Here is a 72,089-nt window from a genome sequence, read left to right on the forward strand (position 1 = left end):
GATATCATTACGTCTTACCACACGAACAGCCCCTCATGTACTATAAAGACGAAATCTGCAAACTATATTTGGGCTTTGTGCAAGGGATTGTTTGGTTTACTGGAAAAGCCTTAGAAGCATTTCTACTATGTGTATTTTTGCATTACAAAGTGAATGCATGTGGTTTAAATAAAAGGAGAGACCAGATATCCCCCAAGATTGTGTGCTTGCTCGGGGAATCCCATGGCTAGTGCTATATGCATTTCTGGGCAGGCTTTGTTCACATATTTCCCTGACTCGCAGAAGAAGCCGGCCTTGGAGCAAGCACAAAAAAAACAGAAATTAAACTTGTTTCCATAGTAAAAATAAATCCCAAACCTGCAGACATAATGTCTTTGTAACGAGCGCTGGTTTGTAAGATGCCTTTTTGACTTTTAGCCTTCTAGCATCTTTACTACTTCCAGTGATCGAGCACATAGGCTTTTGTCTTTTCATGTAAATTTTTGTCTGCTTCCAGTAAGTTATTTATACAATGTTTTTTCCTATGGTAACAAGCCTGTCGGGTAATAATCTAAATCAGTGCATATACATATATATATGTCAAGCTCCCATTAAACAAAGAACTATATAGTGACAATTCAGTTCAGTTCGGTGCAGTTTAAGAACCATTGAATAATCTCATGAGAAAAAGCTAAGCTGTTCAAAGTAAAGAATTAACGTTGCAGATACAAGTGAATGAATTTATGTGATACAGTCCATCACGTGAATTTGCAGGGTATCCATGTCAGGCACCGACAGTTGACACTTAGGACAGGTGTGTACTATAAGGTTGTGCTGCTCCATGTTCTCTGCACCTAAAAGTAAAAAAAAAATATATATATATATTCTTACAGATAAAGTATGCAAATCAATATACGAACTGTAGACTACTTCCAAATAAATATATATTATAAATGTTAAGACATTGTCGCATGTTGCTAAACAGTGTTTTTTCTTGACTAAGTTTGTGTGAAAATATGAAACTCATGTTAGTTTATATGTATAAAATACAGGCTGTAAGTCAGGATAAGGGCCTGTTCACATCAGCGTTTTCTTTCCATTGAGGAGTTCCGTCGGGGGAACCTCTCAATGGAAAGGCAAACGGAAACCTTACCACCATTGATCTCAATGGTGACGGAAACTTTGCTAATGGTTTCCGTTTGTGAGAGGGTTCTGTGTTTTTTTTTATCTTTTTATGTTCATTATTTATATTGTAAACTATAACATGGTATTAAATAGTAAATAAATACGTTAACTGGTTTGGGTTTACATGTGGCCAACCATGGGTGAGAATACAATAAAACAAGGTGAGGCTTGCTGTCACATGGAAAAAGCCTTAGAGGAAAGCAAATTAAAGGGGTTGTCTCACTAGAGACATCTGCTTTAAGAACGGACCCGCTACACCACCATTGGCAAAGATCTGATGAATGGCTGTCCCTGTAATACATAGATGGCTCAAGTCTGCCAGAATGGCTATCTGTTCTGGCTCATAAAGGGGAAGTCCTGACCATCTTCATGAGACATGTCTTACTGAGACCTTAAGTCAATAAAGCTAAAGGATTATTGATGTAAAGCCCGTCATTTCAATTTCCATTTTATTAAATTAAATTTCGCAATATGATTCACAACTGAATGAATGTATTTTTAGATTATACATTTTTTTTGTTTATTTTAACTGAACAAAATAGGCAAAACAGTTGTAGCAGTGAGATTGTACCTCTGGACACAAGAGTAGGGCTTTTACTACCATCTTCAGATCTCATGGAGCCATGCCGCCTCTGAAGCTGTTCTATGGACTGCCTAAAGAGAAAGGCATATATTAATCAATCAGTACAAATGACTACTTTGTATATTTTTTCCAGAACAGACCTCACAACATTTTGTGCAGATTAATTTCTTTATATATCTTTATAGCAGTAGGAGCTTTCATTTTCCAAAATGTAATGATTAAATTCTGGCTGACTGCACCACTACTAGGGGGATATTATGAGCTTACTGCATTCACAACACCCCGAAAGCGTCCTGTGGTATCTGGCACCAAGACGTTACCAGCAGATCCTTTAAATTCTGTAAGTTGCGAGGTCGGGCCTCTATGGATCGATTTGTTTTTCCATCACATCCCACAGATGCTCAATCGGATTAATATCTGGGGGATTGGAGGCCAGGTCAACACCTTGAACTCTTTTCCATTGTAGGTGCTATCAGCGGTGAACAGGGGTCAGCATGGGCAGTCTTTGGCTAAGCATCCCCAAACGCAGCAAGTTGCAATGCTTTGTGTGTTCTGACACCTTTCTATTACAACCAACATTAACTTTTTCAGCAATTTGTGCTACAGTAGCTCTTGTGTGAGATTGGACCAGACAGGGAAAGTCCTCACTCCTCCCGGGCATCAATGAGCCTTGGGCACCCATGACCCTGTCGCCAATTCACCCGTTGTCCTTCCTTGGACCACTTTTGGTAGGTGCTAACCACTGCATACTGGGAACTCCCCATAAGACCTACCGTTCTGCTCTTTTTTCCAACTTCCAAAACAAACTTCAAGAACGGACTGTTCACCTGCGGCCTTATATATTCCACCCTTTGTCAGGTGCCAAGTGATAGTCAATGTTACTTACTTTAACGTTCTGTTTCTCCTAACAAAGCCCCAAAGTCTATCATGGATGTAAGCCTATTAGACAGGGTCTAAAATAAAGCATAATACACTGCAATACAAAAGTATAGCAGTGTATTATTGAAACATTAATTGCATTTTCAAGTCCCATAGTGGGACCAAAAAAAAATAAAAAATAGTTAGAAAATCCTAAGTAAAAATAAATAAAGAAGATCTGACCCCACAAGAAATGCCCTATTATGGAAAAAAAAAAAAGTTACACATAGATGGTAATGTTGCATCTATAACAATCTGAAATATAATATTATCATGGAATTTATAATGCAGGGTGAACGCTCTATTATTTAAAAAAAAAAAAAAAAAGCACAAATTTATGTTTTACTCTAATCTTGCCTCCCAAAAAAATGGATAAAAAGTTATCATAAAACCGTATGTACTCCTAAAAGGTGCTAATAAAAACTTAAACTTGTCCTGCAAAAAACAAGCCCTTACATAGCTCATGTGAATAGAAAAATACAAAATGTTGTGTCTCTCGGTATGTGGCAACGTAAAAACAAATTATTTAAAAAAAAAAAAAAAAAAGAAAGCGGTCCCCTGGTCGAGGGGAAGTCTGGTTGCAGCAAACCCGTTGGAACAACTACACAGATATACGTACACCGGAGTTGTGGTCTCAAGCACAACCCAATAAGGTGAGTAAGGGCATGACCACACGTGGCGGATTTCCTCCGCAACTGTCCGCATCAATGCCACACCTAATCCGGGTTGCGGATTACGGCTGCGGATCTGCACAAAATGTGCAGAAAATTGATGCGGACTAGCTGCTGCGGACTGCGGGAAAAGTGCTTCCCTTCTCCCTATCAGTACAGGATAGAGAGAAGGGACAGCACTTTCCCTAGTGAAAGTAAACTAATTTCATACTTACCGGCCGTTGTCTTGGTGACGCGTCCCTCTTTCGGCATCCAGCCCGACCTCCCTGGATGACGCGCCAGTCCATGTGACCGCTGCAGCCTGTGCTTGGCCTGTGATTGGCTGCAGCCGTCACTGGAGACAGAAGCAGGGAGTTCTCGGTAAGTACGAACTTCATTTTTTTTTACAGATACATGTATATTGGGATCGGTAGTCACTGTCCCGGGTGCAGAAACAGTTACTGCCGATCGCTTAACTCTTTCAGCACCCTGGACAGTGACTATTTACTGACGTCTCCTAGCAACGCTCCCGTCATTACGGGAGCCCCATTGACTTCCTCAGTCTGGCTGTAGACCTAGAAATACATAGGTCCAGCCAGAATGAAGAAATGTCAAGTTAAAAAAGCAAGACGCATCCGCAGCACACATGACATGTGCATGACAGCTGCGGACTTCATTGCGGAACTTTGAATCTCCATTGAAGTCAATGGAGAAATTCCGCCATGAGTCCGCCACTGCTCCGCAACAGACAGAGCATGCTGCGGACACCAAATTCCGCTCCGCAGCCTATGCTCCGCAGCGGAATTTTACGCCTCGTCTAAACGAACACTGCTAAATTAAAGTGTAAGTCAATGGACAAACGGCTCCGCTGCGGATTAACGCTGCGGAGTGTCCGCAGCGGAATTTAAGTGAAATTCCGCCACGTGTGAACCCAGCCTAAAGCTACTACCACCTTACACCTACAAATACCCTAAACCAAACCGTGTTGCCCTATAAAGCAAAGTATTTCTTCTTTTTTTTCTCTATTGCTTAACAATGTGCAGATGAAAGCAGCTCTGAATAACCAGTAGCGAGGAAGGGACAGAAGGAGCAGTGGCCATTGGCCTAAACCATGCTCTTAAATAGAGATTCATGTAAGTAGTTCCATCCTTACAGACACGGCTGCATCCAGGATGACTGCTTCCTCCGTCTCCTCCTAACCGGCTTATCAGAACCTCAGTGGCAACATGTTATCACATGTATATTTATGAGCATTATTAACAGTCTAGTTTGCATAGGGGGTTGGATTTTGGAGGTCTGCTGTAGATGTGTCCGGGGGTAGTAACTCACATAGATGTTTGAAGGAATCTCTGGGGTAAGGTATAGCTCTGTGTTTACATACGCCAAGTTACCCTCTGACAAATGGGGAGCGAATGGTTTTCTGACAATTAATGTATCTGCATATGTGTCTGCCCTGCGTGGCGAATACTTCCTGTGTCATTGCTATGGTCCTTTCCTTCTTGTTCTCTCTGGCTGCTTGGTTGAGTAGAAAGGGTGGGGGTGTTTACTTTTGTGTATGTTACTGTATTTGTTGAAAATGCACAATAAAAAGTATTTGATTTAAAAAAAACAACAAAAAAAAACGGTCTAGTTTAAAACCCCCTTTAAATCATATAAACCTGCATTTGTGTAACATGTCAGTTAAGTATTACAAAGGGATTTGGTCTGAAACAATGTTCTCAAATATATACACACATGTATTCTTTTTTTAGGCAACTACTTACAGGACTATATCAGAATCTAAGAATATATGGAATACGCAACATTTGTTATTCTGGCTTTCCTTACATAAATCTATGCTCAAGGTGCTCAGCCATCAACTATACAAAATGACTGTTCAAATGGTTTGATTCACTGGTGGCGGTTTTAGTATTATAAAATGAAATATAATTGCGGAAATAAAATTAACAAAAAACAAAACCCTAACAAATTATGAAAGGATTATTTATCTAAACAAACAATATATACCTTCCTCGTTCCTCCCTCAGCTTTTCATTCTCTTGAATCACATAGGCCAAGCGTGCTGCCACCTGCTCCTTCTCTTGGTGAATGTTTTGTCTGGCCTCTCTCTCCGCATGAAAATCAGAACAGTAAATATCAATCTGGGCATAATAAAGAAAAAACAAAAAGAATAAATCCATGAACAGAGCAATAATGAAGTTAAAATGAGCTTTATAAAGATTCAATAATTGAACAGAGTGCTTTCAAGTGCTTTAGGCCATGTTTACACGGTCAGGATTCTATCAGGATTTAGACGTGGATTCCGCACCTAAATCCTGCCAGAATCCGTTCCGCTGGTAATTCATGTGAATGGGGTATTTCATACCCCATTCACAAGCCCATAACTGTGCAGAATAATGAACAGGCTGCAAATTTTAAAATGTGCAGCATGTCCAAGGTGGAAAAAACCCTTTAATGATTGCTAGTTCATTCATTCATTTCTGATCATGGAAAGGCAAACAGAAACCTCAGCTTACGTTTCACTCACCATTGAACTCAAAGGTAACAGTAACCTAGCTAATGGTTTCCATCTGTCACCAGCATGACATGGTTCCGTTAGTTTCAACGGAATCAATAGCGCAGTCGACTATTGGTTCCGTCAAGAACAACGGAACCCTGTGACAATGGTGACAGATGGAAACCATTAGCTAGGTTACCGTCACCTTTGAGTTCAATGGTGAGTGAAACGTAAACTGAGGTTTCTGTTTGCCTTTCTGCTGAGGGGTTAATCCGACGGAAACCTCCGATGGAGCCCCTCAACGGAAGGGCAACGGTGATGTGAACAGGCCCTAAAAAAAAAAGGAGAGGGCTTATTTTTCTTTACTGTTATCACTTGCTATCTCTCTCCCTCTACCTGCCAGTCAGTAGGTATCTGTGAAAATGCAAACCTCAGACTACTTTGTCTCATGCCCTGCTATAAAACTACTGAAATATACCACTACTGGGTATGATACAGAGGAGTTTGAGCTTGGCATATCGGCATTTGTCAGAGCTGATGCAAGCCGACAGGGACTGAAATAAAAAGTATGTTCACACCGAGTTGTTTTAATAGCTGAAAAAAACGGTCGCTGATTCTGCCACAAAAATCCGCTGGTTTTCCAGGCCGATTTTGAAGGCAGATTTTCAAATGCAAGCCGTTGTGAACACTGTTTTTGGCACTTTTCAGTGCAAAAAACAGCGCCCAAACTAGTTGGTGCTGTTCTTTCAATTTCCTGTTGCTTTAATGGGAATTTATGTCATGAAATCCGCATCAAGTTAGGACAGGTTTTTTTCCAGTGGTGCTGGATTACTTTCAGCAAGCTCAAAAATCAGCGCCGATTCCCATTGTAAGCAATAGAAAAAAAGGCAAGCATTTCCAGCGTGGATTCTGATACTGAATCAGCGTGCAAAATACGTTGTGTGAACACAACCTAAGGCCTCAAGGCACACAACCGTTTTTTACTGTCCGCAAATACGGATCTGTAATCATCCGCAGATCTGGCACGGAGTCCCCAAATATGGTCCGTAGTGCATCCATAATTACGGATCCGCAAAAAAAAAAAAAAAAAAAAAGGGAGGCTACAAATTATGTCACCAACATGTCTCAACCCCTTGAGGCGCCATTTTCTCGGGGGAATCCACGGCTGTCGCATAGCAATACTTCGGCAATTACGGACGGCTACAGATGCACATCCGTAGTTATCCACAATTTTGCAAGCGCCCATACACTTCTATGGGCAAGTCCGTGCCACAAATACGGACAGGAATAGGACATGTTCTATATTTTGTGGATCATTTCTATGGGCTGGACACACATCTGGAAATATATACGGAAAGGTGTCTGTGGCCAATAGAAATGAATGGGTCCGCAGATTATATGTAATTACGGATTCGTAATTACTGATAAAAACTACGGTTGTGTGCATGGGGTCTTAAAGACTAGGCACAAAGAAACTAAATCTGTTTTTTTTTATCTTTTTTTTCTAGACATGAGAGTATTTTGTGGTAAGCACCACAGCATTAGAGAGACTGGGGTACGTGCTGTGATGTTTGCTGCCAGAGTCTGCATATCATATACACAGAAAAGCGACAGGATACAAAGTTATCTCCGAGTCCTGTCACATAAAACGCCCGTCCATGGCACGCACTGAGATTCTATGGATGAGTTTAAAGGGAGAAGTGGTGGAAGGATCACTAAGGTCACATGAGGCATGAAAGACTTAAAAATAAATAAAAAATAACCATTTTTATTTTATTTTTTGCATGAAACGGTCACAAATACCATTTAATATTTTTAACAGAATGTAGTGAACTGGACTCACCTGAGCTCGAAGAACGTCAATAGTCTCTGAATCTGGCTGGTATTTTGCAGCCGCCTCTTTAATTTCATCAATCTCAAACTGCTTCTTAGCCAATGCTTTCTCACAGGTATTAAGTTTTTCCTGCATCTCAAGCAACTGCATTTTCGGCACCTTTTCAGACTGAAGATAAAATAGTGGAGGTAAAGAAGGATCATAGTGAAAAATTGGAAAACAGCAAAACAAAACAATCAAACAAACAAAATATATTCCTTACATTTTCCATGGTGATAAAATGAGAACAATCTTAAAGTTTACCTGTCATTTCATCAAAAACCATAGCAAGAGCATAGGCTTGTAGCACTTGTACACTAAAACTATTGTAACTTGTTTTGTATCTCCTAACTGTCCTATATAGCCAGAAAATGAGCGGATTTTGTTGCTCTCCTTTTTGGCATCCACTCTTTTAGGGGCGTGTACTTTCCCTCAGCCTTCTGCCAGCACTGTCCGTGCTGAAACTTCCTTTCCCTTACTTCCCAGGATGCATAGCGTCTCCCTTGGAGAGCACGCTCCAGCTGTAAAACCCCTCCTCTCCGTTATAGCTGCATGTCTTATGAGTGAGAGGGGAGCTGCAATGCCCACAAGGACACGCCCCCACTTCCTGTAATCCGAAACGGACAGCAAGGTATACAGAAGGGAGACACCTAATGGCCGGGACTTTATAGCGATTTTGCAATAGGAAAACATCATTTTTGGTCAATTAAGTATATTGCATTTTCGTTTATAGTTACATCGCCCATAATATGGGAAGAAGTTTTCAGAAATGACAGAGACCATTTAAATCAGAAGTGTCATGAGAATATGCTGCCTTATTTAAGGGGAGTATATTATACTAACAGGTCCTCTGTACTATTATACCAAACGGAATAGATGAGGAAGAATACAGTGGACTCCGTTATGAATCTGCTGTATTCATGAGCCCGGCACTCCACTGCTTCTTCACCAATGATTCACGGCCGCTGTGTGTACAGGCAGATACATCAATCATTGATGAAGGAGAAAATTGAGAGAATGCAGCGGAATACATGAGTCTGCTATATTCTTAAATCAGACAACTTTTTATTTAATTACAACTCGACACCAGATAATACAGCTGATACATACAATAAAGAATTTCCAATAATACAGAATATTCTCATGTCATACATTCAAACTTATTGTATTACATAGACTTTGTAATCCTTATATCTATGTAAAATGCCAATCCCGTCCATTAAGTCACATTTAGGAACCTTCAGAACATTCCCGATGTATCAGTATAATTAGACCTCGTGACACAGCTGTATGTATCCGTACACAACCATCCATGAACACCTGTCCCCCACCCCCCAAATCAAACCAACCTTCCCAACCACAGTACTTAATACCCTCCCATTCTGTCTGAACCGACTATCTTGCCACATTATATTCCAGAGAGTATCATTAGAGGACCTTATTAGATCCCGTCCGGTCCAACCAAGCCATGACTCTGCAGCCATTTTCCCCATTGTTTGTCATATTTGTGCAACGCCCCACGTTTAAGATCTATCCGTTTTTCTAGAGATATAGTATGATTACTTACCAGCTCAGTTAAAGAGGCTGTCACCAGATTATAAGTGCCCTGTCTCCTACATAAGGAGATGGGCGCTGTAATGTAGGTGACAGCAATGCTTTTTATTTAGAAAAACGACCACTTTATGAGCGATTTTTAGCTTTATGCTAATTAGTTTCTTAATGCCCAAGTGGGCGTATTTTTACTTTAGACCAAGTGGGCGTTGTACAGAGGAGTGTATAACGCTGACCAATCAGTGACCAATCAGCGTCATGCACTTCTCTCCATTCATTTACACAGCACATAGCGATGTATCTATATCGCTATGTGCAGCCACATAAACACACTATAACGTTACTGTAGTGTCCTGATAATGAATACATATTACCTCCAGCCAGGACGTGATATGTATTCAGAATCCTGACACTTCTGAATCTTTTCTGTGGGATTTCCAGCAAGGCAAACGTAATCTTGTTTTAAATGACAGTTTACAGTGTAATCTCGCGAGATTACCTTTGCCCTGCTGGAAATCTCACAGAAAAGATTCAGAAGTGTCAGGATTCTGAATAAACATCACGTCCTGGCTGGAGGTAATGTATATTCATTGTCAGGACACTGCAGTAACATTATAGTGTGTTTATGTGGCTGCACATAGCGATATAGCTATATCGCTAGGGCAGTGTAAATGAATGGAGAGAAGTGTATGACGCTGATTGGTCAGCGTCATACACTGCTCTGTACAACGCCCACTTGGTCTAAATTAAAAACACTTGGGCATTAAGAAACTAATTAGCATAAATAATTAAATTTAAAAAAAAAAAAATCAAAAAAAAAAAAAATCGCTCCTAACGTGGTAAAAATAGATAGTTTTTCTAAATAAAAAGCACTGCTGTCACCTACATTATAGCGCCGATCTCCCTATGTAGGAGACAGGGCACTTATAATGTGGTGAGAGTGTCTCTTTAAGCCAGGAGGATCCCTTTGTAACCAATATTTTGCAATCAGCTTTCTTGCATGATATAGCACCTTTTTAAGCCCAATCACCCCCCTCCCCCCATGCAACCCAGAATCTAGCGGGAGATCCCTCCCATACACCCTAGTAAGCATACCCCCAACACCCATTTAGAGCTGAGAAATCCCAAAACATATGTTTTAAGTCAGCCTCGTCAGTTTAACATCTAGGGCACTCCGCTGATGACCTAATCCGCATTTTCCATAACACCTTGGGCGTCCTGTACACCCTATGTAACAAAAATAGTTGCGATTTTCTATGCGCTATACTAATGGATATCTTATTTACAGACTCCAGTATTTCTCCCCATTCCTCAGTAGTAAGGGGGCCTACATCACATTCCCATTTACATTTTATCTCTGCCATAGGATCTCCCAATAGTTTAGAGAGTAAGGTGCTATAAACCAAAGGTATAATAACCCTTCGTGCCCTCAGCTCCCAGAACATGTTCCACAACACCCAAGGTAGAGCAGCTCAAGTCGATCGTCCTAGCCTGTGTTTGAGCTGCATGTCGCAGCTGTAGGTATTGATAAAATAATCTATTAGGAAGATCGAAACCCTCCTGCAATTGAGAAAACGACTAGAAAATCCCACCTTCATATAGTTGGCAAACCAATCTAACCCCTTTTTGCTCCCACTCCTGAAAGCCTTCCAGGGTAGCGAATTCCCAGAGATACGGGTTATTCCATATTAGCATATAATTCGAGCACCCTGTAACTCCCAACAATTTTTTGCATTCCCACCACACTTTATGTAAAAGCAATAGAGTCGGTTTACCCCCAGCCACCCTCCTCAGTTTATGGGACTCCAGTGCTTCCATCAAATCAGTTTGTTGGCCTAGATAAAATAATTTACCACTTGAATCCCACTGGTCACTGTCTTTATATCCCTTAAGGTATTGTAGTTCAGCCGCCAAATAATACACCCAAGCATTCGGTAATGCTAGTCCTCCTTGTTCTTTTGGCAATTGCAATTTTTCTAATTTTATCCTAGGGATCCCCTTTTCCATACCAAATCTCGAAACAAATTATGTATCCTCCTAAACCAATATTTAGGGAGCCACACTGGGGCGTTATGTACAACGTAAAGAATCTGAGGCATAAGAACCATTTTGATCAGATTTGCACGGCCTAGAGCCGACAGCGGAAGTCCAAGCCAAAGCTTAATCTTATCTTTCAGTCTACCCAGCAGGGGTTGCACATTCATAGCTATAAAGTCCTGTACACTTGCCGAGACACGTATTCCCAGGTATTTAAATTCCTTCACGCAACGTATAGTCACCGCTCCTATAACCAGTGGTGTAACCAGTGGTGTGATCGGTAACAGAGTTTACGTAGTCCAATTTATTTCCAATCCCGAGAATCTGCCAAAACGTTCAAGAACACGCATAACCTCAGGGAAGGAGTTTTCTACATTCCCCAGAAACAGCAATACATCATCCGCATATAGGGCTATACTTTCCTCCAACTCTCCACATTTTAAACCTTCTATGTTCGGATGTTGTCTCACCATATTAGCCAAAGGCTCTATCGCTAGAGTGAACAATGGGGAGAGTCGGCACCCGACACGTCCCCCTCCCCAGAGAAAATGATTCAGACATCATTCCATTAGCCCTTATCCTAGCAACCAGTTCATGATATAATAATTTCACCCAAGTGATAACATTTCTCCAAAATCCGAACATAGATAGCACTGCCCATAGGTACCCCCACTCTACACTATCAAACGCCTTAGCGGCATCTAAGGATAGAACAGCTCTAGAATGGGGGCCCTCAGAAGCAGCCTGGATGTTCAGGGACAGCCTACGCAAATTCACGGCCGTGGATTTTGATGGAATACATCCCGACTGATCCGGAGATGACTGAAGTCACCACTTTTGTCAGTCTACAAGCCAGAATTTTCGCTAAAATTTTTATGTGAAAAAAAAATAAAAAAAAAATACAAATCTGAGGGTACAGCTGTAGCCTTTGTAAAATATAAAGAGCTTAATAAAATCTGTAAAAATGTAATAAAATTAGCAAAAATACAAAATGAAAGGCAGGTGGCCAAGGATAGTAAAACAAATCCTAAAAAATTCTTCAAGCATATAAATGCAAAAAAGCCAAGGTCTGAACATGTAGGACCCCTAGATAATGGTAATGGGGAGTTGGTCACAGGGGATCAAGAGAGGGCAGAGTTACTAAATGGGTTCTTTAGCTCTGTATATACAACAGAAGAAAGAGCAGCTGATGTAGCTGGTGCCAGTGTTGTTAATAATATCAGTTGATATACTGAATTGGATGAATGTAGAGATGGTCCAAGCTAAATTAAATAAAATAAATGTGCACAAGGCTCCGGGACCAGATGGGTTACACCCTAGAATTCTTAAAGAGCTTAGTTCAGTTATTTCTGTCCCCCTTTTCATAATATTCAGAGAATCTCTAGTGACTGGTATAGTGCCAAGGGACTGGCGCAGGGCAAATGTGGTGCCTATTTTCAAAAAGGGCTCTAGGTCTTCCCCGGGTAATTATAGACCAGTAAGCTTAACATCCATCGTGGGGAAAATGTTTGAGGGGCTATTGAGGGACTATATACAGGATTATGTGACAATAAATAGCATTATAAGTGACAGCCAGCACGGTTTTACTAAGGACAGAAGTTGTCAAACTAACCTGATCTGTTTTTATGAAGAGGTGAGCAGAAGCCTAGACAGAGGGGCCGCTGTGGATTTAGTGTTTTTGGACTTTGCAAAGGCATTTGACACTGTCCCCCATAGACGCCTAATGGGTAAATTAAGGACTATAGGTTTAGAAAATATAGTTTGTAATTGGATTGAGAATTGGCTCAAGGACCGTATCCAGAGAGTTGTGGTCAATGATTCCTTCTCTGAATGGTCACCGGTTATAAGTGGTGTACCCCAGGGTGCTGTGCTGGGACCACTATTATTCAACTTATTTATTAATGATATAGAGGATGGGATTAATAGCACTATTTCTATTTTTGCAGATGACACCAAGCTATGTAATATAGTTCAGACTATGGAAGATGTTCATGAATTACAGGCAGATTTAAACAAACTAAGTGTTTGGGCGTCCACTTGGCAAATGAAGTTTAATGTAGATAAATGTAAAGTTATGCATCTGGGTACCAACAACCTGCATGCATCATATGTCCTAGGGGGCGCTACACTGGCGGATTCACTTGTTGAGAAGGATCTGGGTGTACTTGTAAATCATAAACTCAATAACAGCATGCAGTGTCAATCAGCTGCTTCAAAGGCCAGCAGGATATTGTCGTGTATTAAAAGAGGCATGGACTCGCGGGACAGGGATGTAATAATGCCACTTTACAAAGCATTAGTGAGGCCTCATCTAGAATATGCAGTTCAGTTCTGGGCTCCAGTTCATAGAAAGGATGCCCTGGAGTTGGAAAAAATACAAAGAAGAGCAACGAAGCTAATAAGGGGCATGGAGAATTTAAGTTATGAGGAAAGATTGAAAGAATTAAACCTATTTAGCCTTGAAAAAAGACGACTAAGGGTGGACATGATTAACTTATATAAATATATTAATGGCACATACAAAAAATATGGTGATATCCTGTTCCTTGTAAAACCCGCTCAAAAAACAAGGGGGCACTCCCTCCGTCTGGAGAAAAAAAGGTTCAAGCTGCAGAGGCGACAAGCCTTCTTTACTGTAAGAACGGTGAATTTATGGAATAGCCTACCGCAGGAGCTGGTCACAGCAGGGACAGTAGATGGCTTTAAAAAAGGGTTAGATAATTTCCTAGAACAAAAAAATATTAGCTCCTATGTGTAGAAATTTTTCCTTCCCTTTTCCCTTCCCTTGGTTGAACTTGATGGACATGTGTCTTTTTTCAGCCGTACTAACTATGTAACTATGTTAACAGGGAGATTGGTCTATAAGAGTCAGGTCGCGCCAGATCCTTCCCTTCTTTAGGAAGAACCACTATTGCAGCTTCATACATCGTCTATGGCAAATGTCCAGAGTCTGCTATATTCTAATCATAACTATGAGTCTGCTGTATTCTTTCTTAGCAGCTATTATACAAACGGAACAATATTTTTTTGTGCCACTTCGTATAAGTATAGCTCAGTGTATCGGTCATGATATCATGCTGCCCTTTGAAAGGCAGCATATGAACAGGACGACAGGTCTGCTTTAAAGAGGCTTTGTCACCACATTATAAGTGCCATATCTAGTGAGATCACTCTATGAATGACAGCAGTAGCGTGATCTCGCGAGATCACGCTGTGCAGCGATTAAGTCAGACACAAACTTTACCGAAGTGTCAGGAGTGTGAATAGACATCACGTCCTGGCTGGAGGTGATGTCTATTCACGGTCAAGACACTTCAGTAAAGTTAATGTGGGTGTATGTGACAGCACAGCATGATCTCGCTAGATCACGCTGTGCGGAGTATAAATGGACATGAATGGAGAGAAGTGTATGACGCTCTTTACAACGCGCACTTGGTCAAAAGTTAAAACACGCCCAGATGTCTATTAAGAAAGTCATTAGAATAAATCTAAAATTGCTCATAACTTGCTCAAAAATGATCGTTTTTCAAAATAAAAAACAGTGTTGTTATCTACATTACAGCGCCGATCAGATTATGTAGGAGATAGGCCACTTATAATGTGGTGACAGAGCCTCTTTAAGCATTATTCTGTGATCTCATCCTGCAAGTCTACATTACATTGATACACAGCCTGAAACTGTTAATTTGGACTCATCTCATGAGGTTTTGAATCTTTACTAGTTTCCACAATTTACGACGTATGCGTGTTGGCACATTATCCTTCTACCTGGGTGGTTTTCCTCTAGGTACTTAGGTTTCCTCTCACACACACCAAAAACATACTGGTAGGTTCGATTGACATATCGTGTTTTAGGAGATAAGATTAACTATATTTGTGTATGGTGTGGCAGATGATGGTGGTGCTGTACATATAATAGGAAATAAATAAAAAGTTATATCCAATAAACTTGTCTTATTCTTATTCTGTCGAATTCGGTCATGTAGCTCACTAAAAAACTTTATTTAAAAGATAATTGTTGAAGCATTTAGTTAATTATCAATATCACCCCCCATCTAAAATATACTCACCTCAGCCTCTCTTAACGACTGATAGTCAACCTTCTGCTTGTCCAATGCTTCCTCCAGGTCAGATATCAGTTTCCTATAAATAATAAAAAGATAGATGTAGCAATTAGCAAAAACAACTTGTATATACATATAAATATTAGACTTAGCAATACTGTGCTTTGATCCCAATCTTCTTTGTGTGTCTGAAGCAATGTTGGCTACAATTATAGAATAGAATAGGAAACATGCGGAATACAGACAACTGTACAGTCACCCTACACTCTCATCCTCTGTGCGCACTCACTGCTGTTGCTCTGTTTTGCTCTGCTCCATTTTCATCTCCGACTGCAGGCTTTCCACTTGAAGCTCCAACTTGTGCACAGAAAATAAAAGCGTTTGTCGCTCATCCAGATCCACCTGATTATCTGATAGTTTCTTATCTAGAGAGAAGCATCTAGAACCAAGAATAAAAAAAAAAGGGAAACAATTATAAAACAAGAAATAAATAACAGGTTTAACATATTACCGATTAAGAGATTGTATTCTTACATGTTAGGGTCAGTTCACACAGAGTTTTTATGACACGTTTTTGGACGCGGAAACCGCGTCAATGGGAGGTGGAGGAGTTTTTTTCCCGCGAGCGGAAAAAACGGCTCACGGGAAAAAGAAGGGACATGCCCTATCTTGGGCCGTTTATGTCTCTGACCTCCCATGGACATCAATGGGAGGCAGAGAAAGCGTATTTTGCGGCATTCTTTGCCCGCGGCGCTCAATGGCCGCGGGTGAAAAACGCAGCGAAAATTGGTGTGCAGGCAGAGCAAAATCTGCCTCAAAATTCCACATGGAATTTTGAGGCAGATTTTCTGCCTGCAAAAAAACTCTGTGTGAACCCAGCCTTAGGCTATGTTCACACGGGGTATTTTGCCGAGTTTTTTGACGCGGAAACCGCGTCGCAAAACTCGGCAGAAACGGCCCGAGAACGCCTCCCATTGATTTCAATGGGAGGCGTCGGCGTCTTTTTCCCGCGAGCAGTAAAACTGCCTCGCGGGAAAAAGAAGCGACATGCCCTATCTTCGGGCGCTTCCGCCTCCGACCTCCCATTGACTTCAATGGGAGGCAGGAGAAAGCGTATTTCTCGCTGTTTTATGCCCGCGGGCAAAAAACGGCGCGATAATTGCCGCGAAAATCGGCGTGCAGGGAGAGGAATATCTGCCTCAAAGTTCCAAACGGAATTTTGAGGCAGATATTCCTCCCCCAAAATACTCCGTGTGAGCATAGCCTTAGGGTTCACCTACAGTATCTGCTCAATGCAAAAACAGTTTCAATTGTATCTAGTATGTGTTTGTGGTTTGTTGTTTACCACACTGCACAGCATCATAATGATGTAAAAGCCTTAAAAATGAAGACGCAAACTGGAAAATATGTACAACAGGACTTGCATTTTTAAAGCAATTTACAAAACTTCAGTGGGAATGAATCACTTATTACCGGTCCTGCATCTTGTTTTTTATTAGTTGGGCTTCGTTTAACTTCTCACTTGTTTCATAAAGTTCTTTATTCAGCGTCTCAATCTTGTCTTTCAGGATTTCCACTTCCAAAGATATCTGTAAAATAAACTCACTTTCAGTAATGTCTCTATGTATGTGTGTGAACGAGTATCAGAACTATTCTATTTTCTAAATCAGAGAACAGGTTGCAATTTGGAAATGTGTCATTACCCATAACACCACAGTGCAATTCATGGGATCGCTAACTGAGAACTTTAATAAAATCTTGCCCTACAACCATGTATGAATGGCTTTCAGAGTTCAGAGTAGGGAGCAGTGGATAGACTTCTAATGGCGGCAGGACATTGCCACGAGAAGGGACTATTTCATTGTTAAACAGTCCATACCAGGAGTGAAAATAAGAGGTACATAGTTTCATAGCGTGAGTGTACTAGCCAACTGGTCTGGATGAAGAAACAGTTATGGTTCTTAGGCTGGGTTCACATGACCATGTTACGTCAGTAATTGACGGACATATTTCGGCCACAGGTCCCGGACCGAACACAGTGCAGGGAGCCGGGCTCGTAGCATCATAGTTATGTACGACGCTAGGAGTCCCTGCCTCTCTGCAGAACTACTGTCCCGTACTGAAAACATGATTACAGCCTATGGATAGGTCATCAGCAAAAAAACAGCCCCAAACAGGACAACCACTTTAAAGAGCAATTCCTCAATATAATATCATTATAATAATACCAATGATTGTAATTTCTCCATTTATCAAATGTATTTTGACAATATTCCAAAATCCCCCCAGATTTTTGTCTTCACTAGCTTTTATATAAAATCTACTCACACGCTCTGCAAACTCTGCACCTTCCTGATCACTCTCCTCCTCAGATGGTTCTGTCTCCGTTTCTTTGTCGGATGATTCAGATGATTTCTTTTCCAGTTGTGACAATCTACAGGTAAACAGATGTTTATGATGTATAGTTATCTATTTCGTTCTATGTAAATTATCCAATTGAGACAAATTCTCTCATGTTCACATTTAGCGCATTGGTTCAAATTACCCACATTATTTCCAACACATATAGTGAATTAATTTAGCATTTGTGTACATACCCACGTTCACAATGTGCTGGTTGTTAGCAACACTATGAATAGGGATAGCTCTGGGTCACTGCTTGTGTTATAAACTGTGAAATCATTAGCAGAAAGTCCAGTCTAATGAACACTCCTTGACTAATAACACCCCTTAAACATAAGGCTACATTCACACAAGCGTGACAGATTTCCGCACATAAAAAACGTGCGTAAATCTGTCCGTGTGTGTTGCGTTATTGCATCACTGTGCTTTGCGAGTGGCATGTGTTTTTTTACACACTCGCAAAGCACTTTTCTTTTTTTGAATGGAATTGATGCGCAAATCACGCACAGCCCACAGTTGTGCATCCGTGTGCTGTGCGTAGTTTCCACGTACCCATTTACTTCAATGGGCGCGTAGGGGAGTTAAAACGCACCAAGAGAGGACATGCAGTGAGTTTCACGCAACGAACACTTGAAATAAATGGGCCCGTGTGCTGTGAGCGATTTCCACGCACAGCACGTGGACGAGTTTTACGCTCGTCTGAATGAGCCCTAAGAATACCAATTTGATTACCTCATAGGAGTGAGGAACCTTGGGACTAAATTGAGATTGCATAAGATTTACTCTAGACATACTAGCAGTGAGATGGTTATGTCAAAAGAGTTTATAGACTATACTGAACTGTAAAACATATTATTGCCAGGCTCTGTTTACATCTACATTGGAGGCTCTGTTATACGCCTTCGTTGCAGATACCATATAAAAAATTTAAAAAAAATAAAAAAAAAGACCACAAATATGCTAAAACTAACATGCAGGGCAATGTTTTCCTGTTAAAAAGGACAGACACCCAAGGCAGAACCCCAACAGATCCCATTAAAGTTAGTGGGGTGCGTTAGACCCCGTTGGTATCCGTCACGTGATGGATCTGGCACTGCTGTTATTTTCGTTTTTCTGCTTCTATGACGGAACAGAAAAACAAAAATACAAACGCAGCTGTGAAAAAAATTCTTAAGATGAAAAAAGCCTGCACATCAACGACACATTCATTCTTAAAAGGGATTATCTGGCTCCCCTCATATTTATCAGCGGGAGGGGGGACTTGGCACTAGCTGCTAGTTTCCCTTGCACAGCATTACACAGCTTGCCATTAAAATCAGCGGTCCTTTACAGCAATGCAATGGTTCCCTGAGACCCCCCCCCCCCCCAATTAACTCTAAAATGTCCGATTACAGACAACCCCTTTGAGTTCCAATACACTTGCCTCTCATTTGCATTCGCTAACTCCTTTTGCAATTGTTCTACTTTTTCAGTTTCTTCCCGCAAGCTGTGAAGCAGTTTGCTCACTGCCAGTTCTTCTGATTCCATGGCATGTTTCTCATCATCTGAAGACCTTGTGCTGAAATGTACAACATTACCATTTACCTTCTTTAGTAGCAACAGAATAGATACACAATGCACAGTAACATTGCACTTAATGCAGACTCCTTCCCCTATGCTTCATTCTCATAACACAGTCATTCCAAAACCTAGTAACGACCATTTGGATACTCTAGTTATCGACCAATTTCACCCCTTAACTCTGATCTTAAAAGATTTACCAAATATGGTACCCTTCAGTCCCAGATCAGGGTTAGCGTTGTGGGGTGACAGGAGGAACAATGACACATATATGGTGAAGTTGCCCCTCCTTGAAAAGCTTTTGGGATGCAAAAAACAATGGAGGAATCGCTGTTTTTTTTCATTTCTACCCCACAAATAACTTTTCGCCGTTTCCTAGTACATTATATGACACAATAAATGGTGCTACAAAAAACTACAACTTGTCCCGCAAAAATCAAGCCCCTATATCGAAGGAAAAAAAAAAGTTAGAGCTTTTGTAAGGTGGGGAGAAAAAAACTAAAATGAAAATCTGAAAAAGGGCTGTGGCGGGAAGGGGTTAAAGATTAACTGCCAGTATAAATAATTTGCTTGAATACTTTTACTCCATATGGACCCCAGTGGACAGCTTTTGGGCTACGCAGATATGATCCTGAACTGGACTTTGGATAACTTTAAGTACTCCAGCTATAGACCAATGCAAGTTTTTTTTTTATATAGATGTTTATACTCTCCCTTCCCCCTATTTCCCATCCCCGGTCTCTTTTTCTGTGATTTCCATGACGATGATACTTTTATTAGAAATAGTGTGATTTCTCCTATTTCTGATTTCCCGCGACATATCCCATTCTGTGGGCGTTCTTTTCATCTAATGTTATACGATACTTCCTGTATTGTCAGGACTACATAGCTTTTCTATATTTTTATAAGGTTTTGTTTTCTGCTTGTACAACTTTTTATTTATTTTTTGTGAAAATGTAATAAAATAGACAATTAATAAAAAGTAATTAAAAACACAAAAAATAAATAAAAAAGGATCAAAAAAACAAAAACAAGGTAATTTTCTGTAAGGGCCTGTTCACACCAGCGTTCGTTTTCCGTTGATGGGTTCCGTCGGAGTAACCCATCAATGGAAAGGAAAATGGAAACCATAGCTTCCATTTGCATTACCATTGATTTCAATGGTGATGCTTCCGTTGCTAATGTTTTCCGTTTGTCTCCGTTCTGTAAGGGTTCTTTTTTTTTTGGCGGAATCAATAGCGTAGTCGACTGTGCTATTGATTCCGCCAAAAAAACTGAACCGTTACGGAACGGAGACAACTGGAAAACATTAGCAACGGAAGCATCACCATTGAAATCAATGGTAATGCAAATGGAAGCTACGGTTTCCATTTTCCTTTCCATTGATAGGTTACTCCGATGGAAAGCTGCGACTGAAAGCGACCGCTGATGTGAACACACCCTAAAACCACATGGTTTTGCGGCACTTTTTTTTTTTTACCTCAAGGTGAACTACCACTACGTGTAAATGAACTCTCAGATATTCTTATTTAGCTCATAAATCAAGATATATATTATATATATATATATATATTTATTTATTTTTTTTTTATTATTTATTGGAAAATTTAAGATCAAAGGACAAGTTATATACTTTATCATACCTGTATGAAATAATATCATGATTTTCCTCAACGTCATTTAGTTTGTCCTCTTTGATCTCTGCACCAATATCCTTTCCCTATAGTAGAAAAAAACAAAAAACATTAATATTTGGGGTCATTTTTGCCAAAACCAATCACAGAATAAGCAAATAATTGCTTAGTCCTTATGTACTATATAAATAATAAAAAGTGTAGGTATGGGTAAAGAGGGAAAAGTAGAGCACGGTGGGTTTAATGTCGCCTTCAATGCTTTTATTGATACCGACTAATGTAGTAGGGAAAAGATTTGTCCTGTGCAATGTCCCCTTTTATTGCCACAATTTATAATATTTTTATTATTAATAAAGTCTTTCAACCTTATTTTATTATATTATGTATTTCTTGGTTTTCAAATTCCACTGATAAGGAAGCTATTGGAAGCTTTTCTCCTTCAGTGGAAATAGAAGAGGTGGTGCTGCAAGGGTCTGTATTGGATTTATTATAAACCCTGCGTATGCACACCGCAAGGAATCGTGCTCTGTCTCAGTGAACAGCTGACTGGTCACTGAGTATATTGTTATATATATATATATTCTCTCCCAGCGTGGCCACTCGGGTCTTTAAATGATTAGCAGCCCAGGATTACCAGCTGCATCTGTAATTTAGTAGCAGCGCAGGGTTAACAGCTATCGTTGCGTTTAGACAGGCAGACAGTCTGAGTGAGCAGCTGATTGATCACCAATGCGTTTTAATTGTGTGATTTTCTCCCAGCGTTGCCACTCCAATCTATTGTTGAACAGCAGCGCTGGGATGACGGCTATCACTGTGTTTAAACAGACGTAAAGTCTCAGTGAGCAGCTAACTGCTCTCCGAGTACGTTTTCTCCCAGTGTTACTGCTCCAATCTGTGTTGAGCAGAGGTGCTGGGATGACAACTATCGCTGCGTTTAAACAGGCAGACAGCCTAGTGAGCAGCTGACTGATCACCAATGCGTTGTTATTGTAATTTTCTCCCAGCGTTGCCACTCTGATTTATTGTTGAGCAGCAGCGCAGGGATGACGGCTATCACTGTGTTTATACAGACGTAAAGTCTCAGTGAGCAGCTGACTGCTCACCGAGTATGTTTTCTCCCTGCGTTACTGCTCCAATCTGTGTTAAGCAGAGGTGCTGGGATAACAGCTTTCGCTGCATTCGGATAGACCGACAAGAATGCCCGTTAGCAGTCAACACTCTTAGGTAGTGAGACTGGAAAATTGCTAGCTGGATTATGTCTGCAATATTCAGAGTCTCAGCCGTGAGAACGGCTAAGTGGTGTGCAGTGTAATCGCCACTACACTCATTCGTTCCCGCTCTGTCATGAGCGATTCTCTAGATGCGGTAGGATTAGTTTATGTTATATTTTCATTATGCTAATCTCTCCCTCTATGTAATCTTTCCCTACTATCAGAGTTGGTATAGTCCCGACGTACGTTTCACTGAACTAAGTCAGCTTCTTCCGGGGGCGGGAGCATTTTGTTTCTGGCGTCTTTTACAGGCCAGATTTGATTGACATTATTTCTAGCCAATCAAGTTTAGAGTAACTTGTTACATTGTATCCTGTGTTTGAGGATACATTAAAGTGAACATTAGTTGTACATTGTAGCTGACTTTTATTACCAAACCATTTCATACAGGAATAACTTCAGCAGTTTTTAAGTGAATTGATCGGATTAATGAACATTTATTTCCAATCTTTAATTTATTTAGATCTAAATTTATAAACTGGGTAGAAAACGAATTAGACAGACTATTGTTTGGATAGTTATCTCTTGTCACATTTATATCCATTAGTCCATCAATATATTTTTTATTTAAAATATCATCTAAAATAATTTTATAGATAATTTTGTTTTATTGTATGTTATTTAAATTTTTATGTTATTTTATTAATTTATTGTTTTTACTTTTTATTTTTATTTTTATTTTGTTTTTATGTTTTTATATTTATTGTATTTTTATTAGGGTTTTGAATCTATAATTAAACATAGAAATTGTATATGTGTAGTGTAATATTTTCTTCTTATTTAAAATTAAAACATTAAATTAAAATTTGGATATAAATTCTCAGTTCTATAGTTTCACATTAGTTTATAAAACATTGTGAATATAGATATCACTGCTGGTTGTGTATCAATCCCATAATTATAATTATTAATCTATTCTGTCTTATTCTTCTTAATATTTTTGGTATTTTTAATATTATGAAATGTTTTATATTTTTTAAATTTTAAATTTTAATATTTTCGGGATTGTAAACTCTAATCATGTATTGTGCCATTGTTCGATACTATATAAATCAGAAGACAAAGACTGTTGGACTTATGATTATAAATTGTTACCTCATAAGATTTAGGATTATAAAATATGACCTCATAGGGTACACACGTTACGGGATTTCTGCAGCATATCCACAATGTTTCTGCAACAAAATCCGCATTTGTTATCTGAGGTTTTTGCTGCGAACTTCACTCCTACATTGAAAAGGGTGAAATCCGCTGTGAACATCCAGAACAGTATTAATGCTGTGGATTGTAAAAGCCCCAGTACGCTCTGATTTCCGTGCGCAAAATGTTGAGCAGCATGTGGCTGAATTTTCTTTTAAATTTCATCCACTTGTCTGCAACAGTTTTCCGCAAATTTAAATACAAAGACTCAACCGGTTAAGTAACGGGTTAGGTACCACTATCAAGTGTCTAAGCACCTCCACTAGATATTAAAGGCAAACTTCATATATGCTGAGAAAAACTTATTTAGAACCAAGAAGCCAAAAAGCCACAAAAGTAATGAAAAAATAAAAATTTTTATTAGGACATACAACACAAAAATTGCAAATATTAAAATTCAAGGAGATCTAAAAGAACAATGTGGGATATAACGCCAATAAATTTAGGGTGTCCAACAATGAATGTATTCCATAGCACAGTTGTACATGACAAATGACCATAATTATGTCAAGAAAGTCTCAATAATGGATAGAGCATATATAAACAGTCTATCAATATTACAACAAATGTATTTAAACACAGGCACATTTGGTACATCAGATCAATAGGTATTTAGGAGTGCCCAGGGTCAGAGAGTTGCAAACCCTGTGTTGCCAAGATAGAGGTAAATGCAAGAAAAACCGTCAAAGTCAAGTTCAACAGGCCAGAAGTAAAAAATGTGATAGATGTTCAGAATATATGTAGGTCCAAAAGGATCTACTGGAGATGCAACTGGCTTGTATAGCAGGCTTACCCATAGAAGTAAGTGTGTGTGATCCCACACTGCGGCCCAAAGTGATAGCGCCCCGACGCGCGTTTCGCCAAACTGGCTTCCTCAGGGGATAACGTGGACCTACATATATTCTGAACATCTATCACATTTTTTACTTCTGGCCTGTTGAACTTGACTTTGACGGTTTTTCTTGCATTTACCTCTATCTTGGCAACACAGGGTTTGCAACTCTCTGACCCTGGGCACTCCTAAATACCTATTGATCTGATGTACCAAATGTGCCTGTGTTTAAATACATTTGTTGTAATATTGATAGACTGTTTATATATGCTCTATCCATTATTGAGACTTTCTTGACATAATTATGGTCATTTGTCATGTACAACTGTGCTATGGAATACATTCATTGTAGGACACCCTAAATTTATTGGCGTTATATCCCACATTGTTCTTTTAGATCTCCTTGAATTTTAATATTTGCAATTTTTGTGTTGTATGTCCTAATAAAAAAATTTATTTTTATTACTTTTGTGGCTTTTTGGCTTCTTGGTTCTAAATAAGTTTTTAACAGTTTTCCGCAGCAGATTTTCTGCAAGGAAATCCACAATAAATCCTCTACGTGTGCAGGGGGCCATAAGCGGTGTTCACACAACAGATTTCTCCAATGGAAAAATCAGAAGTGTATTCTGCCAAAAATACGCGGCAGAAATCTGCTGTTTTTGTGGCGGAATAAGCAGTGGAAACTGCATCAAGGAGTGTCATATCGCTTCAGTTTTTCCAGAGGTGCTGTTTTTTATTTTGCCCACTGAATAGTTGATTAGACAGGGCGGTTTCTCATTGGCATCAATGGGAGTTTTTCTTACCGGAGGAATTTACGATGATTCCGACGCGGGAGACGCGTTGCCATCAGCTGAAAAATTTGAATGTGTGAACAAGGTCTCACACCTTTTAGTGGGTTGTGACAACCGCTTATTGATTCTCTTGAACACAAGGTTGGTTGTAAACGTTAAAAATAGAAGTCCACTTACTGCAATTCGGATTTCAACAAATGAGTCTTCGGATGTGCAACTGCCGAGTTTTAACTGCAGCTCTGATATTATCCCAAGAAGATCAGCCTTCTCAGCCTGAAGACGTAGAAGCTGTGCCTTGAGCTGCTTCATCTCTTCTTCTACATTCTCAAGAGCAGAACAGTCTGATGTCTATAGATGATTAATATACACAAAAATCATATATATTTTTCAGGTCATTAAAAAAATAAAGTCAAAAGTAACTAGATCAAGAATTGCATGTCTAAGATAGAAAAATACTTTTAAAGGCTATGTTCAGGTTTTGCAGTCATTTTTATTCATCTAATACATATAAAATGAAAAATATCCTACTGTTTTGAGTCTACAGCTCTTTTGCAGACCTATGTGTTTCCATGCCGACAGACCACACACAAATCATGTGTAGTCTGATCCTGCCGTCATATTCCCTTCCATCTGGTCACTCTTGTTGCTAATGTACATTTGACAGGTCAGCAAGAAGTAGAGTACAGATGGAAGGGTCAGCTACAATGGAGACATATTGGCCTGCATAGTAGCTGTAGTCAAACATTAGGATAATTTTATCAAGACTATTTGCAAAATTGCTCAGGCATTACAGATTTAGAATAAAAGTCAGGACACAGGCATTTTACCTTTAGGGTATGTTCATACGCAGTGTAAACACTGGACATTTTTCACAACAAATTTTATTGCGGAAGATCTGCAGCGTATTACAGTAGTAGCAGAATGCGTGACATCTGAATAAATCTCATCCCTACGCTGCAGAAAATATCTGCCTAAAAAAACGTTCATAAAATTGACCTGCGGGGAGTTTTTTTTAAATCCGCAACACGTAAATTTATGCTTCGGAAGCGCTGCTCTTGTGTTGCAGGTTTTCCCCGTTGAATTCAATGTGGAGGTAAAATCCGCAACAAATAGCAAGCGCTGTGATTTATGTGGCGGAAAATAAGCGATTCAGCAAAAATTGCAAAACACCTTTTTTTCTGGTTTAAAATTAATAAAAAGGTTAATACTTACCCCCAGGCGTTGACATAGCGATTCTTTCTTCGGTTCTCCGCCCAGACCGGCCTCCTGGGGTGAGGTTTCATCCCATGTGACTGCTGAAGCCAATCACAGGATGCAGCAGTCACGTGGGCTGCAACGTCACACCAAGAGGCCAGAGCTGCACGGGGACCAGATTTTTTTCAACCACTGCTTTCCACAGCGAATATTCTGCCTGAAAAACTGCACTACAATTTGGTGCGTTTTTTGATGAAATTTCCTGCAGGTTCCAGGACGGATACGCTATGTACTTTTACTCAGCGTATCCGCCCTGTGTGAACATGGCCTTACTGTGCGCATTGGAAATTTAAGAAAGTAAACACAGTGTGGTGTTTCTACACTGCCTGAACTTTTGACTTAGAACCATTCCTACCTTAAATCATAATAGGACATTAATGTACACATGTATAGAAAATAAGGATTTGCTAATATTAGGTAATGTGACATAATAAGACTTTAGTGGCAGGCACCTGAGTTGAGAAGTTGTCTCTCTCCTTTAATAGCTGTATTTCCTTCTTCAATAATTTATTCTCATTACTCAATTCAAACTGGCGCAGCTTTCCTTCTATATATCCAGGTTCAGCCTGTCCTTGTTCTTCCCTCAGTTTTTCTCTCTTTAAGAGTTCCTCAAGACGCTCCTTCATTTCTTGATTTTTCTGCTTCATTGTTTCTAAACACGGTAAATATTATAAAATTATTAATAATTATAAAGATACAAAAATAAGATTAAATACGCAAATTGCTAGATCGGTGGGGTCCGACCATTGGGACCTCCACCAATCGCCAGAACACGGGATCCCGATCCCGTTTCCACCAGCCCGCCTATCAGGATCTAGGAGGAGTTTGAGTGGAGTGGCATCCAGGCATGCACCCTGCCACTCCATTTAAAGTCTTTGGCACTGACGGAAACAGTCGAGCGCACTGTGACTGTTTCCATCAGTGTCATAGACTCTGAATGGAACGGCAGGGTGCATGCAAGGCCACCGTTTCATTCAAACCGCTCCAAGCTGCTGTCTTGGTGGTGGACTGGGGTCCCCCATTCTGGTGATTGGTGGGGGTTCCAGTGGTCAGACCCCCACCGATCTAGCATTTCTCACCTATCTAATGAAGGTAAGTCTGTACAAACCTTTCGAAGATCATACAAATCCAGTGGATAGGTGAAAAATGTTTTACGCTGGAATACCTATGAGCAACGCTTGCCCAAAAGTAATACATTTGTATCTTTAACACATAAAATAAAGTCAGAAAAAGTTGGAGTTTAAGTTATTAGGGTTTCTGGAAAATTGATTTTATGTCCCGGTAAAAAAAAAAAACAACTACAAAAAAACCCTGTAGTGTTCCAGACGCATTGTTGTTTTTTAGATTGCAGCTTGCTCTGTCACTTGTTACTGCGGTACAATTTTCATATAAAAATAAATTTAAAAAAATGCTACTAAAATGGAAAATTATTTAATCATGTAGTTTTTACAATGCGGTAGCGGTGTTGCTCCCTGTCAGATAACTATGTCAAACCTGTTGCAGCATGTTGCTTCTAACTTGCTGCTATACAGCTTAGCAAACGTTTTTTGTCTTTATCAAACAAATGTCCTGAATCAGACAATCCAGCTTAACCAGTTAAAGACCGGTCCATAGTGTTTTTACGTCGGTCACTAACGGGCCTTATTCCGATGCCATAGACTTTTTACGTCGCTGCATCGGAATAAGTAAACAGAGCAGGGAGCTGTCAAATCTCCCTGCTCTCAGCTGCCAGAGGCAGCTGAGGGCTGGGGGCATCCCTGCTTGACCGGGTGAGATTGATATTAGTATCGATCTCACCCGTTTAACCCCTCAGATGCGGTGCACAATAGCGTGCACCGCATCTGAGTGGTTTTGGAGAGATGGAGGGAGCTCCCTCTCATCCCACCGACACCCGGCGATAAGATTGCCAAGTCTGTGTCTCCGATGGCAGCCGGGGGTCTAATAAAGGCCCCCAGGTCTGCCTGTGGTGAATGCCTGCTAGATCATGCCGGAGGCATGACCTAGCAGATGCCTGTCCGTTTTACACGGACAGGCATAATACACTGCAATACAGAAGTATTGCAGTGTATTATAATAGCGATCGGATAATCGCATAGTGAAGACCCCTAGTGGGACTAGTAAAAAAGTTTAATAAAAAGTGAAAAAAAATGAAAAACCCACTTTTTCCTCCTTACAAACTGCTTTATTATTAACAAACAAAATAAAGTAAAAAAGTTACACATATTTGGTATCGCCGTGTCCGTAACAACCCCAACTATAAACTTCTTACATCATTTAACCCGCACGGTGAACGTCGAAAAAAATAAAATAAAAAACCATGCAAAAATTGCTGTTTTCTTTGAATCCAGCCTTAAAAAAAATGTGATAAAAAAGTGATCAAAAAGTCGCATCTACTCCAAAATGGTACCGATAAAAACTACAAGTCGTCCCGCAAAAAAAAATCCCTCCTACAATTGCGTCAGTGAAAAAATAAAAACGTTACGGCTCTTCAAATATGGAGACACAAAAACAAATCATTTTGAAAACAAAGTGTTTTCACTGTGTAAAAGTAGTAAAACATACAAAAACTATACACATTTGGTATCGTTGCAATCGCAACAACCCACTGAATAAATTTATTGTGTTATTTATACCACACGGTAAACGGCGTAAATTTAGGACGCAAAAAAGTGTGGCGAAAGTGCTGTTTTTTTCCTATTCCCCCCCAAAAAAGTTAATCAATAAATTCTATGTACCCCAAAATGGCGCTATTAAAAATTACAACTTGTCCCGCAAAAAACAAGACCTTATACAGCTATGTCGACGCAAAAATAAAAAGTGTATAGCTCTTTGAATGAGAAGTTGGAAAAACATAAAAAAATGGCTTGGTCATGAACGTCTAAAATAGGCTGGTCATTAAGGGGTTAAAGGAACAGTGTCACCAAAAAATTTTTTTTTATATCAGTTTTATGTTAGGGTTTTATTAAAAACGTTTATATTTATTTGTGTGTTACTTTTTTTTATTTTTACACTTTTTCTTCCCTATGGGGGCTGCCATTTTTTTTTCCATTTCTGTATGTGTCGATTAACGACACATACAGACATGGAATACGGCAGCTCCAGTCCCATAGGGACTGCGAACGGGGCCCGTTCCATCCACTATGGTGTACGCCGTGTGTGTGGGAACGGCGCATGCGCCGCTCCCACACAGTCCGATTTGAAATGCGCGCCGTCCGGCGCCATTTTCCTGTGGACCGGAAGTCGCGGCCAGGCAGTAAGATTACTACTTCCGGTCGCGGCTTCCGGACTTGTGCACTTGGAGCAGCGGCAGCAGACGGAGCGGACGGAGCGGCGGCGACTGGAGCAGGTAAGTGATTTCTATGTATGTTCGTGTTTCAGTGTGTTTTACTAATGTATGTAAACCTACTACACTGTGTGTTAGCTAAAAAAATGGCGACACACAGTGTAGGCGGTTAGACCGTTCAAACCCCTCGTTTCTCCCGGCACTAGCCAGGATAAAGGACGGGGGGATTCTGAGAGCTCACTAGAGCGAGGGATTTTTTCCCAATTTTGCAGCATAAAGCAATGTGCTTGCTTTACCACATGCAATGCTGCAATTTTGGGAATTGCTCCATCTAGTGACCAGTGCTGGGAAATATTATAAATTGAATCCAATTTATAATATTTCCTGACTCGTGAAAAAAATAAAAAAAATTAGAACAATGTTTAATCACCTACACACTAATTGTTTAACTAAAAAAAAAAAAACATGTTTTGCTGGCAACACATTCCCTTTAATGTCAAAGTATAAACACCGTGATAAATAAAAATAAAAAATACAATTTGTTGGTTACCCTTTAATTTATTGTTTTCCACAAGCAGCTCCTTAATCTGTTCCAGCATGTCCGTATCACTTTTATTACAAAGGTTACTTGGAGATGGGTGTGCGTGTCCATTCATCATCTCCATGCCAGGAGTCTGGATAAAGCACTGTTCAGCTATTACCGCTGTAACTAAAACAGAAATGAAATCAATCCATACGTTATATACACACGCAAACGTTAAACCCACTTTTATTTCCACATGATAATATTAGTACGACATACCCGATGTGAGAACGTAAAAAGACTTGTGATATATATGGAGATTATAGGTCACAAATCAGCACTGTGACCATGTGGTCTTGTAATCCCCAAGAGCTGAAACGTCTTAGTGTCAGTGATCAGTACGAATCGGACCATAGCAAATACAGGACTGGTCTTTATAGTGCTATTGTTATACGCAAAAAACTTATGCTTTGCTTCTTCAAGCGCCTTGACTTGACAGTTAGAAGTGACAATGTGTTCCTTATACGAAGTTTATGTCACCTTATAAAATCCATTCAGTTTTAGGTAAGGCCAGACATGACGTATATTTCCTACCGTGGATTTCGATGCACGTGGATTTGCGGCCGACTTCACTCTTTACATTGCAAAGGGTGAAATCTATTTTGAGAATCTGTGTCAGAATGAACATGCTGCACAATTGAAAATCCACAGCATGCCCTCGATTTTTTGCAGCTTTTCTCCGCTACATGTTAAAATGCAGAATCGGCAGCGTCCGTTCCGTAGTTCCATATACTTGCTGATTGACACATACTGGTTCATCTATCTCAATGACCCCATGTGTATTCTGTAGGATCAGACAACATTCACTACAAACCATGGGGATTTTGCTGCAGATTCATCATAGATTTCACCCCTGTTGTGGTGAGAATCCAAAACAGAAATTGACATGCTGCACCATGAGCGGATTATCACATGGAAAAAGTTTCAAGCATGTGTATGAAATATAGAATATCTTATCTACTTCTGGTACTGTAATCCACGGCAGATTTTACCTGTGCAAATCCACAGGTAAAATCCTCAGCTATTCCGGCCTTAAAGAGGCTCTGTCACCACATTATAAGTGCCCTATCTCCTATATAAGGAGATCGGTGCTGTAATGTAGGTGACAGTAATGCTTTTTATTTTAAAAAATGATCTTTTTTCACAACGTTAGGAGCGATTTTGGTTTATGCTAATGAGCTTTCTTAATGCCCAAGTGGGCGTACTTTTACTTTCGACCAAGTGGGCATTGTACAGAGGAGTGCATGACGCTGACCAATCAGCATCATGCACTCCTCTCCATTCATTTACACTGCACTAGCGATATAGATATATCACTATGTGCAGCCTCATACACAAGCCCTAACATTACTAGTGTCCTGATAATGAATACACATGAAATCCAGCCTGGACGTCATGTGTATTCAGAATCCTGACACTTCTGAATCTTTTCTGTGGGATTCCGGCAAGTGAAACCAAATCTCGTTTAGCTCCGTAATTTCGCGAGATTTGGTTTCACTTGCCGGAATCTCACAAAAAAGTCAGAAGTGTCAGGATTCTGAGTACACATGACGTCCAGGCTGGTAGTGATGTATATTCATTATCAGGACACTGTAGTAATGTTAGGGTTTGTGTATGTAGCTGCACATAGTGATATAACTATATCGCTAGTGCAGTGTAAATGAATGGAGAGGAGTGCATGATGCCGATTGGTCAGCGTCATACACTCCTCTGTACAACGCCCACTTGGTCGAAAGTAAAAGTACGCCCACTTGGGCATTAAGAAAGCTCACTAGCATAAACCAAAATCGCTCCTGACGTTGTGAAAATAGATTGTTTTTTTAAATAAAAAGCATTACTGTCACCTACATTACAGCGCCAATCTCCTTATATAGGAGATAGGGCACTTATAATGTGGTGACAGAGTCTCTTTAAGGTACGGGCCACATGGAAACTTTTTGTAGCAATTGTTCGATTGTACGGATTCGAGTGACAGCTGCAGTCTACAAGATTGCATACAACTCAATCCCTTTGGACTGCAGTTTTCACTGGATAGTTAAAATCAATTAGTTAATCTACAAAAAGTCTCCATGTAGCCAGGCCTTATTCCTCAGCCTTAATGGAATACTTGTAAAGGCAGTTATGGTGTAAGTTAAAGTAAGCAAATCACCATCAGACAAAAAAAAAAAAAAAATCAAAAAAAATAAATCACTGGAATAACAGCTCAAGGGGTTTCACCATGAAGGACTTTTGTGGAATATACCCTGGAAATGCCCTAACAGTCTGATCAGTGGGTGTGTGACCGCTGGGTCCCTCACTTCTGCCAAAAACTCTCCATTAAACAATATGGGATATATGAAAACAGCCAAGTGATAGCATTCCCTGTCTTCGGTGTGGGTCCTAGCGTATGGACCGCATTAAAATAATAATTACCCGTACCTAGTCTTTAACCCCTTCCCGCACCTGGACGTAACTGTACGTCCAGGTGAGCAGTAACTTTGCGCACCTTGGCGTACAGTTACGTCCGCGCTTTAACAGTTAACCGCCGCGCGGCGCTACACCGCAGCGGCGGTTAACTGTGCAGGGTGTCAGCCCTGCTCTCCCCGTTGCCGATCAGCGGCCTGTCGCCGCTGAAATCGGCAATTAACCCCTTCGATGCGGTGGTCGATTGCGATCACCACATCGAAGAGGTTTACAGCGGATCGGCAGCCCCCCACATGTATTTGCGGGGGCTGGCGATCCTTATCATGGCAACCAGAGGCCAGACAATGACCTCCGGGTTGCCATGTACGGAAGCCTCGGAGGATCAGCCCCCGGCCGGTCCTCCGATGCTTCCTGTCAGTGTGACTGTCACGTCACAATGACAGTTAGAACACATTACACTACGTGTGTAGTGTAATGTGTTCCAGCAGCGATCAGAGCTGCCAGTCTAAGTGTCCCCTAGTGGGACAAGTAAAAAAAGTAAAAAAAAGATAATAAAAATGTTTTTAAAAAGTGTAAAAATAAAAAGTTAGAAGTGACATAAACAAAGAATGCTTTTTTTCCTATAATAAGTCTTTTATTATAGGAAAAAAATTAACACGTTAAAAAAAGTACACATATTTGGTATCGCCGCGTTCGTAACGACCCCAACTATAAAACTGTAATATTATTTTTCCCGCACGGTGAACACCACAAAAAAAATAAACAAAAAACAGTGCCCGAATCACAATTTTTTGGTTACCAACCCTCCCAAAATATACAATAAAAAGTGATCAAAAAGTCGCACGTACGCCAAAATGGTACCAATACAAACTACATCCCGTCCCGCAAAAAACAAGCCCTTACATCGCTTTTTTGACTGAAAAATAAAAACGTTATGGCTCTCAGAATAGGGTGACACAAAAATTTATTTATTTTATAAATAAGTGATTTTATTGCACAAACGCTGCAAAACATAACAAAATTATATACATCTGGTATCGCTGTAATCGTATCGACCCGCAGAATAAAGTATAATGGTCATTTATAGCCCAGGGTGAAGGCCATAAAAAAACGAATAAAAAACATTGTCAGAATTGATGGTTTTTGGTCACCTTGCTTGCCAAAAAATGGAATAAAACGTGATCAAAAAAATTTCTGGTACCCCAAAATGGTACCAATGAAAACTACAGATTGTCCCGCAAAGAATAAACCCTCACACAGCTCCGGTGGAGAAAAAATAAAACCGTTCTGGCTCTCAGAATATGGCGATGCAAAATGTGCGGAGTGTTCCAAAAGCGGATAAGATTGGGCGCCATTTACCAGTGCGACACCGGTCACATATCTGCGGATTATTATTTATTTACTGCATTATTATACCCTCTTATTATACCCTGATGTACCCCGCACAGATAACATGTACCCTGATGTACCCCGCACAGATAACATGTACCCTGATGTACCCCGCACAGATTACATATGCCCCCACATTACAAACTGAAACACCAGTAAAACCCCAAACAGAACAACTACCAAGCTACATCTGCGCCCCAAAAGCCAAATGACGCTCCCTCCCTTCTGAGCCCTGCAGCGTGCCCAAACACCAGTTTACGTCCACAGATATGGCATCGCCATACCCGGGAGAACCCGGTTAATATTTTATGAGGTATTTGTCTTCAGTGGCACAAACTGGGCATAACATATAGTGCACTAAAGTGGCATATGAGTGGAAAATTGTAATTTTCACTCCGCACCATGCGCTGCGCATTAACCCCTTCGCGCACCACAACCCAGCATGTCTTAGTGTGGGGGGTGATGTATGGAGCGTCTCACGTGAAAAATAAAGAATTTAAAACGGCAAAATCGCTGTTTTTTTGGTCACCTTCGCTCTACCTAAAAATGTAATAAAAAGTGCTCAAACAGTTGTATGTACCAAAAAATGGTACCAATAAAAACGACCGCTCGTCCCTCAATAAATAAGCCCTCATACCGCTCTATTGACTGAAAAATAAAAAAGTTGTGGCTCTTCGAACGCGGGGAGGAAAAAACTAAAAAGGAAAAGAAAAAAATGGATCAGTCCAGAAAGGGTTAATTACTTTCTAATGAAAAACCATTTATGACCACACGTGGGGTATAGCCGTACTCGGGGGAAATTGCTTTACAAATGTTGGGCAGCTTTTACCCCCTTTATCCTTTGTAAAATTGAAAAAAATGCAACATTTTAGTGGAAGAAATGTTGATATTCATTTTCATGGCCCAATTCTAATAAATCCTGCAAAAGACTTGTGGGGTCTAAATGCCCACTATACCCCTAGATAGATTCTTTAAGTGGTGTAATTTCCACTTTTGGTGGGTTTCCACTGTTTTGGCCTCTCAGGGGCTTTGCAAATGCGACATGGCACCCAAAAACCATTTCAGCTAAATTTGAGCTCCCAAAGCCAAATAGCGCTCCTTGCCTTCTAAGCCCCGCTGTGGGTCCAAACAGCACTTTATTACCACATATGGCGTATTTACGTAATCGGGAGAAATGGTTTTAGAAATGTTTGGGTGCTTTTTCGCCTTTATTCCTTGTAAAAATTAAAAATGGCTACCTTTTTTCAGAAAAAAAGTCGATTTTTACCTTTACAGAATAATTCCAATGAATTCAGCAAAACAACCGTGTGGTCAAAATGCTAACTTTACCCCTAGAAAAATTCCTTGATGAGTGTAGTTTCCAAAATGGGGTCACTTTCCGGGGGATTCCACTATTTTGTTCCCTCCAGTGCAATTCAAACGCGACATGGCACTGAAAACTATACCAGCAAAATCAGAATTTCAAAATCCAAATGGTGCTCCTTCCCTTCTGAGTCCTGCTGTGGGTCCAAACAGCAGTTTATTACCACATATGGGGTATTGCTATAATCAGGAGAAATTGCTTTACATATGTTGGGGTGTTTTTTCTCTTTTATTCCTTGAAAAAATTACAAATTTCTACGTTTTTTCAGAAAAAAAGTAGATTTTCACCTTCACAAACTAATTCAAATAAATTTAGCAAAAAAAACTGTGGGTTCAAAATGCTAATTATACCCCTAGATAAATTCCCTGAGGGGTGTAGTTTCCAAAATGAGGTCACTTTTGGGGGTCTTTATTGTTTTAGCCCCACAAGACCTCTTCAAACCTGACATGGTACCTAAAATATATGCTAAAAAAAAGGAGGCCCCAAAATCCACTAGGTGCTCCTTTGCTTCTGAGGCCGGTGTTTCAGTCCATGACCGCACTAGGGCCACATGTGGGGTATTTCTAAAAACTGCAGAATCTGGGCAATAAATAATAAGTTAAATTTCTCGGGTAAAACCTCCTGTGGTATAGAAATTTTTTTATTACAAATGAATTTTGTAAAAAAAAAATAAAATTTGTAACTTTCACCTCTACTTTGCTTTAATTCCTGTGAAACGCCTAAAGGGTTAATACACTTTCTGAATGCTGTTTTGAATACTTTGAGGGGTCCAGTTTTCAAAATGGGGTGATTTATGGGGACTTTCTAATATATAAGGTCCTCAAAGCCACTTCAGAACTGAACTGGTCCTTGTAAAAATCACCTTTTGAAATTTTCTTGAAAATATGAGAAATCGCTGCTAAAGTTCTAAGTCTTGTAACGTCCTAGAAAAATAAAACAATGTTCAAAAAACGATGCAAACATAAAGTAGACATATGGGTGATGTTAACTAGTGACTATTTTGTGTGGTATTACTTACTATCTGTTTCACAAGCAGATACATTTAAATTGAGAAAAATGCTAATTTTTGCAAATTTTCTCCAAATCTTGGTGTTTTTTACAAATAAATATTGAATTTATCAACCAAATTTTTTCACTAACATAAAGTACAATATGTCACGAGAAAACAATCTCAGAATCGCTTGGATAGGTAAAAGCATTCCGGAGTTATTACCACATAAAGTGACACATGTCAGATTTGAAAAATCGGCTTCGTCCTGAAGGCCAAAACAGGCTCAGTCCTGAAGGGGTTAATAGGAGTTAAGTCTTTCAGAATTTTCCTACATATAGTGATTGCACAATATGGGAAAACAACATTTCACTGAGAAAGATGTTTACTGCAAGATCTACAATACTGAAAATACAACACCTCTAAAAACAGCTAATTTAGGTGTAGCATAGTACTTTTCTTCATAAAACACCATACAAAAATAATTTAAAAAAAATAAGTATTTGAAAATAATAAAAAAAAAATGTAAAAAAATATTCAGTTCAGTCAGACACCTGGTATTTATTGTGAACTTATCAAGACATTGGAGTATAGTTAAAATTAAACGTAAAAAAACATTTCAAGGTACATAATGCAAAAAGCAAACTTCAACCTGTCCTAACCTAACAAACTAAAAATAAAATAACGTGGCATTGAATATCCAAGGTTTTATAAGGAACACATCTGCAAAATAATCTGAAATCTCTCTAAATTAGAAATAGATTTAGCAGTGGATTCATCATGTCGCCCACGGGTCACATTAGTATCAAAGGACAACGACCTGTCACTGGGGAGAAGTCCACTAATAGTAGTAATGCCCTGTAATAATCCAATCCATCTGTTTTTAATCCATCAACTATTAGGAACGAGGTTAAATGTCAGACTAGAATCATTTAACTATCTAAAGTAATCCCTTCTGGTTACAATGGCCTCAGGTTACAATATTTTTAACACACAATGGTCTCTGATGGGCAATTATAACCTGAAACCACATTCAACATACAATGCCAAAGACACGGCCAATTTCCTGTGCATGCAATTGGCTTTAATATCCACCCAATCAGTATGGGCATAGCACTGAAGCCCTGTTAATCAGGGCATCAGGTCTGGCCATGTTCACATGGCAAATTTTCCGGCATATTTCAGAGCTCATAAAACGCTTGTAATACGCTACGAAATACACTTTAGAAACGCCTGCAAACAACCTTCCATTGATTTGAATTGGAAATACACTGTGTAAATCATGAAGCGTATTTTTATCCTGCTAAATTAAAAAACGCCTCGCAAAAATACGCTTTGTAAAAAAGAAGTGAAATGTCACTTCTTGAAGCGTTTTACAAGCGGATTTTTCTTATTTCCAATTGACACTTTAAAAAAAAAAATGCTTTGAAAATACGACACAAAATACACTAAAAAAACGCTTTGAAAATCAGCTCCAAAATGGTCTCGTTTCAGAGGCTATTTTCTCTTGAAATCTAGCTTGTATTTTTCAGCCTGAGTATATGCCATGTAAGCAGCATATGTACATGCACAATTTAACAAAATGCAAAGCGAATGTACAGAAGATAAATCGAAATTAAATCAAATATTTGGTGTGACCACCCTTTTCCTTCAAAATAGCATCAATTCTTCTAGGTACACTTGCACACAGTTTTTGAAGGAACTCGGCAGGGAGGTTGTTTCAAACATCTTTGAGAACTAATCACAGATCTTCTGTGGATGTAGGCTTCCTCAAATCCTTCTGTTTCTTCATGTAATCCCAGACAGACACGATGATGGTGAGTTTAGGGCTCTGTGGAAGGAGGGGGGGGGGGGGGGGTCACATCATCACTTCCCGGGCTGCTTGTTCTTCTTTGCGATAAAGATAGTTCTTAATGACATTGGCTGTATGTTTGAGGTCGTTGTCCTGCTGCAGAACAAATTTGGAGCCAATCAGGCGCCTCCCTAATAGTATTGCATGATGGATATGTATATGTCAGCATTGAGGACACCATTATTCCTGACCAAATCCCCAACTTTATCTGCAGAAAGGAAGCCCCAAACTTGCAAAGAACCTCCACCATGCTTCACGGTTGCCTGCAGACAGTCATTATTGTACCGCTCTCCAGCCCTTCCTGAACAGCCAAATATTTCAAAATTTGACTCATACGTCCAGAGCACCTGTTGCCATTTTTCTGCACCCCAGTTCCTTTGTTTTCGTGCAAAGTGGAGTCACTTGGCCTTGTTTCCACATCAAAAGGTATGGCTTTTTGGCAGCAATTCTTCCATGAAGACCACTTCTGGCCAGACTTCTCTGAATAGTAGATGGGTGTACCTGTGTTCAGAGCTGATGGCTCTTGTGAATATCTTCCGATTTCGAAGGAAAGTAAGCATGATGTGTCTGATCTGCTACACAAAGCTTCCTTGGTTGACCACTGTGTCTACGCAACTTAAAGAGGCTCTGTCACCAGATTTTGCAACCCCTATCTGCTATTGCAGCAGATCGGCGCTGCAATGTAGATTACAGTAACGTTTTTATTTTTAAAAAACGAGCATTTTTGGCCAAGTTATGACCATTTTTGTAGTTATGCAAATGAGGCTTGCAAAAGTCCAAGTGGGTGTGTTTAAAAGTAAAAGTCCAACTGGGCGTGTATTATGTGCGTACATCGGGGCGTTTATAATACTTTTACTAGCTGGGCGTTCTGATGAGAAGTATCATCCACTTCTCTTCAGAACGCCCAGCTTCTGGCAGTGTAGACACACAGCGTGTTCTCGAGAGATCACGCTGTGTCGTCACTAACAGGTCCTGCATCGTGTCAGACGAGCGGGGACACATCGGCACCAGAGGCTACAGATGATTCTGCAGCAGAATCGGCGTTTGCAGGTAAGTAGCTACATCGACTTACCTGCTAACGCCGATGCTGCTGCAGAATCATCTGTAGCCTCTGGTGCCAATGTGTCCGACACGATGCAGGACCTGTGAGTGACGTCACAGATCTGCACTGCCAGAAGCTGGGCGTTCTGAAGAGAAGTGGATGATACTTCTCATCAGAACGCCCAGCTAGTAAAAGTAGTAAAACCGCCCCGATGTACGCACATAATACACGCCCACTTGGACTTTTGCAAGCCTCATTTGCATAACTACAAAAATGGTCATAACTTGGCCAAAAATGCTCGTTTTTTAAAAATAAAAACGTTACTGTAATCTACATTGCAGCGCCGATCTGCTGCAATAGCAGATAGGGGCTGCAAAATCTGGTGACAGAGCCTCTTGAAAAAGCAATCTACGCGAAACGCGCGTCGGGGTTTCTCTCCACACTTGGGAGCTGTTACAATCTGAGGAGCCACATGGGTTAGTACTTGCTGGTCTTGTTTTACTAAGGACTAATATATTTTTTGTCACGTTGTTACCAGATCATCTGTATACTTTTGACATTTATCTGAAATAGGTCATCTTTACTGTTGGTCCCTGTTCTGAATTAGTTACGATACTGACACTGAGTGTGTCTAAATTACTTGCTACTATAATCAAATCACTACCTCTGTACTCCCGATTATTGTCCATAGAGACATAGTATACTGGGAATTTGCTGTAATTATGTTTGGACACAAGTGTTCTGCTATTATATGGTTCTAGGGATTTGCTTTGTAAGTATATTATATCCTTTTTGGTAACTTTTTATGGGATACCTTCCCGACTAAATGTGACTAAATGTGACATACACAAATTGTACTAATTTAAGTAGTTTTTTGTGGCTCCATACTGTCTCCTATTTTGGAGATATACAGTTATTGGGTTTGTAGTCTGTTTTTAATTATGTATTTTTGTATGTCTCAATAAAATTTGTATTTTTTGATATTTTGTGCTTCATACTTGAATAGTTCCGACTCCTTCTTCTCGTGTATTTAGTATATGATGTTTGGAGTTTCTATTTTTACTATTGGGGAGCTGGGAATTGCTGCACTTGCTGGTAGCTCAACCCATATGACATTATAGTCCCATGAGACATTTGTGTATAATAGTTACATAGTTAGTACGGCTGAAAAAAGACACATGTCCATGAGCAGAGGAAGCGTGATCTCGTTGTAACCTGTCATTTACCACATAATCTCGCGAGATTGGTCAGCGTCATACACTCCCCTGTACAACGTCCACTTGGTCTAAAGTAAAAACACGCCCACTTGGGCATTAAGCAACTCATTAGCATAAATCTAAAATCGCTAATAAAGTGGTAAAAATAGATCGGTTTTTTAAAATAAAAAGCATTACTGTCACATACATTATTACGCCCATCTCCTTATGTAGGAGATAGGGCACTTATAATGTGGTGACAGAGCCTCTTTAAGGACACCACCTGGTTTCCAAGGCACAGTTGATTTGACACCACGTCCTCGCTCAATATCGGTCTCTTCTCCGCCTCACAGTTCGAAGTTCATGTAAGGAGGAGGGTATTTTGTTGTTCGCTGTAGGAGTTGAATCCCTAATCCCCGGCCACAGCTTCGGCCAAAGCTGTGGTCCGGGGATTCCGCTCCAGGATGTGGACAGTGACGTCAGGGACTTCTCCTGGAGCGGTCCCCTACTCCTGAAGAGGAATCCTCAGCGCTGTGGCCGGGGATTCCGCTCCAGGATATGTACAGTGACGTCAGGGACTTCTCCTGGAGCGGTCCCCTACTCCTGAAGAGGAATCCTCAGCGCTGTGGCCGGTGATTCCGCTCCAGGGGAAGTCCGTGACATCACTTTCCTTATATGGACAGTGACGTCAGGGACTTCTGAAGCGGAATCGCCAGCGCCGTGGCCGGTGATTCCAATCCAGGAGATGTCCCTGACTTCACTGTCCATATATGGACATTGAAGTCAGGGACTTCTCCTGGAGCGGTCCCCTAGAGGTAGGGGTGCCATCTATGGGGGGGGGGGGTGCCACCTATGGGGGGTGGCTATGTACAAGGGTGCTGTGTGGCACCACCTACAAGGAGGGCTGTGTGGCATTACCTATAAGGGGGGCTGTGTGGCAGTATCTACAGAGGGCAGTGTGTGGCATTATCTACAGGGGGGCTGTGGCAATATGTACAGGGTGCTGTGTGGCAAAATCTACAGAGGGCAGTGGGTGGCATTATCTACAAGGGGGGCTGTGGCAGTATCTACAGAGGGCAGTGTGTGGCATTATCTACAGGGGCTGTGTGGCATTATCTACAGAGGGAAGTGTGTGGCAGAAAATTAACGCCTCATGCACATGACTGTGTGCGCCGGCTGAGTCCGTCAGTGATCCGAGGAAAGATAGAACATGTCCTAACTTTCCTCAGAGCGGAGACTCGGACCCGATTCACCGCTAAAGTGAATGGGTCCGTGAAAACTATTGGGTGCCACTCGGATGCCGTCAAAAACAGCTCGAGTGGCACAACGGTCGTGTGCATGAGGCGTTACAAATTAAATTCATCCGTTTTTAAAACGGACAGGGAAAAAAACGGGTACAAAACAGGAAGTTAAAAACGGAGACACGGCCCGGAACAGATGCAAAACGTCCGAGAAAAACAGACGTTGACACTCAGACCCGGTCGTGTGAATAGAGCCTTACATAGGACTGCAGTTAGCATCTACACTATCTATACTGAGAGTTATCACTGAGTTATCTGTGGTGTTACATAGGACTGCAGGTAACATCTACTACATTATACCTTTACCCTGGGTGAATAATCTATTATTCAGCAAACGCTTCCGCATTTTTCTTAGGTTTCAAATTTTGGTAATTAGGTTTTAAAATACACTTGGATTTTTTTTATAATATTTTTTACAAATACTTATTCCTTTTGCTAGCAAACCCGTGTAACAGGTTTTCTATACTAGTGATATATATATATATATAGCAAAACAGAAAGTCCAGCAGCACCGGAAAAGGTGTGGGTGCAAGCCCTAGGGAGCAGACCAAGCGCCCAGCTATACAGAAATCCAAAAAACAGGCAGCACACCGTAGTTTGAAGTGTAAAAAAGAGGGTACTTTATTGCCCCATGTGCGACGTTCAAGCTCTATCCGCTAGAGCCTTTCTAGATTTATTTTACACACACACACACACACACACACACACACACACACACATATATATTTCTCTGGGTGGATACCAATGGGAATTTATTCGTTACAACGTAACCTTCAATATAGGTATCCACCCAGTGACATATATGTAATACATTATCCGAGGGAAAACCACTAAGATTTATCTACCATTGAACAGTGAACAACACACACACACACACACACACACACACACACACACACACACACAAAACTTTACTGGTAAATAAGGGAGGAGAAGGGTTGAAGTCCACAAGATGTAATAGAAACGAAAGTGAAGAAAAGCTGTGACGTGGGAGGGAGACGATATGATCAACCAGTGGGTTCTGTATTACTGAAGAGCATGCCCTGATAGGCTGTGTAGCGCCCCCTCTCTGCAGTACAGTAATAGTGAAGTTATAATGATCGTCTTAGAACAAATTCACTCTGTTATTTAAGGGACCTCTAAATGAGGAATGTTAAAGGGAAATACTGACAGAATAAAAACATTTGTGCAGCATCAGAACACAGGAAGAGAGAAAGATCTCTGTATCTCTTTATATTACTATATACTACATCAGTGTTTTCCCCCAAGCCCCATTTATTACCTATACACTGGATAGGTGATAAATGTAAGATCGCTGGGCGCTCCATACAAACTATGAATGTGGGAGTTACCATAACCTTCATAGTGTGAACGTGGATCAGCAGGGCGCATGCTCATCCGCCACTCCATACACTTCACTGCGGCTGTGCTGGAGGGAAGGAGCAGGCGAACTTGGGGTCACTGTACTAGTAGGGGGTCCCAGCAATCTAACATTTAACACCCGACCTGTGAAAAGGAGATAAATATTCTGTGGGAAAACCCCTTTAATATTGTACAGGTCAATAATAGGCACATGCGTTTTCTCCATGGGAAATGACCTGTTGGTGTTCCTTGAGGACTGGATTAGGAACTGGAATACATTTTACATAGTAACATCAGAGCAAACAAACTAATCCAACATTGGAGAGATTTCTTAAAAAAAATTCAAATATTTTTTTTCCCAATCTGCCTTAACAATGACAACTGTAATCTGATTGGTTGCCATGGACTACCCTGTTAACATTTGTACCTACAAAAAAAACGTCTCTTGTATCTAGGCAAAAAAATGTCATCAGGAGCCAAGATAAAGCCCAAAATTGTCCTGATGATATTAATAGACTTATCTACCACCAGAGGGCGGAGTTACACACACTAGAAACAGGTCCATCACTTACACGTGATGTGGGTGACGGGTGCAAGGAAGGGTGCTGTACCAGGAGACGTGCGGGCACAAGGGGACGGTACCGGGACATTTGCCGCACGACTACCGCTTCAGTTGCACGATCTTAGTTCACACAATATCAGTATCATAGTGCGACTATTTACACACGTGTCCTGCGAGTCACACTCCAATAGAAGTGAACGGAGTCCACAACTGCCCTGATCCCCATTCACTTCTACCGTCCCACCAAAGCTGAATTAACAAGCAACTTTTGCTCAACACTGACACAGAAAACGACACGAGCGTAAAGCGAGGCTCTATGGATGCAGCCAGTTCTTATTTTTATACTACTCAGTCCCTGAAATGCCATACGCCTGATAACAGGGGCAGTTAGTACAGGCCGTGGTACTGGTAAGGATGACACAAGGTGTATGGATATACAGCGGACCAGTAAAGGGCTTAGAACAGGTGGCATGTGTGGGTAGTATAATACAGAGAACAGACTATACCCCCAGGCCGCTTGGCACAGCGGGTTAGCATAGAGGACACTGAAGTTCTCACCTGCGTCCTTGTCGCTGAACTGTCATCTGAAACACCGCACTTTCCGTAATATTCCATTAGCCACCAACGAGTGACACGCCCATATGTCGTGCGTCATGTGACCGCGCAGATGGCAGGACGAAGGGGAATTCCCAGCCAGGAACATGTGACTGTGGAGTCACGTGATCTGCGGTAAGTTTACGTTTAGCTTGTGTGTGATTGGTTGAGTGCTGGATGACGAGGTTTGTTGACGCTGAGTCTGTCGGTATTAGCGCCTAGGACCCTGGGAAAGGCTGTTTAGTGATCGGGCGGAGCTTATCTCTGTACGCAGGAGAACGATGTAACCCTCATGTGATGAGAGCAGGGTCCTCCCTGCCGGGACTTGCGGTCATCGGACAGAGTGATGATCATCACAATATAATATTTGCTTTAGTATAAGATCTTAGCCACTCGTCTCACTCCATTCCTGTCCACAATAATCCATAGGGACCAGACGGGCTTTCTCCCAGCGAGAGAGGCCAGAGATAACACCATCCGGGCCATTAACCTCATTGACTATATCACCTCCGCCTCGGCCTTGTTGCTCTCCACGGATGCCGAAAAAGCATTCGACTGGTCGTTTCTCCAAGAGACTCTATCTTAGGCATCATTTACACGAGCGTAATATACGTGCATGCAACACGCGTGCTTTTCACGTGTTTTGTACGCACCTATATTACTCTATGGGGCAGTGCAGACAGTCCATGAGTTTTGCGCAGCGTGAGTGCGCTGCGTAAAACTCACGACATGTTCTATATTTCAGCATTTTTCGCGCATCACGCACCCATTGAAGTCAATGGGTGCGTGAAAACCACGCAGGTCGCACGGAAGCACTTCCGTGCGAACTGTGTGATTCGCGCAAACGGCTGTCAAACTCTGAATGTAAACAGTAAAGCACCACGTGCTTTTCTGTTTACAAACATCCAAACAGAGTGTCATAATGATGGCGGCTGCGCGAAAATCACGCAGCCGCGCATCATACACTGATGACACACGCAGCTGTTAAGTGCATTTTGCGCCCCCAAACGCCGCATTTTTTGCGTGCGCAAAACGCACACGCTCGTGTAAATCAGGCCTTACATAGGTCTAGGCCAAAGCATGCTCAGCTGGACTGTGAGCTTATACTCATCCCCATAGGCGAGGGTGAACGGCCATACTTCCTCTTCCTTCCCCATCACTAACGGAACCCGCCAGGGCTGCCCGCTATCTCCTCTGATTTTCACCTTGTGTCTAGAAGCCTTCCTTGGTCACGTCCGTGATGACCCGGACATTACAGGTGTGATAGTCGGAGATACATCTCACAAAGTCGTGGCATACGCTGATGACTTACTATTTTTCCTCTCACGCCCCCCGTATCTCGGTGCATAACTTGTTAGCTGAATTTCAAACATTTGCATCTTTGTCCAATTTTAAAATAAACTTTCAAAAATTAGAAGCACTCAATGTATCCCTTCCAAGCCAATTAGTAGCAGCCCTGGCGGATTCCATCCCTTTAAAATGGGCTACTGGCGCCATTAAATATCTAGGGCTAAGCCTTTTAAATCAGCCTTCCCAACTCTACGCTTGTAACTACCCCATCTACTACAATCGATTAAAGGAGACCTTGACAGATGGTCTAAAGCAGGGGTCTCAAAAGTGGGCCGCATATAGAAAAAATGTGAAGGTGAAGGGGCCGCGTTACTTTCAAATTTGATACCATACAAAATTATTGTTAAGCAATTAGTTATTTGAACTACTATAATAATACTACATTACTAGAATAATACTGTATTACTATAATAATACTACATTACTATAACACTACATTACTATAATAATACAACATTACTATAATACTATAATACTACATTACTATAACAATACTACATGACTATAACACTACATTACTATAATAATACTACATTACTATAACACTACATTACTATAATAATACTACATTACTATAACACTACATTACTATAATACTACATTACTATAATACTACACTATAATACTACATTACTATAACACTACATTACTATAATACTACATTACTATAATACTACACTATAATACTACATTACTATAACACTACATTACTATAATAATACTACATTACTATAACACTACATTACTATAATAATACTACATTACTATAACACTACATTACTATAATAATACAACATTACTATTATAATGCTACATTACTATAATAATACTACATTACTATAATAATACTACATTACTATAATAACAATACTACATTACTATAATAAGACTACATTACTATAACATTACTATAATAATACTACATTACTATAACAATACTACATTACTATAATAACAATACTACATTACTATAATAAGACTACATTACTATAACATTACTATAATAATACTACATTACTATAACAATACTACATTACTATAATAAGACTAAATTACTATAACATTACTATAATAATACTACATTACTATAACATTACTATAATAATACTACATTACTATAATAATACAACATTACTATAACATTACTATAATAATACTACATTACTATAATAATACAACATTACTATAATAATACTACATTACTATAATAATACTACATTACTATAATAATACAACATTACTATTATAATAATAACACTACTTTACTATAATGCTACAGTACTATAACAATACTACATTTTTATAATAATAATACTACATTACTATAACAATACTATAATAATACAACATTACTATTATAATAATAACAACACTACTTTACTATAATGCTACATTACTATAACTACTACATTTTTATAATAATCATACTAAATTACTATAACACTACATTACCATAACAATACTACATTACTATAATAATACTAAACTACTATAACAATACTGCATTACTATAATAATACTACATTACTATAATACTACTACATTACTATAACAATACTACATTACTATAATACTACTACATTACTATAACACTACATTACCATAACAATACTACATTACTATAACAATACTAAACTACTATAACAATACTGCATTACTATAATAATACTACATTACTATAATACTACTACATTACTATAACAATACTACATTACTATAATACTACTACATTACCATAACAATACTACATTACTATAACAATACTAAACTACTATAACAATACTGCATTACTATAATAATACTACATTACTATAATACTACTACATTACTATAACAATACTACATTACTATAATACTACTACATTACTATAACAATACTACATTACTATAACAATACTACATTACTATAATACTACTACATTACTATAACAATACTACATTACTATAATACTACTACATTACTATAACAATACTACATTACTATAATACTACTACATTACTATAATACTACTACATTACTATAACAATACTACATTACTATAATACTACTACATTACTATAATACTACTACATTACTATAACAATACTACATTACTATAATACTACTACATTACTATAACAATACTACATTACTATAACAATACTACCTTACTATAATACTACTACATTACCATAATACTACTACATTACTATAATACTACTACATTACTATAATACTACTACATTACTATAACAATACTACATTACTATAATACTACTACATTACTATAACAATACTACATTACTATAACAATACTACATTACTATAATAACAATACTACATTACTATAATACTACTACATTACTATAATACTACTACATTACTATAACAATACTACATTACTATAATACTACTACATTACTATAATACTACTACATTACTATAACAATACTACATTACTATAATACTACTACATTACTATAACAATACTACATTACTATAACAATACTACATTACTATAATAACAATACTACATTACTATAATACTACTACATTACTATAACAATACTACATTACTATAATAACAATACTACATTACTATAATACTACTACATTACTATAACAATACTACATTACTATAATACTACTACATTACTATAACAATACTACATTACTATAACAATACTACCTTACTATAATACTACTACATTACCATAATACTACTACATTACTATAACAATACTACATTACTATAATACTACTACATTACTATAACATTACTATAACAATACTACATTACTATAATAATACTACATTACTATAATACTACTACATTACTATAACAATACTACATTACTATAATACTACTACATTACTATAACAATACTACATTACTATAACAATACTACATTACTATAATAACAATACTACATTACTATAATACTACTACATTACTATAATACTACTACATTACTATAACAATACTACATTACTATAATACTACTACATTACTATAATACTACTACATTACTATAACAATACTACATTACTATAATACTACTACATTACTATAACAATACTACATTACTATAACAATACTACCTTACTATAATACTACTACATTACCATAATACTACTACATTACTATAATACTACTACATTACTATAACATTACTATAACAATACTACATTACTATAATAATACTACATTACTATAATACTACTACATTACTATAACAATACTACATTACTATAATACTACTACATTACTATAACAATACTACATTACTATAATAATACTACATTACTATAATAACAATACTACATTGCTATAATACTACTACATTACTATAACAATACTACATTACTATAAAAATACTAAACTACTATAACAATACTGCATTACTATAACAATACTACATTACTATAATACTACTACATTACTATAATACTACTACATTACTATAATACTACTACATTACTATAACAATACTACATTACTATAATACTACTACATTACTATAACAATACTACATTACTATAACAATACTACCTTACTATAATACTACTACATTACCATAATACTACTACATTACTATAACAATACTACATTACTATAATACTACTACATTACTATAACATTACTATAACAATACTACATTACTATAATAATACTACATTACTATAATACTACTACATTACTATAACAATACTACATTACTATAATACTACTACATTACTATAACAATACTACATTACTATAACAATACTACATTACTATAATAACAATACTACATTACTATAATACTACTACATTACTATAATACTACTACATTACTATAACAATACTACATTACTATAATACTACTACATTACTATAATACTACTACATTACTATAACAATACTACATTACTATAATACTACTACATTACTATAACAATACTACATTACTATAACAATACTACCTTACTATAATACTACTACATTACCATAATACTACTACATTACTATAACAATACTACATTACTATAATACTACTACATTACTATAACATTACTATAACAATACTACATTACTATAATAATACTACATTACTATAATACTACTACATTACTATAACAATACTACATTACTATAATACTACTACATTACTATAACAATACTACATTACTATAATAATACTACATTACTATAATAACAATACTACATTGCTATAATACTACTACATTACTATAACAATACTACATTACTATAACAATACTAAACTACTATAACAATACTGCATTACTATAACAATACTACATTACTATAATACTACTACATTACTATAATACTACTACATTACTATAATACTACATTAATATAACAATACTACATTACTATAATAACACTACTACATTACTATAATACTACATTACTCTAAAATATTACATTACTATAATAATAGTGCTAGGTTTAAATTTAACAGAAATTTGCGAGATTTCTCCATGTGCTTATTTAACCCGTTAGTGACCGGCCCATCGTGTTTTTACGTCGGTCACTAACGGGCCTTATTCCGATGCCATAGACTTTTTAAGTCGCGGCATCGGAATAAGTAAACAGAGCAGGGAGCTGTCAAATCTCCCTGCTCTCAGCTGCCAGAGGCAGCTGAGGGCTGGGAGCGTCCCTGCTCTGCCGGGTGAGATCGATATTAGTATTGATCTCACCCGTTTAACCCTTCAGATGCGGTGCGCAATAGCGAGCACCGCATCTGAGTGGTTTTGGAGAGAGGGAGGGAGTTCCCTCTCCCCCCCACCGACACCCCGCGATACGATCGCCGAGTGTCTGTGTCTCCAATGGCAGCCGGGGGCCTAATAAAGGCCCCCAGGTCTGCCTGGTGCGAATGCCTGCTAGATCATGCCGGAGGCATGACCTAGCAGATGCCTGTCTGTTTTAAACGGACAGGCATAATACACTGCAATACAGAAGTATTGCAGTGTATTATAATAGTGATTGCAGAATCGCATATTATAGTCCCCTAGTGGGACTAGTAAAAAAGTAAAAAAAAAAGTTTAATAAAGTTAATGAAAAAAAATGTGAAAAAAAAATGAAAAACCCACTTTTTCCCCTTACAAACTGCTTTACTATTAAAAAACCAAAATAAAGTAAAAAAGTTACACATATTTGGTATCACCGCGTCCGTAACGACCCCGACTATAAAGCTATTATATTACTTAACCCGCACGGTGAACGCTGTAAAAAATTGAATAAAAAACGACAGAAAAATTGCTGTTTTCTGTGAATCCTGACTTTAAAAAAATTTGATTAAAAAGTGATCAAAAAGTCGCATCTACTCCAAAACGGTACCAATAAAAACTACAAGTCGTCCTGCAAAAAAAAGCCCTCATACAACCACATCGGCAAAAAAATAAAAACGTTACGGCTCTTCAAACATGGAGACTCAAAAACAAATAATTTTGAAAAAAAAGCGTTTTTACTGTGTAAAAGTAGTAAAACATACAAAAACTATACAAATTTGGTATCGTTGCAATCGTAACAACCCGCTGAATAAACTTAGTGTGTTATTTATACCACACGGTAAACGGCGTAGATTTAGGACGCAAAAAAGAGTGGCGAAATTTCAGATTTTTTTCTATTCCCCCCCAAAAAAAAGTTAAGAAAAGTTAATCAATAAATAATATGTACCTCAAAATGGTGCTATTAAAAAATACAACTTGTCCCGCAAAAAACAAGACCTTATACAGCTATGTCGACGCAAAAATAAAAAGGTTATAGCTCTTGGAATGCGACGGTTGAAAAACGTAAAAAATAGCTTGGTTATTAAGGTCCAAAATAGGCTGGTCATTAAGGGGTTAAACAATCCAGTTTTAGGGTGTGTTCACACAGAGTGTTTTCAGGCCATAAACGTCCCGAAAAATGGCTGAAAAATGGGAAGCAGAACGCCTCCAAACATCTGCCCATTGATTCCAATGGGAAAAATGGCGTTATGTTCCCATGGGGCCTTTTTTACGCGGCCGACTCTAAAAACGTCCGCGTAAAAAACGGCTCGTAAAATGAAGTGCATGTCACTTCTTGAGCCGTTTTTGGAGGAGCCGTTTTTCATTGACTCAATAGAAAAGCAGCGAAAAAAATGGCAGTAAAAAACTCAGCAAAAAACGCTAGTTTGATTAAAAACCGGCTGAAAATCAGCAGCTGTTTTCTCTTGAAAACAGCTCTGTATTTTCAGCCGTATTTTGTTAAGCGTGTGAACATACCCTTACAGTTTAAGTGTCGCTAAATGCAGTCCGGCGGCTAAATTGGCAGCGTTTGGCAGACACACAAATGTCAAGATTAGGCAGCCCCTTTTTAGATCGTGCCACAGTGCCCTCTGTAGATGCTGCCACAGTGCCCTCTGTAGATACTGCCACAGTGCCGTATGTAGATGCTGCCACAGTGCCATCTGTAGATGCTGTCACAGTGCCCTCTGTAGATGCTGCCACAGTGCCCTCTGTAGATGCTGCCACAGTGCCCTCTGTGGATGCTGCCACTGTGCTCTATGCCAAGCACACCCCTTGTAGATGGTGCCACAGACACCCCCAGTAGATAACTCAATTGGGGCTCCCTCTAGGAGTGGAATCCCCAGCCAGAGCGTTGCCGACGCTTTGGCCAGGGATTCCTGGCCTGGAGGAGCCCCTGATCTCACTGTCCATACACAGTGACGTCAGGGGATCCTCTTGGACTGGAATGTGATGTCAGGGGCAACCCCAGAGCCGGTGTCCCAGAGCGGAGCACTAGTATAGGCTCTGCTCCGGAACTCTTGGGAAGCAACTGACATCAGTGTTCATATATGGACAGAGATGTCAGGGGCAACCCCAGAGACGGAGTCCCGGGCAGAGCGCTACTAGCACTCCACTGGGACTCCAGCTGTACTCCTGACATTACTGTCCAGCTCTGGGGAAGCCAGAGTCCCGGAGCACAGCCTATACTAGCGCTCTGCCCGGAACTCCGCTCTGGGGAAGACCCAGACAAAACTGTCCATATATGGACAGCGATGTCAGAGAATTCCACGGAGTCCCGGAGTAGAGCCTATACTAGTTCTCTGCCCGGGACTCAGGCTCTGGGGAAGCCCCAGACACCGCGTGTCCATTCAGGGACAGCAATGTCAGGGGATTCCACAGAGTCCAGGAGCAGAGCCTATGCTAGCACTCTGCACGGGACTCCGCTCTGGGGAAGACACTGACAAAACTGTCCATATATGGACAGCGATGTCAGGGAATTTCACAGAATCCCGGAGCAGAGTCTATACTAGCGGCTCTGTGTCCTGCGGGCCACAGATGACAGCCTCAGGGGCCGTGTGCTTGAGACCCCTGGTCTAAAGGGACCTTCACTTGGTTCGGTTGCTGTGCCATATTCAAGATGAATGTGTTGCCTCGCCTGTCGTACTTCTTTCAAGCTCTCCCCATACCCCTACTATGCCTATTCTTTAGCTCCCTCTCTTTTCACGATCACAGGGTATGTGGACCCACTAGGCCGCTCCACCGTAGCGGGGAGGCAGCTGACCAGGTCACAGTCTACACGAAAGTCAATAGCAGATAGCAATGCTTGGGTACCTGAACTAGTCCAGACGATGGCTGTGGCTTCAGCACGGATGGAGGCCGGTGCGGCAGATAGCGCCAGACGTGGCGGGCAGTATCCGATGTGGCAGAAGACACTGGACGTGGCAGAAGACACTGGACGTTGCAAACGACACTGGACGTGGCAAACGACAGTAGGTGCAGTAGACATGACTCCAACACTGGTAGGCACAGGAACAAGAACAATACGGGATACAGGAACGGGTAACAGGGCACGGGTAACAACTTGAACGGGGAAACATTAAGGGACCATTTGCAAGACAGACTGGGATAGACTAACAACACTCAGGCAAGGATCAGAAGGCCTGGGGCCTTCTTATAGACCAGGAAATCATGGCAGTTGATGATGATGACGATTTCCTTTGTGCGCGAGCTGGCCCGTTAAGGCCGGGCACGAGCTTGCGCGCGCACACTACGGGACACAGCAGAACAGAGCGGAAGTGAGCGCTGGCGTCTCCTAGGAAGGAGATGAGGGATCCCATGGCTGCGGGCGTCGGGAGGTGAATAAACCCGACGGCCCGTGTCCATGGACGCTACACCTCTATGCTTTACTTATCAAATTTAACTGGTCCTACAAACCCTCTCACATTGCCTGCACGACTCTGACCCTCCCAAAGTTTGACAGAGGTCTGCGCATACCTGATATTTATCGGTACTACCAGGCGGCACATTTAGTTTGAATTGTAGACTGGTGCAGACATGGCACTCTCAAGCCTTGGGTTGAGCTAGAACAATCCTTCCTACCACAGCCTCTATATGCGGCTCCATGGATGCTGGACCAAATCCCAACACTTATAAAATCCCATTCAATGTGGTAGGCTTAGATACGGTCCATGTGTGGTACTGTCTGTTAGACCCTGTATCTAATCATACCACAAGGCAGGCTTAGATACAGGTCCACAGCATTCAGTAATGTTACACTTACCTTCCTCTCCGGCTCTGGGTGCAGCGGATGTCCCGACACCATCCAGCGTCTTGACGTCATGCGCGGCGCACAGCGTGGAAGACATCAGGACTTTCCTCTGCACTCGGGAAGGATTGTAAGTATAGTGTTTTACTATGGTAACAGGGGCCCGTTTATTTTATGACATAGGCCCCAGTTACTGTAGTTAATTTTTATAGACCCATTGTGGGGGGCCACGGCATGGTCGCAATTGCGACTGCTGCTACCCCCGTAGCTACACCACTGAATGTGGCATTCGCCAAGGGATCCGGGACACCGGGCCAAAGAACCAGGGCTTGGGCCCCGGAGGCCTGATGCTAGTTACACCCCTAGGGCCAATACCTAATTTTGATATGGGAACAAAGTTCTTTTTATCTGAAATACTAATGCTTCATGCCCACTTCAGTCTTTTCCTTCAGAGTGCTAGCCGTTTTTTTGACAGCTAGCACCCTGACCCATTCATTTCAATGGGGCCATGCACACTTCAGTTTTTTTCACGGTCCCGTTGTTCCGTTCCGTTACAAGTCAATGGTTCCGTCAAAAAAACTGAAGGCACAAGGAAGGCATCTGTGTGCCGTCCATGTGTGACGGAGCCGTTGCCTAGCAATGACCGGGCGGGAAGTAGTACAAATAGAGACAGATATCGCACTGCACTAATCGGCAGCCCCTTCTCTCTATCAGCACTGATAGAGAGAAGAGGCTGCTGATCAGTGCTGGAACGCAGCGATCGAAAGAAAAATAAGTTCATATGTACCCCGGCCGTTGTCTTGGTGACGTATCCCTCTTCTGACATCCAGTCCGACCTCCCTGGATGACGCGGCAGTCCATAGGAGCGCTGAAGCCTGTGATTGGCTGCAGTGGTCACATGGTCTGAAACGTCATCTCAGGAGGCCGGACTTGAGAAAGAAGCAGGCAAGCAGGGAGTTCTGGGTAAATAGTAACTTTTTTTTTGTTGCAGGTTTTTTTAAATGACACATTAATAATCTATATTGTGAGCGCCACACATGCTATTCCCTGTCCAGCGGTAGTCCCTGTCCACAGTGCTGAAAGAGTTAAAGGGCTACACTTCAGTTTTTTGACGGTCCCGTTGCTCCGTTCCGACAAAAGTAGAGCATGTCCTACTTTGGTCCGAGATTCTGTGACAGTGAGGCCCATGCAAGTCAATGGGGCCGTCAAAAAAGCTGAAGGCACACGGAAGGCATCCGTGTGCCGTCCGTGTGTAACGGAGCCGTTGCCTAGCAACGGCCGGGCGGGCAGAGGTACACAGACAGATACTGCACTGCACTAAACGACAGCCCCTTCTCACTGTCAGCACTGATAGAGAGAAGAGGCTGCTGATCAGTGCTGGAACGCAGCGATATTAAGAAAAATAAGTTCATACGTACCCCGGCCGTTGTCTTTGTGACGCGTCCCTCTTCTGACATCCAGTCCGACCTCCCTGGATGACGCGGCAGTTCATGTGACCGCTGCAGCCTGTGATTGGCTGCAGCAGTCTCATGGTCTGAAACGTCATCTCAGGAGGCCGGACTTGAGGAAGAAACAGGCAAGCAGGGAGTTCTGGGTAAGTAGTAACTTTTTTTTTTGTTGCAGGTTTTTTTTAATGAACCATTAATCTATATTGTGAGCGCCACACATGTTATTTCCTGTCCAGCGGTAGTTTCTGTCCTGGGTGCTGAAAGAGTTAAAGGGCTGCACTGATCGGCAGTAACTCTTTCAGCACCCTGGACAGTGAGTACCGCTGGACAGGGAATAGCATGTGCGGCACTCACAATATCGTGTACATAGTGTGAACGGGTTTCACACTATGTACACGATAACTGAAACACGGAAGTTACACGGAGTACACACGGGAAGCACACTGTTCCAATCATGGACAGTCAGATCCGTGAAAAACGGTCATGAAAACGGTGATGAAAGTGTGTATGAGGCCTAAGTCTATCTGCGACCACATAGGTATATTTAAATAACTGCTTAAGTACCCTACCTGGCGCTGTTATTGGTTTAGTGGCCATAAAAAACCTGACGAACTCTGTTTTTTTAGAAGAAGCTTTAGTTAATATTATATAAACCTGGAAAGCGCCTTATGATGTATATGTTTTGTATGTATAGAGTGTTAGGTATGTTGATATTTTGTATTCCGGATTAAAATTGGTTATTTATGTACATAACTTGTGTTTTACTTCTTGTGCAAAATGCAACACAGAGGGACTGTGCCCGGATGTTTTAGGATCCTAGCAATGCCCCAGCTCCACACTTCTGATTCATAACTAGTAAGATTTACCAATAATATACCAGACAGAAAACACAAGAGGCAGGAGGAAAATAAGAATATATATTTAAAGTTGTTTAAAAGTTCATAAGTGATCATTCAATATGTGAATGCTAGAATACTATCCGGTGACATCTTCACGGTATCTCCAGCCCGGCAGATCTTATGTCACGGCGCCTGTATACTGTTTGGTCTTTCTGATGTTTCTGATGATGAACATTTAGTGAAGTTGGTAATTCTCATCTTCTTATGAACTTCTGATGTTATTATATCTGGTGGAACTGTGGATGTTGTTCAGTTGTTTATTCCAATGTCTTGATGTTCCAGCAACAGAAAATTGCCCTAAGGAATCTGGATGGCCGAGCCGCTCTTTCTCTGCCGCTCCTCCTGAGACATTTCGGAATCCACCATTTTCTGTGTGATGTAACTGAATCCACACTGGGCCAAGCTACCTTTATATGATGTCCTAAAGGTGCATTCATTCTCACATGGATATTTTCCCTTTCCATGTCTTGTTCTGCCTCCACATCCTCCTCTTCTTCACTGATTTTATCCAGATCAAAGCAATTTTGGAATCTTCTTAATCCGAAGATCTCTCGCTTGTCTGTATCTCCAATCTCCTCCTCTTCATTCTGTATGCTCTCTGCTTCCTCGCCAATCTCTACTTCCTCCTCCTCAGGTATGGTCTCCAGTCTGGGCCAAAATGAGACCTCTCCAAACTGAGAAGGCCAGAATGCTGGCTCTGCCTCCTCAACCATCTGCCTCCATATCTCATCTGGGTATTCTTCCTCCTTCATCCTGACGCAATCAAAGTGCTCACCAACGCTGCAAATACTCAACCGACAACTACAACCATCAAGTGAGTATCTGCCAAGCAGCACCTTATATAAGGTGAGTGATGTCATAATACCCGACCATTCCATGACATTGTGGTTAGCAACAGCAGTGATTTCAAGGGAAATGACAAGACTTTTTTTTAAATCAAACCAGTTTTTATTGATAATACAACATACATTATAAATCTCATGTATATCAGATCAATTCAAACAATCAATACATTTTCGGTTTTGTACAGAATATTCAGTTACATTTAACATAACTCCCCCTTCCCTCCAACCGAACTCCCCCCCCCCCCGCAGTACCTCCTCCTTTCCCTGGCTCGTACCACCAGTCTCTCTCCCGCATCATACTGATATATCAATAAGAGAATAAACCAAGAAAATATGATCGACTTCAGCACACAGTATTTAAAAAATTGTACAAATTTTTATTAAATAACAGACATGAGACAATTAAAAAATAGAACAGGGGATGAGTCACACAACAATAAGACGTCAAAATCAGTAAAAAAACGGGTATGTGTATAGTGTCACCGTGTACATGTTAGTTTATAACAACAGAAGTGAAACATGCATATGATAAGATCGAGAAATAATATTCAATTGAGATCAGGGCTGATTAGGGCCAAGTAAGTCCAAAGACGAAAAGAATATAGTCATAATAAAATGTAGTACTGATAATGGGAACGAAATCTATATAAGAGCAAAAAGGTAAGTACGGATCGCAGATATATAGCAGTACCATATCTCAGATAAATTTAAAGTCAAATGGATGATCAAGAGTAATAAACAATCAGGGCCAAATAGGGCCAAGTATGTCCAAAGGCAAAAGAAATGTAGTCGTAAGGAAATACAGCACTGGTAATGATAACGATCACTATGTAACACACAAAGGGTAAGTACGAATCGCAAATATACAGCAATCCCATAACTCAGATCGATTTGAAGTCAATGGATGATCAAGAATAATAAGCACGGTCAAACAGCAACTGCTAAACAGGACAAAAGATAGAGAACATACCGGTGGACATGATGTAAGAAGAGACGTCTGAACCCGACGCGCGTTTCACTCTTCTGTCTCGGTGCCGGCACCTTTTTAGGCCGTTTCATCTTCACTTTTTATCTTATATGGATCCAGTCATGTGGCATCTCGTCACTTACACTCTATTTACATTATCTAATCTATACACTTCACTTCCGTTTAATACATTGCTGGCCTGGATATGATGTGTGGTAGTGCGCTGATGGTATTTACATTTCGTTACGATATACTCTTCGGGGGGGGAGTGGCTCTGGCCTCTTCCAGCCGCTGTCTGCAATTGGAGTAGGATGTGGGGGGCGTGGTCAGTCCCCGCCGCCTCACATCCTCTCTGATGACGTGGCCCAGGAAGTGGGGCAGCGCCATCTTTGTACCCCGCATCAGACACCGTTTTCCTCCATCCTGTCCATGTCATTTTTTCCTCTACTTTTTCTTTTCCCCTACTGCTTAGACTCATTGATTACATGGCCTGTGTACTATATATAGGTGGGCATGGGCAGTCCTGACCCTAACCCCAGACGAAGGCAGTCGCCGAAACGCGCGTCGGGTTCAGACGTCTCTTCTTACATCATGTCCACCGGTATGTTCTCTATCTTTTGTCCTGTTTAGCAGTTGCTGTTTGACCGTGCTTATTATTCTTGATCATCCATTGACTTCAAATCGATCTGAGTTATGGGATTGCTGTATATTTGCGATTCGTACTTACCCTTTGTGTGTTACATAGTGATCGTTATCATTACCAGTGCTGTATTTCCTTACGACTACATTTCTTTTGCCTTTGGACATACTTGGCCCTATTTGGCCCTGATTGTTTATTACTCTTGATCATCCATTTGACTTTAAATTTATCTGAGATATGGTACTGCTATATATCTGCGATCCGTACTTACCTTTTTGCTCTTATATAGATTTCGTTCCCATTATCAGTACTACATTTTATTATGACTATATTCTTGTCGTCTTTGGACTTACTTGGCCCTAATCAGCCCTGATCTCAATTGAATATTATTTCTCGATCTTATCATATGCATGTTTCACTTCTGTTGTTATAAACTAACATGTACACGGTGACACTATACACATACCCGGTTTTTTACTGATTTTGACGTCTTATTGTTGTGTGACTCATCCCCTGTTCTATTTTTTAATTGTCTCATGTCTGTTATTTAATAAAAATTTGTACAATTTTTCAAATACTGTGTGCTGAAGTCGATCATATTTTCTTGGTTTATTCTCATGTTAATTGTTGATCGATGCACCAAGTATATCTTGGTTTTCACTCAGGATTCAATATAGTGCATACAATATAGTCAGCAACGATGCTCTACAGTTTATTAGCTCTTTGAGCACTATTTTGTATTGAATTCTGTCTGTTGGTATTCTATTGGTTTGTATGTGATATATCAATAAGCAATCTCCTGATCATTTCGCCTCAAGATGCCTCCTACCTCCCTGCCGTGCCATAGTTGTGTATCCATTTTCCCCATTGTTTATCATGTTTGTGTATTGCCCCACGTTTCAGATATATCCGCTGTTCCAACGACACCGTGTGATTAACATATCCTACCAGTTCAGACACCTCCGGGGGATCCGCGTTCAGCCAATATTTTGCTATCAGTTTCCTAGCGTGATACAAAACCTTTTTAATGGACAGTAATTCAGCCCCATCTCCTCCCTCCTCCCCCATACAACCCAACATAAAGATCTTAGGTTCTAACGGGAAATCTCTCCCATATACCCTCGCTACCATGCCTCTAACCTCCTTCCAGTAGTCATTCAGCATCGGACAACCCCAGAACATATGCTTTATGTCTGCCCCATCAAACGAACACCTGGGACACTCCTTCGTTGGTTTGAGCCGCATTTGAAATGACAAGACTTTAAGCAAATTCAATTCATTATAGCATAATTTGTCTCTAAATTGTCCTCCCAACACTCAAAACCAAAACTTAAATAGTTACTCAATAAGAATTTGCTCACAAAAAGAGTTCAGTTCCATCAACATGAATGTAATAGCATCTCTGGTCTTTATAGGCTATGTACACTTTCGTAACCAAAATAGTTTTTTAAAATAAATCAATGTTTTATTTGATTATAAGACATAGAAGCTGTATCTTGCTGTCAAAGTCGATTCCGTCAGGTCAGCTGGACTGACGCCTCGGCAGAAAGCTGGTCCTGACTGTCTCTGACACGCAGGATCCAGCTAATAACTATCACATCTAAGTTCATGAATGACGGCAAGACACACCTTCTATGTATACAGGATACATAGAAGCTGTATCTGAAGAATAAAAATCTTTTTTTTTTGTGTATAGAAATCATTTGAAAACTTCCTTTATAATCAAATAAAACATTGATTTATTGAAAAAAAAAAAATGGCTAAAAAAGTGTGCGTAGCCTTTAAATTATCAGCAGACATTTACCTTCAGCAGACCACTGCCTCTTATTCCCACTGACTGTGAAGTCTTCTCCTTCAAGACCCTGCTGGCTGCACACAAATTCCTAAAAGGTGTAAGGACTGAAATAAATGTATTTTATGTCTCACACTCATTATCACTATTCAAGAGTTTTATACAAAATATAATTCACATCCTTTACAGCCAGATACAATATTCTCTGGCCTCTTCTCTTCATACAGGTCTATAATCCATTCCATTCCTGCATTAACTACATCTCTGCTGTACCTGCATTTCAAAACGCTGAAACTTTTATTTTATGGTGCTCTGCTTTCCTGTCTTCCTATATAGTCTAATGTTATCTCTAACTTTTGTCAAAGTGTTTGATCGTCGTTAAGTTTTATGATCATCCAGACCAGCTAGTTTGTTTGTTTATCTCTGCATAGCTTTTCACCTCATGTGTCTAGTTGATTTGATTAATAGCTGAACAAGCTTAATTAGGCCTAGATCTGAGCATCTACTCCCCTATAAATTTAGATGTAGCATAAGGGGAAGGCACTCGTGCAGGTGGGCACGACGGCAGAAGTCATCTCTGTCAAAGTGTCATATTGTCATAGTGTCCTGGCAGTTATACATGGTAGTTGGACAGGGTCAGTGACAGGTACGCTGCATTGCCAAACCAAACAAACAAGCACACATTCTAATTATTAGATTCAATATTCTATTTACAAACAAACAAACAAACATGTTCACCACCGCACTCATCATTATAGCTGCTCTTGGTTTACAATCCTACCGCCCATGTAGGCCTTGGCAAAAATCAGTCCACATCAGTCCCTGTCTCCTTGCCTCGCCCATTTACAGCTCCCATGCACTATTCACTTTCCTCAGTCACCTGAACCCATCTCATCCCAATGCTCAACATAAAAAACATAAATCACAGAACCATCTGCTGTCTCTCTCCATTCTCCTGCTACTAGCTGCAGGGGACATCTCTCCCAACCCTGGTCCTCACTTTTCTTCTGCCAAGCTCAACCACTTACCTGCCACACATAGAAACCTTGCAAATCTTCTTACCATTCCTTGTACGTCTTCTCCTGTCTCTTTTAAAGAGACTCTATCACCACATTATAAGTGACCTATCTCCTACATAAGGAGATGGGCGCTGTAATGTAGGTGACAGTAATGCTTTTTATTTAAAAAAACGATCTTTTTTCACAAAGTTAGGAGCGATTTTAGTTTATGCTAATGAGCTTTCTTAATGCCCAAGTGGGCGTACTTTTCCTTTCGACCAAGTGGGCGTTGTACAGAGGAGTGCATGACGCTGACCAATCAGCATCATGCACTCCTCTCCATTCATTTACACTGCACTAGCGATATAGATATATCGCTATGTGCAGCCTCATACACAAGCCCTAACATTACTACAGTGTCATGATAATGAATACACATGACCATCCAGCCTGGACGTCATGTGTACTCAGAATCCTGACACTTCTGAATCTTTTCTGTGAGATTCCGGCAAGTGAAACCAAATCTCGTTTAGCTCCGTGATCTCGCGAGATTTCGTATCCGTTGCTGGAATCTCACAAAAAAGAGTCAGAAGTGTCAGGACTCTGAGTACACATGACGTCCAGGCTGGATTTCATGTGTATTCATTATCAGGACACTGTAGTAATGTTAGGGCTTGTGTATGAGGCTGCACATAGTGATATAACTATATCACTAGTGCAGTGTAAATGAATGGAGAGGAGTGCATGATGCCGATTGGTCAGCGTCATGCACTCCTCTGTACAACGCCCACTTGGTCGAAAGTAAAAGTACGCCCACTTGGGCATTAAGAAAGCTCATTAGCATAAACTTAAATCGCTCCTAACTTTGTGAAAAAATATAGTTTTTTTTAAATAAAAAGCATTACTGTCACCTACATTACAGCGCCGATCTCCTTATGTAGGAGATAGGGCACTTATAATGTGGTGACAGAGTCTCTTTAACTGTGCTCTCTGCAATTCTCGGTCCGTGTGCAACAAACTCACCTTTATTCATGACTTATTCCTTTCTAACTCTCTCAACCTCCTAGCTCTTACGGAAACATGGCTATACCTGTCTGACACTGTTTCCCCTGCTGCTGTATCTTATGGTGGTCTCCAGTTCTCTCATGCCCCCAGACCTGAGAACAGGCAGGGTGGAGGAGTAGGTATACTTCTTTCCCCACTCTGCACTTTTCAGGTCATTCCCCCGGTCCCCTTACTCACATTTCCCTCTTTTGAAGTCCACACCCTCAGACTCTTTCACCCTTTTTCCTTCCAAGTGGCAGTTGTCTGCCGCCCCCCAACCCCCGGGCTCCCCCCGCCCTTGCTGGATCATTTGGCTGCCTGGCTTCCACAATTTCTATCCTCTGAAACACCCACTCTGATCATGGGTGACTTCAAGATCCCCATTGATAACCCAATCTCCCCATCTGCCTCCCAGTTTCTATCTTTAACCTCGTCCCTAGGTCTGTCACAACTTACTAACTCTCCTACACATGAAGACGGGCATTCACTTGACCTGGCCTTCTTCCGTCTCTGCTCAGTTTCTGACTTTATTAACTCTCCTCTCCCGCTCTCTGACCACAACCTTCTCTCATTTACTATCAAATATTCTCTGCCTACTCAGGTCATGCCTACGTATCAGACATGCAGAAATCTACATGCCATTAACACTCAGAAACTCATAGACAGTCTACAGTCCTCATTGTCTCCTATCTCTTCCCTCTCCTGTCCCAATCTGGCTGCCAAACTTTACAATAACACTCTCAAAAATGCATTGGATGAAGCAGCCCCCACTACACTCCCTACACTCCGAACCACCTGACAAAGATGACGACAACCCTGGCACACGCCCCAAACCCGCTTTCTTCAGTGGTGCTTGAGACGTGCCGAGCGACTGTGGAGAAAATCGCATTTGGCTGCAGACTTCCTCCATTTCAAATTTATGCTCAGAACTTACACCTCTGCCCTTCACCGCGCCAAACAAGTCTATTTCACCTCTCTCATGTCCACACTATCTAATAATCCAAAACGCCTCTTTGATACTTTCAATCCCTCCTTAGTCCTAAAGTGCAGATGCCAATCACAGATCTCAGTGCTGAAGACCTGGCCACTTATTTTAAAGTTAAAATTAACAACATCCGGCATGATATTATCTCCCAGTCCCCTAGTAACATCGTTCCCCTTCCCTCCCGCACTCCCTCTTCTTCACTCTCAGCATTTGACCCAATAACAGAAGAAGAAGTCTCTAGGCTCCTCTCTTCTTCTCGTCCTACTACCTGCCCTAGTGATCCTATCCCCTCACACCTCCTCCAGTCCCTCTCCCCAGCTGTCACTGGTCACCTAACTAAAATATTTAACCTCTCTCTTTCCTCTGGTATCTTTCTCTCCTCTTTAAAACATGCCATTATAAACCCATTACTGAAAAAAACCAACTCTTGACCCATCCAGCACTGCTAACTACCGACCAGTCTCTAATCTGCCCTTCATCTCCAAACTCCTGGAACGTTTGGTCTACTCTCGCCTTATCCGCTATGTCTCTGCTAACTCCATTCTAGACCCCTTACAATCTGGTTTCCGCACTCTACACTCCACAGAAACTGCCCTTACTAAAGTCTCAAATGTTCTCTTGGCGGCTAAATCTAACGGCAAATCCTCTCTCGTGATTCTTCTGGATCTCTCTGCAGCCCTTGACACTGTAGAACACAAACTCCAACTTAACATGCTCCACTCTATTGGCCTCAAGGACGCTGCTCTCTCTTTCATTTTCCTCCTATCTCCCTGACCCACTCGTTCAGTGTGTCACTTGCTGGTTCGACTTCTTCTGCACCTCCTTACATCTCCTCCCTCATCTCTGTCTACCACCCTACTCGTGTTCTACGTTCTGCCAACGACTTTAGATTAAAATCCTTCATAATCCGAACCTCCCACTCCCGTCTCCAAGATTTTTCTCGTGCTGCACCAGTCCTCTGGAATGTGCTACCCCAGACAATCAGATTAATTCCCATATCCACAGTTTTAAACGTGCCCTGAAAACACATCTATTTAGACAGGCCTATAACATTCCCTAATCTGACTCCTTTCCATGGCCCCTCTTTTAGATTAGCCATCAGAATAAGATTCCGTAACACTCCTTCTCTTCATGTCCGTCATACACGGATACTGGCTGGTGACCGGCTCATGCAGCTTTATGTTACCACCCATGTGTATAAAAAATGGCTGGACTATTGTACAGAACAAACACTGTTACACTTTGTGTCTCCCTTATTTCCTCATAGATTGTAAGCTCTTGCGAGCAGGGTCCTCTCTCCTCTGGTTTGAATTGTAAATTAACTTTGTCACTACGTAATGTCTGATATTGTTTGTTTCATGTTCCCTCTAAATTGTAAAGTGCTGCGTAATATGTTGGCGCTATATAAATTAAGATTATTATTATTATTATTATTATAATACAGCGACCGTGGTAAAGGCCAAGGTTTGGCCGAAATGTCTCTATGTAAAGCTGCTTATGCTCTGTTACACTCCATTTTACTTCATGACATGAAAAAAATGTATGAATGAAATCCACTTTTGCATCAAGAATTTCTACGTTTTACTTTAATCCTGAGTGCTGTGGTTATCTACATATCATATATGGACAGTGATGTCAGTGGCTCCTCCTGGAGCGGAATACCCGGGCACAACGTGGCCGATGCTCTGTCTAGGGCTTCAGCTCCTAGAGGGAGCCCGAATGGCACAAAATACAGGGGGTACTGCTATCTACAGGGGGTAGGTGGCGCTATCTTCAATGGGGTTGTGGCACTATTTACATGGACAATGTAGCAATATATTGGCATTATATACAGGGGTCACTGTGGCACTATCTACATGGGCACTAGCACTTTATATGTGGGCACTGGTACTAGGGGCAGCTCAGGGGCATTATAATGTATGGGGTAGCTATGGATGCATTATACTGTATGGGGGCAGTTATGGGGCATTATACTGTATGGGGCAGCTATGGAAGCATTATACTGTATGGGGCAGCTATGGGACATTATTCTGTATGGTGGCAGCTAAGGAAACATTACACCTTATGGTGGCAGCTACGGGGGCATTATACTGTATGTGGCAGTTTTGGGGCATTATATTGTATAGGGGAAGCTATGGGAGCATTATGCTATTTGTGGCAACTATGGGGGCATTATGCTGTATGGGGCAACTATGGGGGCATTATACTGTATGGGGGCATGTGCATGGGTATTATACTGAATGGGGGCATCCGTGAGGGCATTATACTGTATGGAGCAGCTATGGGGGCATTATACTGTATGGGGGCATTATGCTTTATGGGGCAGCTTTGGGGCATTATACTGTATGAGTGAATATGTGTGGGTATTATGCTACATCAGGGCATTTGTGTGGGCATTATACAGTGCAGCTATTTGGCATTATACTCTGTGGGAGGCTCTATGGGGCATTATACTGTGTTGGGGCAGCTATAGGGGCATTATACTGTGTGTGGGATTCTATGGGGTATTATATTGTGGGGGGGGGGGGTGGCACTATGGGTACATGACACTGTGTGGACCTAACCAGGTTTGTATAGTCGGGGTTTACTGACGTGGCTTAAAAGGAAAAATATATTTCTTTTCTGCAAAGCTTGAAAGTTGGGGGGTATTCTAGAAGGCCAATGTTTAGTCAAAATAAGAACTAAATAAGAACTATATTTTATTGGGTATACATTATAATTGGATTTAAAAAGGGAGTCCCCCAAAAACTGGAAGGGATCCTACCGTGTGGTATACATGTATACAATACAGGTTTAACAAGGATGCTGAGGTTACCCCAAATGAACAGCATAGCACGACAGAGTATAACAATAAAGTGCCATAGTGCATAAGTTCAGTATTAACAATCAAAATGTCATGTAACATTGTCAGCGTACATATCCATGTGATCTATACCATCAGAGGGATGTCCACCCCGACACGCTTTTCGGCTGAGAGCCTTCATCTGGTGGGGAAATGAAATAATAGTTTATATACAGTGTACTAGCAATAGGGAGCAAGGGCTATGAGCTCAGCTTTTCTCCTACAGCGTTCTGCAACAGTTTATCCACTGAGGAGGGATGATATACCTGGTAGATATTCAGAATAGAAAGTATATAGTCCATAATTGTCTTTTAATCACTAGCACGTTATAATAAGAAATATATACAGCTTGATTTTTATCATTGAAATGCTTAGCTCTCAGCTGGTGGTGGGTTCTTTATTGGGTTGTAGGATTTCAACCTATTAGAAAATACGAGTATATGTTCATGTATCCCCTCCCCCCGAGGACTGGAGACAATTTTCTTGAATTTTTTAATACCGATTAATACCGGGTCCCCCCATGGCCGGAAGCTCCGCTAGCACCCGCTATGGCTGCTATAGCGCGTTGCCACTGAACACTACGGCAGAGCAGGGAGATATCTCCCCGCTCTGCAATTAAACGGGTTGTTCCTACAAAACAAATGTATTCCCTAGACACAGGATAGGGGATACATGTGTGATCACTGGGACACCCAGCGATAAGGAGAACAGGGGACTGAAGTTCTCCATGAGAAACCTCAGACTTCCGGGGTCTGTGTCGGCAGCTCCGTAGAAATGAATGTAGCACCGGTCGCGCTTGTGTGCATGCGTGACCAGCGCTCCTTTCATTTTTATTGAGCTGACGGACGCAGACCTCGGTAGTCCGAGGTTTCTCATGGAGAACTTTGGGGGACTTTTGGTCCCCCGTTCTCCTTATTGCTGGGTGCCCCAGCGATCCCACATTTCCTTAGGCTACAAACCATAGGCTACAGTTTTTTTGGGGGGGGGGGGGGGGGGGGGGGGGGTTGGGGCTGTATGGTGCTATATACAGGGGGCTGTATGGTGCTATATACAGGGGGCTGTATGGTGCTGTATACAGGGGTCTGCATGGCACTATATACAGGGAGGGGGCTGTATGACGCTATCTACAGGGGGGACTGTATGGTGCTTTATACAGGAAGGGGGCAGTATGACTAGCTACAGGGGGGCTCTATGACGCTATCTGCAGGGGGGCTGTATGACACTACAGAGGGGCTGTATGCGCTATCTCCACGCGGGCTATATACAGGGGCCTGTGTATGGTGCTATCTACAGTGGGGGCTGTATGGTGCTATCAACAGGGGGGTGCTGTGTGGCAGAATTTACAGGGAGGCACTATCTACAAGGGGGGGGGGGGGTTGTGTGGCACCCAGTGGATGGGTGGGTCCCAGTCAAAAGTTTGCTATGGGGCCCAGTCTTTCCCAGTTACGCCCGTGCACACAGGACTATCTTACAATAATCGTCACACATAAGGGTTTCTATAGATTTACTTATACTGTTTATTGCAGTTTTGCCTCAGTGGTCATTTACTGCAGAACTCACATGTTACATTGTAGTGAATAGAATATTTAAAAACAGCCCTGACTTCAGACCCTGCCCCAAAAAACAGTAATCTAAACTGTCTGAAGACTGCGATGGTGTCTAATCATAGTCAGCCCAGTCTTCTCTATGGAGCAGGCTGGCAGAGATGGGTGACTGGTGAGTCTCCTACATTTACCAGCCTCCTCCATACTACAATTCCAAGGCGGAAGAGGAGCGCGGTGCGACGGAGATACAGTGCTTTATTAGGCATTAATGTGTGTATTTTTTTTTATGCATTTAACCCTTCTGCTGTCAGGGTTATTGGACATTTTGGCATGTACATATAAAACCAAAATGACAAAATTAAAAAAAATCATACTAAACCTATATCATTTCGAAAGTAGACAGTGGGAACATTGTCAAAATGCCACTCACTACTTTATACACACAGAAACCTTTGTGCAATTTTGTTATAGTGTAATACTTTTTCATAAGAATGCATACAAATTTATATTTGTGATTAACCCCTTAATGACCAGCCTATTTTAAACCTTAATGACCAAACTATTATTTAAGTTTTTCCATCGTCTCATTCCAAGTTCTATTACGTTTTTATTTTTGCGTCGCCTTTGCTGTATAAGTTCTTGTTTTTTGCGGGACAAGTTGTGTTTTTTAATAACACCATTTTGGGGTACATATAATTTATTGATTAACTTTTGTTAACTTTTTTTGGTGGGTAATGGAAAAAAACAAACTATACATTTCACCACTTTTTTTTGCATCTTAGATTTACCCCGTTTACTGTGTGGGATAAATAAGATAATTACTTTATTCAGTGGGTCATTACGATTGTGATGATACCAAATTTATATAGATTTTGTATGTTTTACCACTTTTACACCACTATTACACTTGCTATTGAGCGCCGCATCTCCGGGGTTAAACGGGTGAGATCGATGTTGATATCCATCTCGCCCATTAGAGCAGGTGCCCGGCAGTCTTTAGGCCGCCCGACACCCGCTTTAACCGGCACAGGACACCCATGCCGGGCTTATGTTACAGCGACGTGAAAAGGCGGCGCTCTGGCCAGGGCCGGCTCTAGCTTTATGTGGGCACATGGGCGACACAGACTTACTGGGCCCCTTTGCGGGGGGACTCACGGCGGTAGTAAAATACCAAAAATCGTCACTTTGTGCCCCCATATAGACGTAAGGCCTTGTTTATCTCCACATATAGAAGTGGGCCCCCACTTTGTACCCCCATAAATGTAATGCCCCCTGTAGATAGTGCCACACAGCCCCCCTCACAGGTAGTGCCACACAGTCCCCTCCTCCCAGGTAGTGCCACACAGCCCCTGACGTCACTGTCCATATATTGACAGTGTTGTCAGGGGTCATACCAGAGCCAAAGTGTGGCGTAGCTAAAGGCTCATGGGCCCTGGTGCAAGAATTCAGCTTGGGCTCCCCTCCCCAACACCACTAGACCCCTGCGCACGCCTATGCCCAGCTGCCTTGCCCGACAGACACCATGAATGCCCCCACAGTATAATACCCCCATAGCTGCCCACACAGTAAAATTACCCCCCATAGCTGCCCCCCACAGTATAATGCCCTCATAGCTTTCCCCCCCATAGCTGCCCCCCACACAGTATAATGCCCCCCATAGCTGCCCTTACACAGTACATGGGTCCAGGTGCAAGACTTCAGCTTGGGCTCCCCTCCCCAACACCACCAGACCCCTGCGCACACCTATGCACAGCTGCCTTGCCCGACAGACCCCATGAATGCTCCCACAGTATAATGCCCCCTTAGCTGCCCACACTGTAAAATGACCCCCCATAGCTGCACCCCACACAGTATAATGCCCCCCATAGCTGCCCCACACAATATAATGCCCCCATAGCTGACCACCACCGTATAATGCTCCCCATAGCTGCCCTCCACACAGTATAATGCCCCCATAGGTGACCACCACACAGTATAATGCCACCCCATAGCTGCCCCCACACAGTATAATGCCACCCATAGCTGACCACCACCGTATAATGCTCCCCATAGCTGCCCCCACACTGTATGATGCCCCCATAGCTGCCCCCCACACAATATAATGCCCCATAGCTGCCCCATACAGTATAATGCCCCCATAGCTGCCCCATACAGTATAATACCCCCATAGCTGCCCCCACACAATATAATGCTCCCCATAGCTGACCACCACAGTATAATGCCACCACACAGTATAATGCCCTCATAGCTACCCCCCACACAGTATAATGCTGCCCCACACAGTATAATGCCCCCATAGCTGCCGCCCACAGTATAATGCCCTCATAGCTTGCCCCCCCTTAGCTGCCCCCCACACAGTATAATGCCCTACATAGCTGACGACCACACAGTATAATGCCCCCCATAACTGCCCCCACACAGTATAATGCCCCCCATAGCTGACCACCAACGTATAATGCTCCCCATATCTGCCACCCACACAGTATAATGCCCCCATAACTGCCCTCCACACAGTACAATGATCACCATAGCTGCCCCATACATTATAATGCTCACCATAGCTGACCACCACAGTATAATGCCACCACACAGTATAATGCCCTCATAGCTGCCCCCACACAGTATACTGCCCCCATAGCTGCCCCCACACAGTATAATGCCCCCATAGCTGCCCCCCACAGCATAATTCCCTCATAGCTTGCCCACCATAGCTGCCCCCACAGTATAATGTCCCTATAGCTGCCACACACACACACAGTATAATGCCCTCCATAGCTGCCCCCGCAGTATAATGCCCCCATAGCTTCTCCCACAGTTTAATGCCACCACACAGTATAATGCCCACATAGCTGCCCCCACACAGTATAATGCTCACCATACAGTATAATGCCCCACATAGCTGCCCCATACAGTATAATGCCCCCCATACAGTATAATGCCCCCATACAGTATAATGCCCTCCATAGCTGCCCCATACAGTATAATGCCCCATACAGTATAATGCCCCCATAGCAGTTACAATATGACCGCCCTCTTATGCTCCCATATGTATGTACCTAATAGAAAAATAATAACGTAATTACTTACCTGTCCCCATTTCCTTGACGTGTGGAGGATCCTTCTCCTCTTCTGCACTGTCCTGTGAGTGACAGCGCAGACAGGCGCAATGACGTCACAACATCGCGCCTGCCTGCGCTGAGCCGCTCGCGGCACAGTGAATGCTGGAGCAAGGCTCCGGCATACAACCCAACTGAATCTGCGTCCTGTGGACGCAGGCTCAGTTGGAAGCGGGACCAGCGCGGTCAGCGCTGTGTGGCAACGGGGGCAATACGGGTTCCCCATGCTTAGGGGCACGGTCACAGTTGCGACCCCTATAGCTATGCCAGGCTGGAACATATATGTCCTGACATCGCTGTCCATATATGGACAGCGATGTCAGGGGCTTTCCCAGAGACAGAGTCCCGGAGCAGAGCCGCTAACGCTCTGCCTGGGACTCCTCTCCTTCTTACAACACTGTCCATATATGGACAGAGATGCCGTGACGACGGCAGCGTCAGCACGCGGCGGCCGAGTGGAACCCCCCAAGTGGAGTGGGCCCCGGCACTTGCCCGGGTTTGCCGGGTGCTGATGCCGGCCCTGGCTCTGGCATAATTACCCTTAACGGCCGCCGTGAAAAGGTGTATTGGCGGTCGTTAAGTGGTTAAAAGCTTGACCCAAGCAGAAACATAGATGAACCACACATCCTATAATTAAAAGTTCAATATGTGCAGAGTTCATTCATACCATATATATATATATATATATATATATATATACAGTCCAATAGAAGATGAACACAGCACTCCAATGGTTTTCAGAAAATCAGGCCATGTGCTCGTCGCCTGGGGGTGAATCAATTCCCCAACATCCAATAGAGAAAAATATAGAACACAGCAACGGCACCAGGACTTCAGAGTAGATGAAAGCAAAAGTGGATTTATTCACCTCAGTACAGCAACGTTTCGGTTCAACAGAAACCTTTCTCAAGCCAT

The 72,089-nt window shown here is 41.1% G+C and overlaps 1 protein-coding gene across 3 annotated transcripts; it reads right to left on the reverse strand.

The window, feature by feature from the left end:
• Positions 1-698: 698 nt before the first annotated feature.
• Positions 699-44,323, reverse strand: OPTN (optineurin). Of its 3 annotated transcripts, none has more exons than XM_075857412.1 (14): positions 44,165-44,320; positions 30,116-30,268; positions 26,735-26,934; positions 25,206-25,376; positions 20,944-21,020; positions 19,164-19,298; positions 17,666-17,771; positions 16,811-16,926; positions 15,627-15,776; positions 15,344-15,416; positions 7,656-7,814; positions 5,323-5,456; positions 1,736-1,818; positions 699-833 (listed from the first exon to the last, which is right to left on the reverse strand). In XM_075857412.1, the coding sequence occupies exons 2-14, from the start codon at positions 30,228-30,230 to the stop codon at positions 721-723; spliced, it is 1,632 nt and encodes a 543-aa protein (XP_075713527.1). In that variant the 5' UTR covers positions 30,231-30,268; positions 44,165-44,320; the 3' UTR covers positions 699-720. The 3 variants fall into 3 exon arrangements, with proteins under 3 accessions (XP_075713527.1, XP_075713526.1, XP_075713528.1); XM_075857411.1 differs by having other exon boundaries at positions 30,116-30,274; XM_075857413.1 differs by lacking the exons at positions 699-833; positions 1,736-1,818 and adding an exon at positions 3,472-3,670 and having other exon boundaries at positions 30,116-30,274; positions 44,165-44,323.
• Between the last annotated feature and the right edge of the window lie 27,766 nt (positions 44,324-72,089).

Source organism: Rhinoderma darwinii, chromosome 3 (assembly GCF_050947455.1).
Source record: "Rhinoderma darwinii isolate aRhiDar2 chromosome 3, aRhiDar2.hap1, whole genome shotgun sequence".
NCBI classification, from domain to species: domain Eukaryota; kingdom Metazoa; phylum Chordata; class Amphibia; order Anura; family Rhinodermatidae; genus Rhinoderma; species Rhinoderma darwinii.

Bases quoted from the DNA above. Each gene is read 5' to 3' on its own strand.
- OPTN (XM_075857412.1), bottom strand. From the start codon at position 30,230: ATGGAGATGATGAATGGACACGCACACCCATCTCCAAGTAACCTTTGT. The intron at 15,777-16,810 runs GTAATAAGTGAT...TCTTGGTTCTAG, and splicing joins AAAAACAAGATGCAGGACCG to ATGCTTCTCTCTAGATAAGA. The intron at 15,417-15,626 runs GTGAGTGCGCAC...TATTATTTATAG, and splicing joins AGCAAAACAGAGCAACAGCA to GAAACTGATATCTGACCTGG.